This window comes from Corvus cornix, chromosome 6 (genome assembly GCF_000738735.6).
Source record: "Corvus cornix cornix isolate S_Up_H32 chromosome 6, ASM73873v5, whole genome shotgun sequence".
Classification (NCBI taxonomy): Eukaryota; Metazoa; Chordata; class Aves; order Passeriformes; family Corvidae; genus Corvus; species Corvus cornix.
In genome coordinates this window covers 13,004,691-13,070,613 of record NC_046336.1, presented here as the reverse complement: position 1 = coordinate 13,070,613, position 65,923 = coordinate 13,004,691, and the positions used below count along the sequence as shown (strand labels likewise).

The following is a 65,923-nucleotide window of genomic DNA, read 5'->3' as shown; positions in this document are numbered from 1 at the left end:
GTGAAGGAAGTGTCTCCCACTCCTTCATCTCCTGGCTGGCTTGCTCTGAGCAGCAGCACTGCACAATGTGCAGGGGAGGGTTGGTTCCAGCCCCTCTCACCCCCAGCCCCACAGCCACAGCCTTTGCACCCTGGAGCTCCCCAACCAGCTCCTGCCCTGAGTCGCTGAACATCTTCTGGAGGGATAGTACTGATGACCCCAGTCCCACCAGGTTTCATCCTTGTTCCCTTGGCAGCCCAGCATGCAAAGTCCAGCCTCCTCTGACCCCAGCATAGCCTGGGAAGCCACAGGGCTGGCAGGGCACTGGACAGGCTGTTCTACAACATTATGGTTCAGCATGACCATACCCTGCTCCTGGGCTCCTGTCAGAAAGCTGCTCTCAAGCCCTTTTTCTTTCCCATTGCTTTGCAAAAATCACGAGCCCTTTTTTCCTCCCTCACCATCCACACAAGCACAGTGGAGTGGCTGATCCTGCAGACATCGTGCTCTTTCTGTGCTGGAAGCAGCCAAGCCAGGAGAATGCTCCCAGTCATGCCTGGCTTTTGTTCTCCTTCCCTCCCTGCACTGTAACCCCTCTCCTTAGGCACCACCTACATGAGAAGGGGAAAAAATGCCCGCTCCGCAGAAGGTTTTGTGACCCCCTCAGTTATCACACAGGCAACTGAGGCTGAGCATGGAGGAGCTCAGTGCACAGGTGGGCAACCAGTGGACTGACAGCAGACCCAGTGTGGTCAGCCCGTACCTGCACAGCAGGGTCCCTGCTCCCAAACCCCAAGCCTGCATTACCTACTCAGGGTAACAAGAGGCTGTTTTACTCCGGGCTTCCCACCTCTGCTGGGTGATAAAACGTGACATCTCAGAGCCTGTCCCCAGAGAGGGTTACACTGAACCAAATCCCTTTGTGAACATCCCTCCCTGCCCCCTGTTATATCCTGGCTGCCTTCCCTGAGTTGGGGTGAGGTTATGGTCCCCTGTGCAAGGGCGACCCAGCACAAGCGAGTGGGGCTGGGGAAGGGACCCAGGCAGACAGCCTGTCCCCTCTCCTCCCACTGGGAACAGCACCGAACGGCAAGATGCAGCCCCACCCAGCTGCAGCCCCCACTCTCGGGGCTAACACAGCCCAGAGCTGGGGTGGGGATGGCCCGAGCAGTGGGTTACATATATGCATCCCCCGGATAACAAACCGTGAAGATTTGACCCATTTACCAGAGACCACCGAGCCCCCCAGGGGTGGAAAGGGGCAGCGCGTACCAGTGCCGGAGCCCTCCCCCGGCCCACCCTACCCCGGTCTGTACGGAGCAAGGCTCCATCCCGCGATGGATTTGGGAGGCCAGAGAACGGGTACGGGGGAATTGCAAAGTTGGTCTCTGGCTCCTCACCTCCGGGGTGCAGGCGCTGGGGGTGCTGGAAGAGTGCTGGGAAGAGGCACGACGGCCCCTGGGGTCCCCCAGGAGCCACCCCGCCATAAGCCGCCACTTACCGGAGGCGCCGGTGCCGGGGGCCGCGGGTGCGCAGTGGCCGTGGCGGCGGGGCTGCTGGCCCCCAGGGCTGCCGGCCCCCGGCCGCTCCGGCACCGCCGTGATGTCAGCGAAACGTGAATCCCCCCGCCCCTCTCCGGGCCCGCGGCCCGTCCCTGGACCGGGACACGGGCTGGCCGGCACCCCTTCCCTGCCGGGGTCCCGCCACGCACCGCACCCTGGCCCCGGGGCTCTGCCGCTCCGGCTCCCTGGCACCGGCACCTCCCCGCGGACCCCCACGCTGGGATCACCCCGAGTCGTGTGCAGGACCTGCGCCAATGCTCCGCCCCGTCCGTGGGGCAGGAGGAGACTGGGGTCCCCTCCTTTTGCAGGAGTCCTTGGGAACAAGTGAATGGGAGAGGTGGGCATGGCCAAGGAAGTGGTCAAAAGCGTCTCTCAACCTGTAATTTGGTTGGGAAACATAGACTGAAAAGTTGAGCAGCTGCTGTAAGTAAACGGGGGATAACTCCCGGGGGATGTCTGCACTCCCCGCACACCAAGAGCCAGGTGTGAAGAGGGTATTGGGGTGTCAGCCACGGCGTTACCTTGGCTGGAGTGAAGCTACCGGGAGCAAGGGTGGGGCTGCTCCGTGCCACAGCAGTGCAAAACCCGTGTGCACACGGCTGGGGCTCCAGAACTCCCCGGCAAGCTGCCTTGCTGCTCCCTGCCTCAGTTTCCCTGGCTCTGAGGAGGGGGGAGGCAGCATGCCTTTGCAGCACAAACACGCACTGTTCATTTGCATCTTGCTCCGGATGCTGCGCCGGGGGGGATCACACAGCCCACTCCTCTCCAGGCAAGGAATTTGTGGGATTTAATTCCCCCGTGAAGCTCAAGCAAATCAGGACCCCTCTAAGGATCCGGTTTCCTTCACCATGATGCAAAAATCTGCTTTTGCTTTCCAACACCCTCCTGCAAATTCGTTCCGGGTTCCAGGGCTTTTGCTCGGTCACGTTGTGAATCCAGCCATGTCTAACGATGGAAAATGCAGCAAGCTTCAGCCCCCTTAAATCTGTCTTTGCCAGCCAAACTCCCCTCTCCAACCCCCTGCTGCAGAGTGGGGTTTCCTGCCAGCTCTGCCTTCAGCCTCACGTCCCACTCCCCCTCTGTGGCCCCCAGCCCCTTGGCTCAGGGCTGCCTTCCTCCCTGGCTCCCCTTGTCCAGCCTATTGAATGCGGTCCCCACATGTCACAAGTTTTCAGGTCCAGCATCCACGAGTTGTGGAGCAGCTGGGGCTGCAGCTGTTTTGGGAGCAGGGAAAAAGTCAGGAAGGGCTGAGGTTTTCCTACACACAGCCCCAGAGCTGGGTCAGAGCCTGAGTAGAGAGGAGACAGACTGTAGGTGACGCAGACAGGGGTGCTGAGCCTCCTGGGCTATCCCTGCCATACCACCCTTCCTGCCTTGAGGTATCCCTGCACCAAACACACCCTCACTTGCCCCTGCTCCACACAGGGGGAAAAGCAGTGGGGCAAGGCTGGCCCACCTTCTGCCCACAAAGCTCCTGGCCAGCACAGAAACAGAGCCAGCACTTAAATCCCAGGCACTGCTGAAATCAGGGGCCACCAGTGTTTCAGGTTATTTGTGTCTCTTGCCCTCAGCAAGGGGGAACAGGCCCCAGTGCTGCTGTCCTGTCCCCACACATGGTTCCTTCTCCCATGTGCCAAGGCCTGAGCCCCCATCTTCATGGGATTATCATGGCCTCTGCGCGGCTGGATTCATCTGAGCATCACTGTGGCATCAGCCACGAACAAGGGAGAACCCCTGGCCAAAGGGGAAATCCAAACACAGATCTGAGCAGGAACAGCTCCAGTTGTGGAGCAACACAACCCAGCCCCAGAAAGCCAAGGGCAGCTCAGCTCAGCTCAACAAGATGGAGCTCAAACCTGGCAGATAATTAAACCTCCTGCTTAATGAGACTATTGAATGTGCTAATAAACAGTAGCAGCTATGAATGAGGGGTGGAAGATGTAACCTGTGCTTAACAAGGAGTTCTGCTCAATCACACCTGAAGTCGATCAATGCAGCCACGGCTGCAAAAGGGGTTTGTGGCTTATGTTGCTTGACAACTTTGTGGGAAAAAGAGTGATCACCGCCCTGCACGGCCCGGCACTTGGGTAAATCCCTACCAGTGCTGGCTAGTCCTCTCTCCTTTTTCCTCACTTTTCATGAGGAATTGGAGCTTTGGAGCTCCTGGAATTGGGCTTTGAAGGCTGAGCCTTAAGCACCTAAGCCTCCTCCTCCCTTCCTGGTGGGTTGCTCCCCATCACTGTTTTCTTATCTTGTGATGGTCCCATTGAAGCCAGGAATCCATGGGTGCTCCTGGCAGCCCCACATCCGTGGCATCGCTCTGGAGCTCTGTCATCACACCGAAACACCTGACATCCAGTCAAGGGTACCACACAGCTTCTGGCCCCACTGACCCCTCTGCATCTTTGGGCTGATCCCCCAGACACCCCACAGCGATCTGGGGTTTACGGCAGATGAAGCCAAGGGAAAAATCCGCTCTGGAAAGAAAGCCCTAGGCCAAGTGACTCAATGTACGTCATGTGAGGCAGGGCTGGCAAGCAGCATTGGGGCTGGGCTGGTGGGGCTGAGAATGTGGGTTATGTCACAGCAGAAGCAAATGTCACCGGAGATCCTGGGACAGAATGTTGCCAACGCACTGCCTGGGGCTGTGGGGGTCTCCGTCTGATAGTAAACCAAATCTCCCTCATTTCACGTCAAATACACTCTGTTTCCTGCTGTCTGACAGCCTGAAACAGCCCTGTTCTGGCCAGCCCACACCAAGGCTGCATGGTTCTCGAGGAGTTCCAGCCACATTCCAGGGCTCCACTGTGGGGACGAGGCACGGGCAGCAGGCAGGTCCCCCCCGCCTGCGTGCCAGGCCGGACCCGCTCTGGGAAGCAGCCAGGCTCAGGTTTCTCCAGGCTTTTCCAGACCGAATTCCTCTGAAGAACCAACCCGTCAGCAAATTCTTGGGGAAGCGGTTGCAGCTGTGTGCAGGGTGAGCCGGCCCCGAGGCTCGATGGCTGAATGGTAAGGGATGTCCCGGTCCCCAGTCTGCCGAGGGTCCCCGGCTCCATCCCCGCAGGAATCATGCCGTTTCCTGAGGTTTTCCCACCAGCCCCATCCAAGCGCTAATCTAATAACCCGGGGGCAGGAACCGAAAAGGCGGCGGGGGCTGCATTCCCGGGATGTCCCCGCACTGGCACGGTGGTGCCAACTTTGACACTCCGGTGCCGGGTGAGAGCGGATCCCACCGCCCCGTGACCGGCCCGGCTCCTCCCACACCCCGACCCCGCAGCAAACAGGAGCACCCCGCAGCCCCTGCGTGTCCCCGCCCGGCCCGCGGGGCTGCCCGGCACAGGGTGCGGGTGGCGGTGCGGGCAGGCGGCTGCGGGGTCTCTGCTGCCACCTCCAGGGCACTGCTGGCCTCGTCCCGGCCCCTTGCGGCGACACTGACCCTGTACCTGTGGGCTGCAGGACCTGGAGTAATGCACGGCACCTCAGCCCCACCACCCTTATCTTCCCGTGCGCTAAAAGTCCCTCTATCAGCCGAGCCTGGGAGCCCTCACCGCAATGTAGTGTCCTGAGGGGCTTGGGTACATCCTCCTGTGGTGGGGGATCCTCTGTTCAGCCTGCCCTGGTGCTTAGGGCTGCATGGCCCCCCCAGACGGGGTGGGCGCTCCAGAGGGTGCTGCCAGCTCAGTGGCACCGCGCCCGCTGTCTCCTTTGCCACCCTCCCTTTCGCCAGCCTCCAGAAGCGCCAGCAGGGCTGGGATGCAGCCAGGGAAGGTGACCCGCTGCCAGCACCTCGGCACCCCCTTCCACTGGGGAGGGGGAGCCTGCCCGCTCCCCCCTGCAAGAGGCTGCCCATTTCCAGGCGTCATTAAAGAGCAATTAGCTGGAAATTAAGCTGAGAACAAGTATTGATTAGCTCATTAAGGCTGGGGGAGCCGGCTGAGGCGGTAGGAATTGCTGCCGCTCGCGCTCATTATGGGCAAGGTTAAACTATGTGGTCTGGCAGCTCATTAAAAATGCCAGGGACCAATCGATGACCCCAGCCCAGCGCCGCCCAGAGCCCCCAGCACCCCTGGGGACATCCAGCTGCTGTCTTTCTGGGACTGGCCCTTGACCTCTGTGATGAGCCATCTCGGGTAGGGACCGAGCATCCTTGCTCCCCTGCATCCACTGCTGCATCCTGGGCTCCCCTGCGGAGGCAGTGGTGTCACTTCTGGGCTTGTCAACCCCCCAAAACTGACTGGCCAAGTGAGTTTTCTCTCCCCCAATCAGGGGAATCCACGAGGACATGTTCCCCCTAGCACAGCGAAGTGGCTCTCTTTGGGCTCACTGCACTGCTGCCACCTCCGGCGCAGAGCAGACACCGTGGCTGCTTTGCACGGCGGCACCCCAGACCTGCAACGCACCAGAGCTGAGTTTGTCGTGTCTCTGCCTAGCGGTGCCAGCTTGTGCAGGTGGGGGACAGACCAAAGGGGATCTCAGGGGTGGAATGAAAGCAGATGACAGGTGAAAGACACTCAGTGGCTCTGTGTGGTCGAGTACTGCCACACCACACTGCCCTGTATCAGCTCAGCTCGGGGGGCCTCTTGGGGTGACCCTCACAGCTCGGGGGGCCTCTTGGGGTGACCCCAGACTCTGCCCGGCCAGATCCATTCAGCCGGACCCAGCCGCCCCGAACATCTGTGTCTCTGGTCCCATGTCCCTCCCATTTCCATCTCTGCCTCTCGTGGCCGCCAGCAGCTCAGGGCCAGCTCCCAGCCAGCACACACAAGGAGGGTGTCCCTGAAAAGCCGGGCAGTGCGTGTGGGAGGAGGCAGGTGTCATCATTATTTTTGTTTTCTTTACACTGCTCTGGAAATATATTGTATTCTCAGATAATCCCGTTCAATTACACCACAATAAAACACATAATAAAAACGTAATTCATTTTTCCTGAGCGCTCCATCTCCCTGTGTCTTGGCAAGCTATTAAAAATTTGTCTTCATTTTTCTGGCAAGAGCCTTGTACCTTTTCATCTTTAATTTATGAGAGCAGAATAGCTACTGACAAGCCCTTATTGCACAGCGAGGGGCTGCATTATTTATAAGCCACCAATGGCTGGCTCAGGGGAGATATTTGCAATATTCCAGGGCTGGGAGAAGGAGGGGGACAGATTCCTGATGTGCCTGTCCCAATCCACTCACTTCCCCACCCTGGATGGGTGCTGGGTGCAGGTGTTCTCCTGGCTGCCCCTCGAGGGGAGCAGCCCCAGCCTGGCCTCTGTCAGCCCCTGCCAGCTGAGGCACAGGGTTGCTTTGGGCTGCCTGGCCCTTATCTTGTCACTGCTGCATCTGCCCCTCCTGGCCTTTGCAGTGGCTCTCGCTCCTCCGTCCTTCAGCACAGGGCACTGCAGAGCACGGCTGCCTCCATCCCTCCTCTCCCTGGATGGACATCCATCGCTCCTTCTGCCTGCCCTAGTTGGACAGAAAGCTGAGGGAGAGGCAGCTGCTGCCGGCAGGCTGGCCAGGGTCCGGCGACAGCAGCTATGTGCTCTCCCATGTGCTCTCCGATAATCGTGCATAGAAAGTGGGATAAAAATAGTCCTGCAGCGGAGGCACAGGAGCAGGGCCCCGATTGTCCTGTAAGCGGGCTGCAAGAGGGGGTGTGAGTGTGGGCAGAGCCAGGGTGACGCTCTGGCTTCTCCAAACCAGAAGCATCCAGGGCAGCAGCTTAGCAAAGCTCTGCGCAGCGGCGAGGCCCAAAGCCGACTGTACTAAAAAAAGCCCTCCTGACAGCTGGATAAGCTTAAACACACACCAGGCCAGCCAGAGCTGCTGCAAAGGCAGTGAGCTGGAAAGCAGGGAGCAGAACCCAGCCCCAGGGGGTGCAGAGGCACCCCAGAAGCCAGCCTGCCCCTCCCTCCTGCTCCCATCCTCACCCCAACAGCAGCTCCTTTCCACCATATACGAACTAGCAAGCAGCATGCTTCTCTTTGCTGTTGGTTTTGTATAAACAATCTGCCTTTATTGTTTGGTGTATATATAGGTACATTATATGTATATCAAAAATATCTAGAGGAAACCACAGTGCACTTAAAGCTATTTGAGAAGGTCCACCTGAAAGCAAGCACTCCAGGAGGGGGTAGAGTAACCCCTCAGGGGAAGCCCAGCCCTGAACACAGATGGCATTAAAATGAGAAGAAAAACCAAGACTCTACTGGGATTAGAATGTGCCATTTGCTCTGGGGATGGAAGCAGCAGAAAGCCAGATTAAATCCCCAGAGCAGCCCAGAGGAGAGCAGAAGGTGAGCTGGGAGCACATGCCTGGGCTGGGAGAGCCCACTCACTCTGAGTTCAAGCCACTGAGCAATTGATCACTCACCCCAGCTATTTCAGTTATGGGGAGTTTTCCTCTCCGAAAGCTGCTCTGCCACCCCCAGGCACCAGCTGCTGAACCGCTGGGCACCATAGGGTGCCTGCAGAGGTGTTCTACCTTCAATTGCTGATTCTCTGCTGCCTCCTAAAGCTGGGGAGCACCATTTTTTTCCTCACCCCACATTTCTTCTCCTCCACCACAGCTCACAAGGTCCCTGGTGTCGCTGCCCGCACTTCCCTGTGCACTGCACAGAGCTACAGGCACATGCAGAGTAAGCACAGGAGGAGTGCACCAGGGTGCCAGCCAGGAGGTCCCCAGAGCAGGGCTGAGCCGGGCATGGAGACAGGGTTTGGTGTGGTGCTGCACGGCTGCAGGCACCCCAGGAAGCAGGGCTGAGCACCTGGGACCTACAGACACGCAAGGGCCAAGGGAAAGCGGCGGCAGCCCCAAGGGGATCCGAAGGGCGAAGCTCAGCGATGCGCTGGCCCAGCAGCTCCGTGGGACACATCTCGGCCACCACAGGAGCCTGTTCAGAGCCCTTTGTTGAAGTAGACAGTCTCCAGCCATGGATCTTTCTTCCGGATCTGATCTTGGACTTCAGGCTCCAGGCTGCTCACAGGCATTGAACTGCGGAGGAAACATGGATACACAGGATGGAGGGGGTATACCCACCAGTGGCCTCAGGTTGGAAACTACCTGCTGCACCCCATGGAGATGCTGTCCCCATGGCCCAGCACAGACCCTTGGGTCTGCACTGCTGTGTGTGCACAGAGATGTGTGTGCCCAGGCTCAAGCCCCTGACTGCGAGAAGAAGCCAAAGAATCTCTTGGGAGTCCGAGAGCACGATGAGCCCATGCACCCCCTGCCCATACAGGAGCCACACGTGCAGGCAAAGTGCCTGTCTGTACCTTTTCTGAGGGAAGAGTGCGCAGCACAGCGGGGTGGCAAACACCAAACTGCAAGAGAAAGATGTGGAGAGGTGAAGCTGGGCTGCATAAATCACCCACACCCACCCACGGCCTGATCCCAGAGCAGCAATGAGGCAGCCCAGAGCTGTGCTGGGTGTTCAGCCAGGAAAGGGCTACGGAGATGCCCTCTCCAAGCTCCAGACCCTGCATCTGGCTCCTGAGGTGGGGCAAAGCTTGTCCCCCAATATGTGGGGGAACAGCAATGCTGCGCAGGAGCCATGGGAGGTCTGAGAGACACCAAGATGAAGCAAAACAACTCCTAGCCCCAAAACCTTATATCCCATCCTGTCTGCCTGGGATGCCACCAGCCTGGCCAAGCTCTGGCATCCCCCTAAGAAACTTTGGGGCAGTTCTCTCCCCCCACTGCCAAGCAGAGTTCCCAGCAGCACTGTCCCATACACCTGGGCTTGGTCTGCACCCGGGGCAGTGATGCCCATCAGTGGATGGTGACTTACCAGAGTCCCACCAGGCCAACCTGCAGGGGAGCATTCAGGTACGGGTACCGCTGCCAGGGACAGGGAGAGGATGTGTGTCAGTGCAGTGGACAGGGCTGAAAGGTGTCTATTTCCCAACAGGGTGCCAGCTCTGAGGGGTGCCAACAATGTGCCACACTCGGTGGATGTCGCTAAACCCACCCTCCCATCCCAGGTTCACTGGTACCTTCAGGAAAGCTCTCTTCTCCAGCATGTTCATGATCACCGGTGGAATGGCTGAGGCAGGGAGGAAGGAGATGAGCTCCCAGTGTTCCCAGGTCCCTGCCAGCAGTGGGATCCCATCCCACGCTGCCAGAGATCAGCTGCAATCTCTCAACACAGGTGGAGGAGGGGACACTCACCCATGGCCGGCGCTGCCATGCCGATGCGGGACACCACCACCTGAAAAATGGCCTTCTGGGCTGCTGCTGTGGATTCACCCAGGCGGTTCCCATTCTCATCCGTGACAGGGATCCCCAGCTTGAGCTCTCTGCAGGGACAGAGAGGGTGAGGGGGCCACAGGGCACAAGGGTGAGGGGATCAGGACACAGGACAGGGACATGTCTCCAAGGAAGGCTGGCACCCTCCTGTACCCCATCCACTGTCTGCACTGTCTCAGCTGGACCCACATTCACATTTGGGAGCAGTCCTCAACAGGGCTGTACAGGGACCAATAACCCCCTGGGTTACAATCAGGTGCTTGCACCCTGAAGCCAACCCCCTCCATGCTAAGGGCCAGGAAGGAAGTCCCTGCATTCCCCACCAGTGCCTGTGAAGCCTGAGGCAAGCCTGTCCCACCCCAGGGCTCACCTCTGCCTCATCAGCGGGATGTTGATGCAGTTGGCAGCTGCCACAGCCGCGAAAGGCACGTACCGGCCAATGATGGCTGGCAGGTGCTGGGGGAAAAGCAGGAACACGTCACATAGAGGGTCTAGGGGCAGAGCTGGCTGTCCCCGGGTCTGCAAGACTTCCTGCAAGACCCTGGGGTGTCCCAGCCCCACTAGAGGAAAAATGTCCCCTCCTCCCCTGCAACTCCCAGCTGGTAAAAGCTGCATAGACCAAAGGGTGTGGGGGATCCCAGGTCCCCTGCCAGGCCTGGAAAGAGGCTGAGGGGTGAAAGAAGCCTGAAGATACATCTGGAGTAAGGCTGGAGGGACAGGCCATCTCCACGGCCTTCACTGGGGAGAACAGTTGCCGTGTGAGGGCAACCTTAGCAAACCCCTTTTCTTCATTTTTCCTCCCACTCCACGTGAATCTCCTGCTCAGCTCAGAGCTCAGGGAGATCCCATGGGGAGGGTCCAGGTCCCTCCAACCATGATGGCCAAGGATCACCTTACCTTGGTGAGAGACTTGAGCCCCAGTGCTGTGACAACTGCCCCCGTGGTCGCGCTCACATAGGCTGTCCCCAGCTGGCTGAAAGAGCAGAAAGTGACACCAGTAAGCCAGGCTCTCCCCATCCCAGTTGTCCCTCCAAAGGAGGGAACAGCATGCCCTTCAAGAGCACCAGGATACCTCTGGCTTCCTCTCCCAGCTGTACCACCAACCGTGAAAGCCCCATTGGCATCCATCTCTGCCTTCACCAGATCCCCATTATCCCATCTCACAGTTCCCTGCTATTCAAGGCACCCCCCTGGTGTTTTGGGGTGCCTCAAGGACCTAGTCAGAAAGATGCTTACCTGGGGGTGATGGGTGCATCCCCGCTGCGGTTGGTGTAGTTGACGATGGCATTGAAGGACTGGTTGACCCACTGCCAGAACAGCACAGCCGGTGTGGTTCTGCCAGAGAGAGGAGGGTGACACTGGGGGATGCCACCCATGCTCCTACAGCATGAGCTGGGTATGAGACATGTGTCCCCTCCTCACCCCAGAGCCAAGAGGATCCTCCAGGCATCCTCTTGGTCCTGGGGTGAGGAGGGAAGAGGTACCTGTAGAAGGTCAACATGCAACCAGTGATGGTCATGTTCATGGGGACCTGAGCAGACATGCGTCCCACAAGGATCATCTTCTCGCCCGTGTCAGGGTGGAAAGCCGAATCATAGATGTACTTTGCCCGCCAAAGCTGGTCCTCTGTCAGCCCAGGGTGTACGGTGCCTGCCCTGCCAGGTAAGGGTAACACCTGCTGAAGGACCCTCTGCCAGCACACATGGCCTCACTGGTCCCCCACATTACTTGCAGCAGCTGCAAGATGCCTTAGGGACCAGCCAGGCAGTTTTGGGGGCTTGCTTTGGCCAGGGGGGCCAGCATCACTTCTATTCCCATTCCTGGGAACAGCCCCAACGCTGTATCCTGCCCAGGAGCAGTGCTGAGGGTACATCTGTCTTCCCAGGGGGTACCTGTAGTCCTCCACTACCCGTCGGGCTTCCTCCAGTGTAGCCCCAGAGAGCAGCAGGTTTCGGGGGTCAGTCACCATGAAGAAGTGCTTGGCCCGGCCCTGAAAGGTGCTCTGGTCCCAGCGGGGCTCCTGGATGTTGATGGTGGCAGGCAAGGATGGTGGCATTTTCTGACAGGTCAGGGGATGAAAGGGTTATGTGGGATGTGGTGCCTGTGTGTCCCCCTCCGCACCCCTGCTGCGGCAGCTCTGGTGCTCGCCCAGCCAGGGGGGACAAGGGGTGAACAGGAAGCCCCTTTGTAATGGAGCTCAGCAGCGACTCCTGAGTCCACCCAGCACATGGGGCAGTTCGTGGGTGGTGTGACCCCACCACGGCACCCTGCAATGTGCCAGCGAGAACCCCCTGACCTCGCTTACACCAGTCACCAGAAGTCAGGGACGCCCCAGACCAGCAGAGCACGCCGGTCACAGAGGAGGGGACAGAGACCCACCACTTCGGGGCCACACCTGCTGCCAGCACCGGGAGAGCAGAGCGAGGAAGGGCACTGGAAGGAGGAATGTCCCTCCCGGCAAGGCACCGACACATGCAGCACGGCTCTATTTCCACACCCGCCCTTCCCCGCGAGAAACGGCGTTCCTCTCCCGTCCTTCCCGCGCCGAGCATCCCTCCCGCCACGCGTGACCCTCCCTGCGTAGGGACCCGGGGCACCCCCTGCACTCACGACTCCCGGGGCAGCGCCCGCCGTGCCCGTGCCCGTGCCCGTGCCCGTGCCCGTGCCCGCGCCGCCGCCGCCGCCGCCGCCCCTCTCCCGCCCTGCGCGCGCTGACGTGCGGTCTCGTCACGGGTGGGCGGCCCGCGCCGGGCGGGGCGGGGCGGGCGGCGTGCGGGGGGCGGCGGGGACCACGCGTGACCGGGGCCGGCGGCGGGGGGAGCGGTACGTGCCGAGCCACACGCGGCGCCCGTGGCCCTCCCGCGCTTGTGTGGGCGTGCCCGTGGGCGCTCACGTGCCTGCCCGTGACCGCGCGCGTGTGCTCGCGCGTCGGCGCTTCCGGTCGCTCGGGTGCGCGTGTGTTTGCACGTGGGTGTTCACGTGCGCGTTGCCGCGCGTCCCCGTGTCAGCCGCGCGTCCCCGTGTCAGCCGCGCGCCCCCGTGTCAGCCGCGCGCCCCCGTGTCAGCCGCGCGCGTGTCCCTCGGGGTCTCGATGCCCGCGCTACGCGCCCGCGAGTGCCCGTAGCGCCGCGCACGCGCCGCGTTGGCGTCCACGCGTGTCGCGGTTGTTGCGCCGGAGCGCGCGGGGGCCGCGCCTCCGCGGGCGTGGGCGCGGGCGCCGGCTCGTGCGTGGGGCGGTGCGTGCCGGCACACGCGTGTGTGTGAGCGGGGCCGCGGCCGCGCGCGTGCGGCGCTCCGTGGGTGTCTGTGAGTGCGCGCAAGGGCACGAACACGCATGCCGTGGACGTGTGGGTGCATGGGGTGTGTGTGCATGTGGGTGCGTGTCCCCACGCCGGCCGTGCCCCCCCAGCCCCTCACCCCGGCGTTGTCGGGGGGGGCTGCCCCGGGGCGGCCCCCCCGCGCCGGCCCCCGTCCCCGCCGCCCCCCGCAGCCCCCCCGCAGCCCCCGCGGCCGCCGCGCATCACCTGAAACCGCCGCGGTGTCGGGTTCGCGCTGGCGGCGCCGGGCCCCGCCGGGGGGTCACGGCCGGCCCGGGCTGGAGGCGATGCCCCCCGGGGAGGGGGACACGGGGGGATACCGGCTCGCATCACCGGAGGGAGCGGAGCTGCGGGACACGACACCCCCCCCTCCCCTGACCGTGCCTCAGTTTCCCCTGTGTGCCCCTGGGATGCTCCGTGCTAAGGGAGGAGGTCAGGGGGGACACCACATCCCTTGCCACACGAGCCTCGCGGGGGGACGCGCCCCCAGACCCCCTGGCGGGGGACACACACGGGACTGCCCCCCCTCCGCCAGCTGCAAGGCCAGCCCCGGCCGCTCTCGATTGACAGCTCCCGCGCCCGATGGCCGCTCCGGTCCCGCAGGGAAAGCCAATCCCCGCGGCCGGGGGGGCAGGAGGCGGCACTGTCCCCCGGCCTCGCCTTCCCCCCCGCCCTGCTGCCAGGTGTCTCTTTCGCAGGTGGCACCATGGGGACAGGTGAGGAGGGCACGGGGCGGGGGGGAGGGAGGGACGGCGGTAGGGGGTCCCCTGTGCCCCTTCGGGAAGGGCGCACCCGCGTCTGATGCTGGCGGGGGGTAATGGGTGGGCGCCGTGGGGGGCTGGCAGCGGCGGGGATACCGGCGTGTCCCCGGAGCCGGGGCCATCACTTATTTATTGAGGTCAGGCTGGGGCGAGCGGGGAATGAAGTGGGGGGGACACTGTGGTGGCGTTTCACCCACCCCTGGAAAATCCCCGCGGGAACTGCCTTGGGGGCTGTGCACCTATCTCCAGCCCCATGGCACTGGGAATTCAGAGGGGCTCCAGGGAGGATGGGGAATGGCCAGAGGGGTCAGGTCCTGCTCTCCAGCATAAAGCTCATGTCCCCGTGTCCCCTCTCTGGAGCCCTTCCGGATTTACACTGTCAGGTAAAGCCCCTTTGCATCCCCTGTTCCGGATTTACACTGCCAGGCAGAGCTCTTTTGCGCCCCAGCATCTTTACCCCAGGGCAGGGCAGCCTGTGCCCACACCCCCACGGCAGTACCCAAGAGCTATGTGACAGTTTGATCCTCGGGACACCATAGGACGGGAGGGGATCAGGGAGGGGGCCACAAAGCTCCTTGTCCCTCCAGGCTGTGCTGCTGCGCCTGGGACCTGTCCTGCCAGCGGCGAGCACCCAGGCCAGCGGCCCCCAGCATTGCACTGCTAAAAGAGAGCGGTGCCCAAGCCCGGGCATGTGCTGCTGGACTATGCCATGTCCCCTGCTGGCTGACGGGCAGCCCTGGCCCTGTGAGGACACAGCCAGCCCTGAGCCAGACGCCGGGACACCGGAGTGCCCAGCTCCACCATGGCCCAGGACTGGGACACAGTGCTGTCGGGGATGACGACAGGCAGCCGGTCACGGAGCTCCAGCAGCGAAGCCAGCCTGGCTCCCCGCTACCTCCTCAGCAAGCAGAGCCGCCTGCTCAATGGGACCACCCGGAGCAGCCGCACCGCCTCCCCCATGGGCCGTGTCATCCTCATCAATGCCCCCATCGAAGGTGCGTGGGATGTCCCAGCCCTCTGCCCACCCCCGTGGCCAGGAGGGCCCCAACGGCTGAATCCCCTGGGACTAGGGACAGGGAGGGCTGTCCTGGGCCTGGGAATGTTCTCAGCAAGAGAGACACCCCTTGCCATTGCTCATACCCTGTGTGGGTGACTCATCTGCTCCCCTGTCCCCACAGCCAGCAGCAACGAGAGTGACATCATCAATGCCATCACAGTGGAGAAGAGCGTGGACGGCAAACTGGGCTTCAGCGTCCGTGGCGGCTCCGAGCATGGATTGGGCATCTTTGTCAGCAAAGTGGAGGAGGGCAGCACTGCCGGTAAGAGGGTCAGGGTGAGGGACACCAGTGAAGATAGGCACATGCCAACAAGAGCCTCTCAAGGAGCTCCCAGTGACATGGTACCACAGCGACAATGCCACCCTTCATGGTGGAAAGCCACCATTTGCTCCCTGCTGCCTTTGGCCATGAGATTTTCAGGCTGCCCAAAGTGAAGGGCAGGACACAGGAGCAGACAGGCCTGTGCCAATGACTCTGAGCTCCATCCCCAAGCCACGGCAAGGTGACAAGCCACTCAGTGCAATTCTCAGGCACCCCCGCATCTCTTCCCAAAGGGTTTGGACCAGGTTGAGGACACACTGAGGGAGGGGATACCAAACAAGGGCATCAGTACCAGGTCAGATGCCCAGATGAGCCGTGTGTCCCTTGTAGAGCAGGCCGGGCTGTGTGTTGGTGACAAGATCACAGAGGTGAACAGTGTGAGTCTGGAGAACATCACGATGAGCAGCGCTGTCAAGGTCCTCACTGGCAACAACCGTCTCCGCATGGTGGTCCGGCGGATGGGCCGTGTGCCAGGAATCAAGTTCTCTAAGGAGAAGACGGCATGGTGAGCAGGGCATATCCCATGCCAGCACCCCAAAACCCAACCTCGTGGAGGGCATGCTGGGGGAGGTTGGTGGAGGATTCTGGGCAACAGGGAGGATCCCAGAGCTGGGGGACCCCCAGGGTGGAGTGGCATCAGAAGCCTCTGGCAAAGGTGGGGAGCTACCAGGGTGGGGTACAGGATGGGATAGGAAGGTCTGGAGCAGGTAGGGTGGGTGCAAACCCCATCCTAAACATCCCGCATCCCCGTCACTCTCCTCCACTGGGTGCCACCAATGGTCCCATCCTGCTGAAGGACAAGAGCCAAATCCCTGAGACCCCCCTACGCTGTACCCATGCTCCAGGGTGGATGTGGTGAATAGGCGCCTGGTAGTAGAGAAAAGCGGCTCGACACCATCAGAGAGCGGCTCTGAGGACGGGCTGCGACGCATCGTCCACCTCTACACCACCTCCGATGACTACTGCCTGGGCTTCAACATCCGCGGTGGCAGAGAGTTTGGCCTCGGCATCTATGTCTCCAAGTACGGCTGCCCTGGGGCATGAAGGGGTTGTGACAGCCCAATCTCTGCTGGGCCCACGCTGGGGCTCGGCCTCTCCTCTCTGGCTGAGCCTCACCCCACTCTCAGAAGACTGTGGGCATCACCACCATGGGTGCTGAGCCATGGGGTCGCCCAAGAGGAGGTGTGGGGCAGGAGCAGGACTCCAGCAAGTGCTTGGTCCTATCCTGCCCCCCTGCTGCCCTAGGGTGGACCCCGGAGGGCTGGCAGAGCAAAACGGCATTCGGGTGGGAGACCAAGTCCTTGCAGCCAATGGAGTCAAGTTTGAAGACATAAGCCATAGCAAGGCAGTGGAGGTGCTGAAGGGGCAGACTCACATCATGCTCACCATCAAGGTACCCACACCCTGCCCCATGGACCCTCGTGTGAGGCAGGGGTTGGCACGTCCCTTCACTGGCACTGTCCCAGCTCAGCCCAGTGCTGGGGGCTGGTGCAGCTGCTGGCTGGTTGGGTTTCAGGCAGGTGGGAGGGGGGGATGCATTATTCATGGCTGGCACCAGATCGAGTTCGCTGGGGCAGCCGGCACTCACTGACCCCCTTGTCCTCTCCCCCTGTGCCTAGGAGACAGGCCGGTTCCCTGCCTACAAGGAGTTGGTGGCCGAGTACTGCTGGCTCAGTCGCTGTAAGGGCAGTGCGGTGCGGGTACCGGCAGGGGCGCTGGGCTGGGGCACGGTGGGGCTGGGACTCCCATGCATGTGATGTCTGATTGCTGTAGGGAGGGAGAAGGTCCATATGCCATGGGGTCCTGAGGCCTTGGAGGGAGCAGGGAGCTCCCTGTGCCACTGTTAGCATACACGCAGGCCTGATGGACTTGCAAGGTCCCACCTGTCCCCCATCCTTGGAGGAGACATGAAGAGCCCCCTGCCACAGCCAGCAGCCTTGTGGTCCCTGTGATTCCACAGCATCCTGCATGTCCACTTTCTTGGAGAGGACATGATGATCCCTATGCAATGGCCAACAGCCCACTGTCCCCATGGCCCTGTGGGTTCCCCACATGTCTGCGGTCTTCGGGAGGGACGTGGAGCTCTAGGTGGCCCACAGTGTGTCACAGTGTGTCCCTGCTGTGCCTTTGCAGTGACCAACGGGCAGCTGCAACAGCTGTCTCAGACATCAGAAACCAGCTCCTCCATCTCCTCCTACTCCTCGGGACCAGCACCAGGGGCAGTGAATGGGCTGGGGACAGCTGCCCCAGTGCCCCCAGCCCACACCGTGGATGTGGCCATCTCCACAGAGGACGGGCCACGGCGGGGCTGGGTGCGGGAACATGCCGAGCGGGCCATGCAGACCGAGCCAGCTGCCGAGGGGCTGCCAGAGACACGGCGCACAGTGCGGCCCCCCGAGCTGCTGCGGGACACGGCCATCCGGGGCCAGGGCACCCGCGAGGCCCCCGGCACCCACCCACGCCGGACCTTCACCCACTCACCCAAGACGGCGCTTCTGCTGGCGCTGAGCCGGCCACGGCAGCCCATTACACGCTCCCAGAGTGACCTCACTGTCGCTGGTAGGCACTGGGGCACAGCCCCACACATGGGACTCAGCCCTGGCTGAAGTCCCTTTCCAACCCCGCACGCCCAGCCCTGAGAGTCCCACAGCTCAGGCCCTGCGCCATGTGGGCAGCCTGTCCCTGACTCAAGCATCCTATAGTCCCTGACCCACATGGATACCTGCCCCCCCCTCCTGGGCTGCCTGTAGCAAACATCTTGGCCCCTACCCTGGCACCTTATAGCCCATATGGCCCCCTGGCCACCAGCCCTGGGTATCCTATAACCCTGCATAGCCCCAGCTCTGTCCCTGGGGTTTGCCAGGCATCTCAAAGCCCAGCCTATGGCCCCTGGTGATCCACTGCACCCCACAGAAGGACTTCTTTCCAGTCAGTGTCTCCCAGTAGCCCCTCCAATCCCCCAAAGTTCCCTGCCCCCAGACAAGATTTGGGGTGGCATCCCCTCTCCTCTCCACTTCAACACCCCCATCTCTCTGTCCACAGAGGAGAAGCGGAAGAAGGAGAAGCCAGAGGGACAAGGGGCACGAGGTGGTCCCCCAGGATTGCACCGCTCCAAGACCCTCGTCAACCTCTTTTTCAAGGGGGGCCGTGCCACCAGCCAGAGCTGGGCCCCCCCCAGCCAGGAGGCCCCTGGCTCTGATCGCCGGGCCCGCGCCAAGTCCCCAGGGCGTTCTGACGGGGACAGAGGTATCAGCCTGGGTGACAGGGCAGACAGGGACTCGACCTGGGACTGTTCCCCCTTCTATGGGCCTGTTGTGGCATCCCTGGCACAGAGAGGGCATAAGGAGGGGTTCCCCAAGCATGCAGTTTTGACAATGGGCGGTGATGCTGCTGTCTGCTCTGGGCACTCATCGCTCTCCATCTCCCTTGCAGTAGGCGCTGTGCAGAAGATTGTCATCCGGAGCCTGAAGCGGGGTAACGGGGGTGCCCGTGTGCCCGGGGGGTGTGGGGCAGGCTCTGCATGCGCCTGACCCTGCGCTGCGTGTGTCTATCCTGCTCTGGTGTGGAGTGAGCTGCTGGGGTGGGGGGCATGGGGAACTCTCTGCGCTGGCTGGGGCAGTCCTTGCCCCGCTGGCCACCCCTCCTTGTTGTGCCTCCCCAGAGAAAAGCCGGCGTGCCACCATCCTGGGCCCCATGGGCATCACCACCCTGCAGCCCAACGGCAGCGACCCTGAGGCCCGGCTCCCGCACATCCAGGACGCTGCTGCACGTCTCCTCAGCCCCGATGAGGTGACAGCCGTGCTCCGCCACTGCTCCCGGGTACGCACCGAAGGCAGAGTGGAGGCGGGGCACAGGCAGGGCAGCGCTGCCACCCTGGGCTCGTCCCTGGAAAGCTCCTGCATCCTGGGGGCATGGCGAGCACTCTGTGCCCATGCTTAGCTCTGGGAGGTAAACCAAGGAACGGGTGAGGGGGAATCCATCCACTGACCCCCCTCCTGTGCCCACAGTACCTGCATGAAGGCAGCGTGGAGGATTTGGTGCGGCCGCTGCTGGCCATCCTGGACCGGCCTGAGAAGGTCCTGCTGCTGCGGGACGTGAGGCGAGTGCTGCTAGGAAATATCTGGGAAGCTCAATATTGCCCAGGCTGGTGTGACTGAAGTGGAGCCTCACATATGCCCCTCAGCTCTGATCACACTCCACCCCAGAGGCTGCTACAACCTGTCCCCACCTTTTTGCCTTGGCAGGAGTGTGGTGGCTCCCACTGACCTGGGCAGGTTTGACAGCATGGTGATGCCCCTGGAGCTGGAAGCCTTTGATGCCCTAAAGAGCCGCTCAGGTAGATCCCAGCCCCCCAGGGACCTTGACTGGGGGCAGGTAGTGGTCAGGGGTGGGTGCAGCTCGGGAGGTGACTGGGGGCTCTTCCTGACTGCAGTGCGCTCACCTGCCCTCCGCCCGGCCCACCATGACGTCCCCCCCAAGAGACACCTCATCACACCAGTGCCTGGTAAGTGCCACCTGTAGGGTCTTCCTGGACACCAGGCTGCCCAGTGGGGGCAGGGTGGAGGGAGTACGGGGGCAGTTCGGGGGAGGAGAAAGGGAGCTGGGATACCTGAGTGCAGGGGGTTCCAGGGAAGAAGGCATCTGGTGTCCCTGGGTGTTGGGAAGACTGGGAGCAGCACAATCTGTGGATCTTGGGTGCTGGGGTTCTTGGGGAGGAGGACATGGAGTGCCTTCAGAGAGCTGGGGTGTCTGGGGGTCCCTAGATGAGGAAGATCTGGGGCCCTAGGTAGCATAGGACCCAGGGCTTTGGGGTACTCATGGGAGGCCTGTGTGGCAGGGGTCCCACGGAGCAGGACTGTGGGTCCCTGGGGAGATCCCTGAGCCCCTCTCGTTGCAGACTATCGGGGTGGATTCCTGCTGAAGCCAGCAGGGACTCCAGAGCCGGAGGAAGCTGGGGAGCAGCAGGCGAGCCCAGCCCGTCCAAGAGCTTCCCCCAGCCCCCGCCGGCCTCACCCCCGCACGTACACCCCACTCCCTGACGTGCCAGTGGATGCCTACACCTCCGCCAGCCGGCCCCTGCCCACCCTTGGCCCGCAGTCCCCCAACTGGCTGCTGGCTGAGCCCCCCGCTGGCAAGGGGCATGGGCACTCTCGCAGCCCCCGGGCCACCTGGCGCAAGGAGCCCCCCAGGACAGCGCCTGACAGAGAGGCTGAAGTGCTGGGGAAGCCCCAGCGGGCACGGCCCCCTCTTGCCCCTCTCTTTGGGGGGCCAGGGGGTGAAGCGAGGGCTGGGGCAGCTACCAATGGCCCCGAAGATGCTGGCAAGGAGGAAGAGGAGGAGGAAGAGTATCATCTGCTCACCGTCACCCTCTCCAAGCTGAAGCACTCGCTGGGTGGGTGGTACATGGGTGCGTGGCACATGGGTGGGACCCCAGGGGTGGGGTGAGGACCCTTCTGGCACCAGCCTCAGTAGGATGGGTGGCACCTCCTTGGCAAGCAGTAAACCCCAGAGCATTCCTCCAAAATGAGAGCTGTCCCTGCCCTGGCCCCTCATCTCTGCAGGACCTACCAAATAGGGCAAGACAAAGGTGCAGCTACCCAGGGAAAGGTGGTGCCATGCTTGGGAGCAGGTGGAGGTCCCAGTCTACCCAGGTGTGATTGTCTTGTGGCTCCCTTGCAGGGATCAGCATCTCCGGTGGTATTGAGTCAAGGGCGCAGCCAGTGGTGAAGATTGAGAAGATCTTCCCTGGTGGAGCTGCTTTCCTCAGTGGCATCCTCAAGGTAGGGGGGGGTCCCAGCACATGCCAGGGGGTGGGCAGACACTCCCATCCCTTGGTGCCGCTGGGTTGCTGGCAGTCCCCCAGCACGCCAAAAGTAGCTGCACTTCACCCCGCGGCCTTCCCTTCTGGGACCCAGGCCGGGCAGGAGCTGGTGTCGGTGGACGGGGAGAGCCTGCAGAATGTCACGCACCAGAGGGCTGTGGACATCATCCGCCAGGCCTACCGCAACAAAGCCAAGGAGCCCATGGAGCTGGTGGTGCGGGTGCCTGGACCACCTCCAGAGTGATGCTGCACCCCCTATTTGAGGAGCCATGCTGTGTTCCAGAGGAGCCAGATGGCTCATTCCTGCACTGAGCTGTGGCTGGTCTCAGTGCAGCCAGAGGGTGTGAGAGCCAGACCTGCCCCAAGGGCACGGAGCAGCTGCCCACTGGAGGACCCAAGGGAGAGTAGCACTGGCAACACAGGGGAAGGAGAGTTGGTCCCTGACCCTGCTCTGGACATGCAGACAAAGTCATGAAAAAAACACAGCCAGGGGCTTGTTTTTAATCGCCGTTTCCGGGTGGTACACGGACGAGCCAGGCTCTGGGAACGAGACATGACTGAAATAAAGTACAAAAATTCCCCCCCTGGAGCCAGGGGTGACCAAGCCACAGCTGGGCACAGCCAGACTTTTCCTTTGGTTTGACCTCCCCGGGTGCCCAGCAGGGTCCCCCCACCTCTGCCCATCCCCAGGGGTGTCCCCAGGGTGTCCCCAGCTGGCACCTGCAGCACCACACCCCTCTCCCCTGGCAGGCTGGGCATCACAGAGGCACTGGCTTTTTTGGGGGGGAAACAGAGGGATGCTGGGGGCAAGGGCATGGGAAAGGCACTGAGGGCAAGCTGCCCCATGGCAGGGGTGAGGGGGCACAGACTGGTGGGGTGTGAGCTGGGAGGGGGTGATATGTTTTGGTAAGTCCTATAAAAATAGAGTTATTTAAAATGGCACAGAAACGAATTCCCTGACAAACACACGAAGGGGTGTGAGGGAGGCTGGCATGGGCAGGGACAGGGCACACACCAAGTGACTGCGTGACAGTGCCAGCAGGGATGAGAGGGAGGGGACAAGTCAGCCCTCCCCCTGCCCAAGGTGACCCTGGCTGAAGCCAGCGCTGCTAATCCCCTGGAGCTAAGAGGATCAGCAGAAACCAGTTCCGGGCGGCCCCAAGGCCAGGACTCAGCACCCACCTGACCCAATATCTCACGGGCACCCCTCCCTGTGGTGGGCACTGATACACCCTCGCCCCAAGACTTCAATGCTGGGGAGGGGGCAGCACCTGTGGTCTCCTCTGCCCCTTCACAGTGCCAGCAGTTTGCAGAGCTGGGGGAGAGCAGGGGCCCCCCACAGCCCCACAGCTCCCAAAATCACAGGGGCTGGAGGGCCCTTCAGCCCTCCAAGCCTGGGGCAAGGGCAGGCAGCATCTCAGATCTCGGTGGCTGTGATCTCCTCAAAGGGCGGGTCAGGTGGGTCACAGAGCTCGGGCAGGGGGTCCTCGCCCTGAAGCCGGAGATGCTGGAGCCGCTGCTCGAGCCGCCGGTTGCGCCGGTACATCTGGATGTAGCTGTATTGCAGCTGCTTCTGGTAGCGGATGACCCGCTCCTTCTCGCCCTGCCACGTGCCGCGTTCCTGCTCGAAGGCATCCCGCTGCTCCTGCCCACGCCGCCGCTCCAGGGCCACCTCTGCACGCAACCGCTCCAGCTGCCGCCGCAGCCCCGCACTGCCCCGGGGCTCCTCGCTGGCTGAGGGGCATCCCTCACCAGGTGGGGGGCACCCTTCACCGGTGCCTGGGGGGCATCGCCCGCGGGCAGCTTCCCGCAGCCCCATCACCTCCTGCTCGAGCCGGCCGGCTTTGGCACGGAAGAGGTCGGCCTCGCTCTTGCGGCGCTGCAGTTCATTGGCACAGACCTCCAGCTCCAGCGCCTTGAGGCGGGTGGCCTCCTGCAGCCCCTGTGCCCGCCGCTCGCCTGCCTGCAGCTGTGCCCGTGCCTCCCGCAGCTGAGCCCGCAGCCCCAGCAGCTCAGCACTCCGCTGCGCCAGCTCCGCCTGTGCTTCCTTCAGCTGCTGCTTCAGCAGAGAGATCTCCCCTGATTTCTGGCACACCTGTGGGGATGATGGGGTTCAGGTGCTGGCCAGGACCCCCCAGCCACAGCCTGCGCCCCCTGACACCTCTGGCACTGCTGGGTGACTCACCTCCCACTTGGTCTCCTCCAGCCGGGGTGCCAGCTCGGTGCGCTCCCGCTGGAAGGAGGCGCAGCGACGCTCCAGCAGTTCGCGCTCCTGCAGCAACTGGGCCAAGTCCTCCTGCAGCTGCTTCTTCTCCTGCTGCAGCTGCAGCACCTGGAGCTGCAGGACCTGCTGCCCCCGATGTGCTGCATGGGCCGCCTGCCGCGCCTGGGCCGCACAACGCTGCCGCAGCCCCTCCAGCTCCTGCTCACACCGACGCTGCTTCTCTTCAAACACCTGGGCCAGGGGATGCAGAGCTGCTGGGAGGGCAGCACGGCACTCTCCCACTTCAGCTGCCATCTCCAAGATTGGCATCACAGGGAGGGGGCAGCACATCTCCCCCAAATGGAGCAAGGGTCCAGGAAGAGTGCAATATGGTGGTACACACCTCCTTGTGCTCCCCTAGTCGTCTGCATGATGGGCCCCCCATGTTAGCACCCCCAAAGCCTATAGGGCTCCTCCAGCTCCATCACAAGCAGGGAGCAGCCACAGGTCCCAGGCTCATTCAAAAAACGGAACCCCAAGATAAGGCACCCCAGTCTGTACAACTGGTCCCATGGGCCATACAAGGGTCCCCCATGGACTACATAGGACCACCCAACTGGTGGGAAAAACCCACATACCCAGATCCACAGGAAAAGGTATCCCCCTGCAAGGGTCTGTAAAGGGTGCCCAAAGCAGGTTCCTACCCCCAACAAGGGGGTATGTCCACACTAGGTGCTCCAGGGAGGGAGACAGGGACAGGACATGCGGACACCAGGGACATACCTGGCAGATGGCCACCTCATTTTCGTCCAGGCTGTCACGCAGGAGCCGCAGCTCGGCCTCCCTCTCCCGCAGCTTGTCCTCCAGCTCCCGCACCAGCATGGCCTCCTCACCAGGCAGTGGAGAGCGCCCGCAGGAGCCACTCTCCGAGGAGGGCCGGCCCCGGCCACTCAGCGAGCCCGTGCTCTTGCTGGAGGACGAGCGCCCGCTGTCCGAGTTGGAGGGGCGGCAGCCCCCTGGGGGGTCGAGGGGGCCATGGGGGGTGGTCGGCAGGGCACCCACCTCTGGATGCTGGCTGCAGCCCGTGCTGTAGGTGGGCAGGCTGGAGAGGGAGTTGCGCCCCGAGTCCGAGAGGGTGCTGGCACGGCAGCTCAGAGAGCCAGGCTTCTCAGCACCCAGCAAGTGGGTGAGGCTCACCTGGCTCTCCGAGAGCCCCAGGCGTGTGCCTGGCTGGGCATTCCGAAGCTTGGATACCACTGGCTTGAAGGCCATGGGGCGGATCAGGGTCTTCTCCACATTCTGCCAGGAAAAGAGGGGAGAATGAGGGGTTGGGTAGGACCCATTAACCCCAAGAAGGGTTGTCTAGGAATGTTATGGTGGGTGCCCCCAGCACTAACACCTTCACTCCCCAAAGGAGACAGGGGCCAGTCACCACCCACTTCATCCCCTTTCTATGGGTGTCCAGGTGAGCTCCCCAAACACCCTTGGCATGATGGAGGGGACATTAAGAGCATGGGGATTGCCACTTCCTCAGGGACACCAGAAGTGTGGCCACATGACCCCATTTCACACATCTGAGCCAACAATACCAGTGTGGCACAGGGTGTAAAGTCAAGACCGCAGCACACACCCACCCACCCTGATGCTGCCCCCCCGCACCTCTTCCAGCTTGCCAGAGACAGGTACAAGCTTGGGGGGTGGCCCCTGAAGGTGATCACTTGGTGCTTGGTCATCACGAAGATCATCTGAGTCGCTACAGGGGCTGATAGGAGAGGAGGCATCGAGCCAGTCACCACAGAAGCCCCCGTTGGCGTACGAGTGGGTAACACCGGGTGCAGACACACGGGGCTCCTCAGGAGTGGCCCGGAGTAGCCCCTCCTGCTTGCAGAAGGAGGCAGTGGAGGGGTCCCCATCGCTGGCGCAGTCATGGCGAGGCCGGACAGGCAGGAGGCTGCCCACGCTGCCCATGGCAGCAGGGGGTGAGCGGGCAGCGGCGCAGAGCTGTGTGGCCCCCTCAGCAACAGCCTCAAGGGGCACTGGCAGCGTCTGCACGATGGCCATGGCGGGGGGGCCCCCGGCGGGCAGGGGCACGCAGGCAGCCTGCAGGCAAGGAAGACAGCATCAGAGCCATGGGCACTGAAAACAGTGCCCCACCAGCTGCCAGCATCCCTAGGTGGGCATGGGGGAATCCCCAAGTCCCCAGTCACCATCCCCAATTTTATAGGTGACGGTTGGCCCAAGGGGAAGCAGGCAGAAGGAGACGCCAAACGAACCAGAACAAAACCAGGATTAGTTGGGGGAGTGGTACTAGCAACCACCAAGTTGGCCTCAGCACCCCAGTGGAGCAGCCAGGGCCTGCCAGGGGCTGTGGGGTGCTGGTGGCAGCGTAGGGCAGTGGCGATGCAGTCCTGCCTCATGCCGTGCCCTGGCGTGACCCTGCCACGGGAAGCGTGCCAGGACTGGAGGCAAATCCCAAGAGGCCTGCAGAGAGCTGGCTCACAGGCAGCCTGCCTGCCTGTCTGCCCCCCAGCACCTACCAGAGCAGCCTCACTGAGAGTGGGAAACAGCCCCACACACCAGGGTCAGCCACCTCCTCTGACCCACAGCCCCCACCTCTCAGTAGTGACCCCACAGAAGCTGCTTTCCACCCCAAACTATCCACAGTGGGGCACAGAGCTCCCTGGAGAGGGCCACCAAGGGGGAAGCTGCCCGGTGGGCACCAGGCTCTTTCCCAGCCCCAACACACGGAGGCTTGTTCCCGCCCCCTCCAGCTGGGGGGGCTCTGCCGGCCTCTGCTGTGACTCCCCCTGTCCCGACCCACGCCATACGCCCGCGTGACGGGAGCCGGCCGACGGGCCGGATCCATCCCCTGCTGCCTCATCGCATCTCGCACATGGCTGCGGCTGGCACAGGGCGCGGGCGGGGTGGGGGGGGGCCGCTGCCCGCACGGTCTCGCCCGCCGAGCTGTCACCTGAAATCAATCCGCCTGCCAGCGCCCGGGGAGGGGCGGGCAGGGGAGAGATGCCGGCGAGCCAGCCCCCCCGCCACCATCACCCCCACCGGCACGTGCTGTCCCCAGGCACCGTGACCTCACACCGTGCTCGTGATACCCTTGGGTGGGCAGGTGGGCGACCCCCCCCAACAGCTCCGCTCACCTCGCCAGCCGCTGCCCATCCGTCCGGTCCACTCGGGCCCCCGCACCGTGAACACTGCTCCGCCGACCCCTGAAGCGGGGAGGAGGAAGAGGAGGGGGTCAAGGGACTGAACGGCAGCAGGATCCCCGTGCTCCCCGCTGCCCCCTTCCCCCCCAAGTCCCCTAGCCGGCAGGGCCAGGGCAGGTGGTGCCAGCGTGGCACTGAGGGAGGCAGGGGAGCCCGGCGGCGGGTGCGCTGCTCCTAGCACCCCGGGTGGGCTGCGGTCACCCCGGAAGGTGTGGTGGGGACAAGAGCCCGCTATAGGGACCTGCTGCTGCCAGAGGAACAGGAATCAGAGATCAGGAACCCCAAAGGGACATCTCATGGCCCCCCAGCCCAGCCAGCCACGGGACAGTACCCCACCCCAGCGAAACGCCCTCAGGATGTGCAGGTCAAAGGGACGGACACCCCTGGGGACAGTGGGTCCCCGCGCAGCCTGGCGGGGACACCGTCACTGCTGGGGCCCTGCCAGGAAGGCGATGGGAGGAGACTCCATCTTCTCCCTCCCCCCAGCCCCCCGGCCCGCCGAGAGGGTCCCACCGCCGCCCGGGGAGGGAGGGAGGGAGTGCCCAGCCCGGCCTCCAGCCACCCAGTAAAACCAGTCTCCAACTGGAGTGGCGTCACCTCCAGCCACTCCGGCCGGAGCACAGCATTGCCGGATCCCACCGTTCCGACCCCTAAATAGCACGGGAACATTCGGTCCCTGCTCGGCCAGACCCCCACCCTGAGCTGCTGTGGGGATTCCGGGCCCCCGGGGACCCCCGTGCCTCGACGGCACCTCAGGGCCACCCCCGGGCAGGGGGAATCAGCCCCCTGTCCCTCCCCACATACCCAGCACATGCGGGATGGATACCATCCATTCCCGGCTGTGCCCCTCTCCAGGCCCCGGCATCCTGAGGTTCCCTCGATGGTGCTGCCCCCCTTGCCCGCCCAACGCACCCCCCCTCTCTCCACCCACCTCCCGCTGCCCCACTAAGCCCCACAGTGCCCAGCCCGTCCCATGGTGCTTCCACCCATCCTGACCCCACAGCACCCTGAATTGCCCCACGGCGCCCGTGGGCCCCACTGCCCCACAGTTCCCCCAGAGTGCCCTAAACCATCCCCAAAGTTTCCCATGACACCCCTAAAATGCTTCACGGCGCTCCTGGGCCTCTGCTGCACCACACCTCTCCTAAAGTGCTCCTAAACCACCCCCAAAGTGCTCCAAAACACCCCCAAAGTGCCCCACGGCGCGCCTAGGCCTGCACTGCCCCACAGCTCGCCCCTGAAGCACCCCTAAAGTGGCCCGCGACCCCCTCAACTACTCCATTGAGCCCCTGGGCCTCTGCATTCGCAGGACCGTCCTGAAGTGCCCCTGAAACATCCGCAAAGCACCGCACGGAGTTCCAGGGCCGCCGCCGACCCCCCAGACCCCCCCAAATCGGCCCCGGGGGGGCCAGGCCCCACAACACCCCAAGCGCCGGCATCTCCCCCCGAAGCACCCCGCCACCCAACTCCCCGGAGCGCCCCCGCGCCCCGCCGACCCTGCGGGACCCCCGGGCGCCCCCGACCCGGCCCCCGCACTCACCGCGGCCCCGCCGCCGCCTCCCGCGCCGCGCCGCGCCCCGGCCCCGCCCCGAGCGGGCCCCGCCCCCAGGGCCACGCCCCCACCGGCTCCGCCCCCGCCGCGAGGCCACGCCCCCGGACAGGGGCCGGGGCACGGGGGACACGGGGGGACACGGGGGCTGCCTGGGGCACCCCCGCCTGGTACATTCCCAGTCACGTCCGTTCCGGGGGATTCCCAGAGCTCATGCCCTTCTCTGCCCCAGCCAAGCCCTCCGTCTCAAGGCTCTCCACCCCCAAAGTATCCCCAGGCCTCTGGGGTGAAAATCACCCTCTAGGTTATGCCCCCTCCGCAAATCTTTGGTGAGCCCAGCATTCTGCTAAGGGGTCTGGGGGCCTCTGCCCCACTTGACATCACATCATCCCTCCCCATGAGTTGTTACAGCTATTGCCACCCTCCAGCCTTTTCAAGAGACCCAAACTGGGGGCAAAAGAATAAAATAAACCCCCATGAAACCACCTGACCCCCAGAGTCTGGGATCAGCTAAGGCCCCCCCCCACAGGCTCAGCTTCTTCACCCCCTCCATGGCTCATGGAGGGACAGGTGCGAGATGGGGTCCTGGGCTATCCCACTGCCTCACTTCCACTCTAGAGCCCCATGACCTGAACTAGACTGGGTCAAATGGAAGCCAGTGAGATGGAGGGGGCCCTTGGGCTGAGGGGGGACACCCACAGCCCCCACCTACATTGCCACAAGAACCCTGACCCAGCTCCACTGCCCCCTGCCTTACCTCTGCTTCCCCAGGACCCTCGTCTGCCATCACCCCCGTCCTGCCTGCGGGTGCTCACACCTGCACTGACAGCACCCAAAGGTGCTCTCCAGGTGAGCTGGTGCACCCCGGAAACCCAGGGCTGGGTGTGTACCACCGCCTGCTCTGGGCCCTCATTATGGCTCAGGTTAAAACTATTCCCAGCATGGAGGTTGGTAATAATCTGGTGTGCCACAGCTGGGGCAGGATGCTCAGCAAAGCAGGAACATCCTCAAGGGGCCACCTCCTCCCTGGCCAGGGTACTACCCTCCTCAGACCCAGGGCACTCCAGTCACAGAGACAGAAAAGACACTCATATTTATGCTTTAATAAAACTAGAAAGAGAAAAAAATCAAAGGGATTAGACCAAGATCCGGCCATGGACACTTCCTACCACGGCAAGGACTAGTCAGGTCACAGTATTTGCTGCCTGCAGCCCTGAGGGCAGGGGGATGGCAGCCCCCCCAACTCAGCAGAGCAAGGCAGGGCTGTTCCCCACATGGTTTTATTGCTGGTGATGCCCCCCGGAGAAAGGGGCTTGGGAGACCCTGAGCAAGGGGGCCAGGTCAGGCGCCAGCTGAGTGGGTAGAACAGCCAAGTTCCACATCACACCTGCTCCCATCCTGGAGCATGAGCCACCCACAATCTCCCACACTTTCCTTCACGATCTTTCCCTTGCTGGCTCCATCCCAGCCAGGATTGAGCTCACAGACCCCATTTGTGACAGGGAGGTTTCTACTACATGTTCCTCTGCACAGTTGCCCCCCACAATCCCTCCCAGTTAGTGACAGCTCATGATTTCAGCTCCATTTTAGACACAATTTAACAACCTGACCCAGGTCTGGAGATACCCAAGTCCCAGGCCTGCAAATCATCCCTACCATCATCCAGCTTACTCTGCCTCCACTCCCCCCATGCTCCCAGCACTTAGCACCAACATGGAGCAGCCAGTGTTTGTCAAAGCACCTTCCCCAGCCACTCTTCGCTAGGATGAGACCACTCCTCCTCTCATGGAGGTCCCCCATCTCAGAGACACTGTGCTGGTGGTCAAGAGGCTTGTTCGTGCAGGAGAAAGGCCCACAGAGGTGCATGGCAGATGCTCCCAGGGAAGAGGAGCTGGCATATTCCAGCCTTGGGCTGCCAGAACTAGTCTCCATCCCTCCAGATGAACCAAGGAAGAGACCTGCTGGGCTCATGGTTTCTTGGAGGCTCCTGAGCCTCCCTCCACAGTTTTATTGGCTAAAAGCTCCTTCTCCCCCTTCATTTTCTTCAGCCTGGCCTTGCTTTTGGAAGATGAGAAGGAGAGCGAGGCCTTGCTGAACTCCAGAGGGAAGATACCCACGTCCCCGTCAAAGCGATTCTTGGACACCTGCAGGTAGCGCTTCCCTGGCCCCGTCACCAGCTTACGGTCCTGCAGGATGAGGACGTTGTCGGCCTCCTGGCTGGCCTGGGGAGAGGAAAACATCTTCAGGGGGCTGCCAGCAATGCTGCCAGAGTCACAGGCCTCAGATATGCTCATAAATGCTTGCCCAGCTCCTTTAAACCCTGTTACAGGGCACCCCAGGCCACAGCAACTCCAGCATTTCCCCAACACCAGCCCCTTGCGCCCTGCTGGAACATCCCAGTGACCCACCAGGCACACCCTGGGGAAACGGGATCACAGGAGGGTTGTGCACAGAGAGCACCTCCTGCCCACTACTGCAGGGTTGGTCAGCATCCTGGAAGAGACCAGAGTACTCAGAGAGCCCATCCCCGCACCCTCCCTGCCTCCCTCTTTAATTATCTCCTACTACATTCCACTCATAGTCAATGAGTATTAATTAACTGCACCTAAAGCCCCAACAGAGCTTTAGCTGACAATGGGTTTGCTCTCTGCCTGCATCAGGACTCTGGGAGACATCCTACACCTTTCAAGTGCCCAGTCATCATCCAGGGTGCTGATGGGATCTGGGGATGACTGCCCAACATATCCTAGCCCCTTCCTGGGAATAAGCTGTGCCCAAGGGACAGGAAAGGCCACCCTGGCCCAGCTCACCTTGGCAGAGCCGAAGATGGAGGCTGTCTGCAGCTCCTTCTCATCATCCTCCTTGCGAGGATGGATGATCAAGGTGATGTGGCACGTGTTGTCCGTGGCAAACTTGCGGAAGGCACCAACGACGTAGTCCTGGGCAGCGAGCCTGCCACAGCAGCAAGAATGGGGTCAGGGGCTGGCATTGCTCAGTGGCTGGGGGCATTGCTCAGTGGCTGGGGGCAGCAAGGTGCTGATCCCCACAGCAGGAGCCATCCAGGAACATGGGCTTGCTCTCCATGAGGCAACCAAGCCTACATGGGAAGAGGGATGTGGCACGGCAGGGATGGCTGGTAACCTGCTCACCCCTTCCCACCTCTTCCTCCCTAGGAAGTGATTGCCCTTTAATGAAACACGGCAGCCAGACAGGAGTAAAGGGGACACCCTGTGTGGGTCCCCAGCCCCTGCCGTGACACCTGACAGAGACAGCTCCAGCAGTGAGGGTGGCAGAGGTAGGAAGGATTAGACTGGAGAAGGGCTACCTGTCCACAGAGAGGTGCTCGTGTCCCATCATGAACTGGAGATTGTCGACGACCACGTGGGTGATGTCGTACATGTAGACTGCGTGCTGCATGGTGTCAATCACTGTCCTGAGAGGGGAGACCAGGATCAGCCCCAGGGATTAGTGGAGGTGGGGATGGGAATGCTGAGCCAGGCAAAAGGACGCAGAAAAAGAGCTGGAAGGTACCAGGCTGGGTCCTGATGGGACCTGGGCACATCTCACCTCTGCCTCCCCCCCGTATAACAGGTGCAGCCCCATCCCCACAAGTAAAGGTAGCTGGGATCAGGAAGACCCAGCTGCTGCCCACACAGTCCCTGCCCACTGCCCTGCAATCCCCCCAGCCCACGGGAATTCTCAGGGCATATGGGGATGCATGCAGGTGCCACAGTGCCTGACGAATAGAAGGAGCTGGAGGTGCCTGTCCTCCCTCTTCAGCAAACAACACCACTGCAGGTAAGCAGGGTGTGGAGGTACATGTCCTGCCATGGGCACAGGCTGGCTTCAGAGCAGCCACCTAGCACAGGGTCAAGTCCCCTCCTTCACCCCCACCGCAGAGAGAGGCTGCGAGAGTCCCCATGACTGGTGGTTGGCCACACAGTCCCCACACACCAACCCTGGGACTTCAACAGTCCCAATGTGCCTCCTGCCAGCCCCAAATCTGTGACTCACTGCGGGGGAAGAGCCCCAGCTCCCCAGGGCCCTGCAGCACATGCCATGAGGGGTAAATGCCACTAGGAATGGAGATGCAGGACCATACTTGATGTTCTGCTGGCCATGGAAGGTCATGAAGTAGAGCGGGAGCTCCTCGAAGCGATCGGCCCACTCATCGTACAGTTCTAGCTGGTCTTCCAGGCGCCGGCCAGCGAACTGCGTCAGCATGATTTTGGCCAGGCGGACATTGTTGATCTCAAAGCTGCCCCACAGCGTGCACACTCCCTGCATGCACAGGTCCAGTGCATACTCGCTGATAAACGTGGTCTTCCCACTGCCCGTTGGGCCTGGTACAAGGACAACAACAGGAGAAATTAGCTGGGGGAGATGATCTGACCCATCCTGAATGTGCTGGGGGGTTGTTTAGAGGTGGAATCACCAGGGAGCAGGGTAAGAGAAGCCCAACTGCAGCACTCACACCATAAATAAACTTCTCGTGCCACCTGGGTGCTCTGGCGTGGCCTCCCACAGCTTGTGGGTCCCCACAGGTCCCTGTGAAGGGCTGGGCAGCCAGTGGGGTAAGCACAGGGAGGGCTCAGACAGGAGGTGGCAGGCAGGAGCAGGAGTAAGGGACAGCCCAGGACTTCCTATGCTGTCCCAGGCAGGGAGCCCATCACCACACTGGCATGCACGGTCCCACCACACTGAGAAATGCACCCCAGCCTCTCACACACTCACAAGACAGGCTCAGTCAAAGCCATGAGCAGAAAGAGACCTGGAAAACTCGTGAAGCACCACCCCCAGGAGGGTAAAGCCACCAAAGACCCCTCTGCTCCCCCTGTCCACAAGTCATTGTGCCCGCTACCTGTGAAGATGGTGAGCTCCCCTCTGCGGTGCCCTTTGAGGAGCTTGTTGAGCTCGGGGAAACGCGCCCACTTGACGCCAGACACCTGCTCAGTGTTGACCAGCTCCCCAAACACCTCCTCGCGCAGCTGCCGGAAGGAGACGATGGATTTGTGGCTGGCAAGCAGGGCAGAACGCAGGATTTTGGTGACGTTCAGGCCCTGGTTCAGAGCCTCCAAGGGCCGGGGCTGCAGGTTGCCAGGGCGCACCAGAGAGCAGCGCTTGAGGCTCAGCTTGCGGGCAAAGAGCTTGGCAGCTTCCCAGGAGCGCAAGTCCTCGCCCAGCCACAGCGTGATGCGCTTGAACTGCTCCAGGTAGGGGAGAAGGGTGGGAGGCAGGCAGCTGGCCCCCCGTGGCAGGGCCAGGGTGGCCACTCCTGCACTTTGGTGCAGGGCCAGGGCATCCAGCTCCCACCCAGTTAAGACCAGCTCTGTGTCTCGGCGGCCAATCAGGGGCAGCCCAAAAAGATTGCGATAGGAATCGAAGCGCGGTAAAGTCTCTTCCACGTAAGTTATCGTGCTCCCCTTCTTCTCCACCCTCACGAGCTTCAGGCCCTTCAGGGTCGCGTTCTGAGGGCTGAACCAGGGGAAGACGAGAGACCTGGCAGTCCTCAGATAACGCACCCCGAAGCGTTTCAGGGTGGCATCTGTCACCATGGAGATACCAAACAAAGCCTTGGTCTCCTTGATCTCCTTCTCATCCAGCAGCTCCCAGAGCGGCAGAGCCCGTTCCCAGATGCAGCGGGCATCCTCGCGAGCCTGTCGCATTTCCTCCTCCACCTCCTCCGAGCTGGCAGGAGGAATGGGAGTAACGCCACGGTGCCGCAGCTCCACGTTAGCCTGGAAGTCCTGCCAGGTACCCTCGGCCAGGGTGGCTGTGCACAGGAAGCTGCCCGTGGTCTTGTCAATGAAAAGCGTGAACGGGGCACTGGCGGACAGCGGCTGGCCCCCGCCGTCGCCGGTGAAGAGGCTGGGGGTGTGCAGGCAGCTGTAGCCATCGTGGAAGGGGATGTCCTCCGCCCGCAGGTACTGCCGGATCTCGGTGATGGAGACGGAGGGCGCAGGCCCGTCGGGGGAGGGCAGCACGTCCTTCTTGTAGCGCCGCTGGCCGAGGCGGCCCGGCGCCCCGGGGCTCAGCGAGGCTCCCTTGCTCCTGGCCCCGCCGCACAGCAGCGGCAGGAGGCGGCTGGCGGCTCTGCCGGGCCGCAGGGGCACCAGCGCCATCCTGACCGCCCCGGCACCCGCCCGCGCCGCCGCCGCTCCGCATGGGCGGCTGCCCCGCGGCCCCCGGCCCCGCAGAGCCGCTCAGGCCGCAGCCCCCACGTGCGTCCGCACGGACACCGCCATTGCGGCTCCCGCTCCCGGCGCGTCACTTCCCGGCGGGCCCGGGGCGCCCCGTCCCGCCCCTCCCGCCGGTTCCGGCTCCGGGTGAGCGCGGAGCCATGACGGGCCGCGGGTCGCCCAGCCGGTTCCTGAGCGCCGTTCTGCACAACGGCGTGGGCCGGTACGTGCGGCAGCTCCAGCGCCTGCAGCTCCTCTTCAGCCCCACCGCGGCCGACGCCCGCGGCGCCAGGTACCGCCGGCGGCACCACCCGACTGCCGGGGATGGGGAGGGGAGAGCCTGGGGACTGGGGGGACGGGTTTTCCCTTGGTCCTGTCAGCGTGGGCAAGGGACAGTGCTGCTGCCCCTGATCACCGGGCAGCGGCGGGGTGGGACCCCCAGCCTCCTGCGAGACGGGGCAGGAGCTGGAAGGCGGCATCGGGGGCACGACTCCAAATTCTGCGCTGTGACTTTTCCTGTGGGCTCGGCACGGGCGGAGGGTGACCCTAACCTGGCGGCTATGGCGATTCTTCCCCTCCTCTGGCCCCCAGAGAATTCGTGGAGGAGGCGGCGCAGGACTTCGCCCGGCAGCACCCCGATGTTGTCCTCTACGTGAGCCCCCAGTCGGGCCTGGGCCCGGCCCGGTGCTGCGGGCCGAGTACTGTGAGTGCTGGGGGCCTTGGGGAGGGGATGGGGGCGAGGGTCTCCCTGCCTGCCCCGGCTCTGTGCTACCTCTGCCCGGCACAGACGGTGCCGGGGAAGCTGCTGTGGGATGGGGATCAGCAGCTGCCCCCCGGAGGCTGCAGAGTGGGGGGATCCCGGCCTGACCCCCACGCTCTGCTGCAGTGAACGGGACGGTGCGGGACGAGCTCATTGCCAGCAAGACGAGTGAGGAGATTGTGCAGCTGGCCACCAAGCTGGCCAACCAGTCTGGCCTGGACATCATCCGCATCCGCAAGCCCTTCCACACTGACAACCCCAGTGTCCAGGGCCAGTGGCACCCCCTCACCAACAAACCCTCCATTCTCACCATCCAGGGCCCACGCCTGCAGCCCCAATAAAGCCTCGTCCACCCCCATGTCTCTGTATCCATCTCTCCTGCCTTTAGAGGGAAACTGCCACACCATGTCCAGACAGAGCCGTGTTTATTGCTGGGGGGGATGTGGAGCTGTGCATGAGGAGTGCCAGACACAGAGTGATCCCCCTCCTTGAGGGGTTGGGGGTGGTCCGTCGGGGTGGCTCACGTCCCCTTCTTGCAGCAAAAACAAGGGCTGGGGCAGGGTGGGAGAGTGTGCAACTCTTGCCTTTTCCTGCTAAGCCTCACTCTCCTGGAATAGGAGACCTGAGCTGTAGCTCATGAGGGACCCCAGGGGTTATCACCCCTCTCCTGTTTCCCCTGCAGGGCTGAGCCCTTGGCAATGTCCTGATCATGGAGGTACGAGCAAGGAACACAGGGGAAGACGTGGACCCTCACACGTCTGTCCCTCCCCAGCTTCTCCAATATCACCACACTGTTCCTGGAGCACAAGATGCTTTTGTCACCCCCATCTCTCAGGTTCCCTCAGGAGATGGCAGAAATAGTTGGGAGGATTTAGGGACCATGGCTGCTCCTGGAAAGTTCCATAAAGAGAAGGCTCTAGAGGGAGGCAGCCCCTTGTCCAAGGTTCTTTTTCCTCACTGTTGGAGGACATTTTCTTGCCCACATGTTTTCTCACAGGTGACAGGGCTGTGCCTGAACCCCAGTTCTCCAACAGCACCACACAGGAGGGCAGAAACACATTGTGCTTGGGGCCACAGGGGCACTGCAGACTTCAGGGGCATGTGGATGCTGCGCTGGTCCCTTGTCACGCTGTGGTGGCTGCCAGTCCTGCTGCTAGTGCATCTTGCTGCCTGCTGCTGCATCCAGTGCCCTGGGGAAAGGGAGCAGAGCTGTGTCAGGGTTGGAGGCCCTGGGAAAGCCACCTCCCCACGGCACCCAGCCCTATATTTCACCTGTGGCCTCTTCGCAGTGGGCATATGCCCCTTCACCAGCTGCTCCAGGGTATTCAGGACATCAGCTCCTCGCCCTATCTCCTGTCCCTCGCCAAACCATCCTCTCCCAGAGAGGAAACCCTGAGGAGGCAGATGTGGGAGAGTGGGCAGGGGCTGGAAGCCACAGAGACCACCCCTCACAATGTGAGATGTGTCCAGGGCCCCTCTCCTGCCTGAGAGCCAGCAGCTGGGGAAACCCCACCAGCCCTACATCGGGAAGGGATCCCATGCCCTGTGAGAGGCACAGTGTGTCAGCCCTCAGCCCCCCTCTCTGCTCTTCACCCACCTCTCAGCAGCTATCCAGCTCCTGTGTGCCAAGGGACGCCCAGCAAGGCTGGCCAAGTCCACATGACCACAACAGCGTCTCTCTCACGCCTGGACGAACAGACAGAAACTCTCCCTCCCCATGGTGTCCACCTTCAGCCAGGTGCCAGCTCCTGTCTCCAGCTCGTGGCCACCGTCGGTGAGTTTTTATACATAAATAGAGCTCCAAATTTAAATAGATACTTTTTCCTTTTCTTGTTTTCTGTACAGCAAGTCTCAAAAGTGAGTGAAAAGCCAAAGGAATGGCCGAGCCCGGGCCCGGCCCAGCTCTGCCATCCAGGAGGTAGTTTTGCCCGAGTCTTGTAACACTGCTGGCAAAGGGTGGGAGAAGGGGCTGGAGGGGAGGAGGGTCCCACGGGCAGGACCCTCCTCCCCAGCCCCTACACGGAGCTCTCGTCCAGCTTTTCCACCAGTTGTGTGTGTTTTCGCTTCTCCAGAATTTTGCTGAGCTCCTCGGTGAAGGATGCGCTGTAGAGCGGGGAGACCAGCGGCTCCTCCTGCTGCTGCAGCAACATGTAGCTGTTGCCATTCATCTTGCGGAGGACATTGGGCAGAGCCCCCACGCCGTTGGTGAGCTCGGCCGGCAGCGGGGGTGGCAGTGGGGGCACAGCAACTGGCAGCTCCTTGACTGGGGAGGTGGCAGCCGTGGGTGCCTCGCCAGGGATGATCCGCAGGCAGCCATCGGGGTAGGTGAGCTCTTCCTCTTCCTCCTCCTCCCGGTGGCCCTTGCGCAGGCAGTTGGCTGAGACGGTCTGCAGCTCCACGCTGGCTGGCCGTGGCTCCCCTAGCACGTACTTGCCCTTGCGCTTCTCCAGGCAGGACATGTACAGGAGGATGGTGCTGAGCACGGTGCAGAGCACCACCAAGGTGACGATGGCAGAGATGTAAGCCACCTTCATGTCGTTGGTCGCCTGGCTGGCAGCATGGGGCGACGGCACAGCTGTAGGGCTGCGGGGCAGCTCGGGCAGTACGGTGAGGCTGTAGGCAGCCAGCAGTGTCCGGAGACCCTGCTCCTCCCGTAGCAGCGGTACTCGCCGCTGTGCTGGGGCAGCGTGTCCGTCACCAGCAGCCCATCCACCCCCACGCGCAGCCGGTCTTGCCCCGTGCCCAGCACTTCGCTGCCGTTCAGCAGCCACACAGCTCGGGCTAGGTTGGAGCGCTGGTCGCAGGGCAGCAGCACGTCGTCCCCCTGCAGCACTGTCCGGTTCTTCCACAGCAGGGAGCCTGTGGGGACACGCACTGCCTTACACCTCTCTCAGCCACTCTAAGGGATGCTGGACACCAGCATCCCCACGGTTCTGAGGGGCAGCAGAGACTCACCCCGTCCAGAGCTGCTCCGGCATCCCTTGTTGCCACTTTGAATGTCCTGCACCAGCCCTATTCTGCAAGGCATGGGGGGCTCAGCCATAGAGCTTTGGCTGAGCCAACCCTTACAGGGGTCACAGCCACCAGGAGACACACTGTCAGATGCCAGGCCTTTGGGGTTGGCTCTGGGGTGACTGTGCCACGAGGTGACATGAAACGGCATGGGATGGGGCAAGTGGAAGGTTCATGGGGACCCGGCTGGGGACGGGCAATGCATCCCTACCTGTCCGTGGAGGCGATGGCGCGGCAGGCCCTGCCATCCCAGGCACAGTAGGGGTCCCGGGCGAGGATGCAGTCGTAGCAGGAGGCGTACCTGGCGCAGGAGGCCAGGGGCACCTGCACAATCCCGCTGGCTGCCCCCACATACAGGCTCCTCTGAGGGGGAAAGGGCTGGCTCAGTATGGATCTGGCATGGTGCTGCTGGGCTGTGGAGTGCCCCAAGGTGCCCAGAGACCCCCCCAGCCCCACAGCACAGCTCTCCCTTCATGGCTGTGCATGAGAAGGGCCCCCAGCTCCCAGTCAGTGCTGATGAGTGCAGCTGGCAAGGAGGTGCGGGGCCAGGCTGGTCTGTTTCCCCAGGCTACCCTGCTGGGGTCCAGCACATATCCTGAGCTGGGGTGACCCATGAGTCACACCCCCCCAGTCCCCCAAACAGCACAATGTCAGCTTCACAGCACAAGCATGCCCTGTGTGTGGTGTCCCCCTACTTGTTCTACCCCTCACCTGGATGCTGGAGATCACCAGGCTCTCCACAGGCTGCACGTCCCTGAACACCTGCACCTCCTCCACAATGTGGATGCCAGAGTTCACCACCACAGCCTTGTGGATCCAGCCATCCCCTGGAGAGCAGAGCAGGGGTTTAGGAGGGAGTGTGAGGTGTGCCCTTTGCCCAGCAGAGGCCTATCAAACTCAACCCACACTCACCCGTCCCCATGAAGAGCACATCGTAGGAGCGGCCATCCAGGGCCTGCACCCTGTCTACAGCCATCTGGCTGTATGCCACATTCTTCTTCACCAGGAGCGGCTCCCCGCCGGTTGGCTTCACCTCCTCAAACATGAGTGGGTGCAGCTTGACAAAGTCCAGGACACTGTTGGGCAGGTCCTGCGAGGAGTTGTAGCCCTTCCTGCGGGAGTGGTCCGTGATGCACTGCCCAGGGGAAACGGGGGTCAGAGAGGAAGGCGGCTGCCCTGTGCCCCCCCCCATTCTGCACTCCTAGGCACTCACGGAGCCAGGCCGGGGCTCAGGCACTGCACCGTCGTAGCGGGACCACTTGTGAGCCCAGTCCTGGTACTCCATGTAGGGGCCCTCGAAGGCATGCTGCACTGCTGAGATGTTGTAGCGGCACACGGCCGAGGCCTCCATGGTCCTCCTGAGGGGCAGAACCTCACCTAAGCCTGGGCAGATACATGGGTGCTCCCAACCAATGCACCCCCGGGTGCCCAGCACCTGCCTGCACATCCCCTCAAGCATCTCTGGCTCCCCTGGTGCTGCAGACTTTTAGCCCCAATCATTTTGGCCACTGCCTCACTCACCACTGTGCTGAGAGTGTGAAGGCAGCGTAGAAGACAGTGCTGGCCCAGCCGCCCCCGTCCAGGCTGCAGACACTGCGCAGCACCTCGTAGTAGGGGATGTAGCAGACCAGGCGCGCCTTCATGAAGGACGTCCACTTGCGCTGCAGAATCTTCTTCCCCCCCAAGTCGCTCTGGGAGGGTGCAGGGAGCATTTCTGCACAGGCTGGATGGGTGTTCATTCCCCTCTGCCTGTGCCTCAGTTTTCCCACAGGTGCAGGCATGCTGCCTCTGCACCAAGAGGAGCAGTGCTTGGTTCCCTGTGGCTGGGAACATGCCTACCTTGCAGACACGGGCCACCCGGGCCACTCGGGCCACCTGACTCTTGTCAAAGAAGGATGTGGTCTCCTCTCCTGCCCGCTCCGTGAAGAAGTAGTAGATTTTGTCATCGTCACCCACTGGGCTGTCCTTGCTCTCCCGGACCAGCACAGAGGCCACAAACTCAGCATCTGGGGACATGGCACGAGAGGTGGTGATTGGAGACCAACACAGAATGGGGAATCCTTCCCTGCTTCAGTTCCTTCTCATAGCAAACTACACAGCACTCCAGAGTCACCCCCCACACCTGCTCCACACTCTCCAGGGCAATGCACAGTGTCCCACAGCCCATGATACGGGGACATCTCACCATTCAGCCAGTGCAGTGGGGACTCCTCTGTCTTCAGTGGCCGCTGGTGCAGGTTCCTCCGAATGTCAGGGAGGCTCCGAAACTCATAACGTGTTGCCGTGTACAAGCCTCCATCTGTGCAGGGCAGGTGCCCATCAGCATAGCCCTGCAGCCTGGGGCAGCCCCACAGACCACCAGCATCCCCACGCCCCAGGCAGATGAGTAGGGGGAGGACCAAGTCCTGATTTGCTAAGGCCTCTGCACGTGGAACCCACCCAGCTGGCACCCCTCAGAGGGGTGCTGGTGATGGGGCCATGGTCAGTGGCATCCCGCATGTCCCCACCAGCCCTGGAGAGGTGCTGCTTACCCACAACGAGGCCAGTGTAGCCACGGGCAGGGTCATATGGGCACTTCTCCTTGCCTTCCTCAAAGTGGGATGGCAACACGAACCTGCTGGCATCCTTGAGGGGGACAGGGAATCAGGTTAGACAGGAGGGGACAGACCCACCTTGCCTGCCAGCCTCAGGCTCTCTGCAGAGGCTGCTAGCAGGGACAAAGTGATGCCCACAGCCATGCCCTTGTCCAGGTAAGACAAACTCCCCCCAGCACCCTCCAGCTGGTCAGAAACCGCACAGCCAGCCAGAGTCCCCAGCCAAGAGCGGGTAGAGGGCTCTGGGAGGAAAGGGAACCCCAGTTTGGCATTGCATAGGCACTGGGCAGGAGCCAAGCAGTGTAGCAAGTATTCCCAGATGGTGCTTGGCTGGCAGATGCTGCTCAGCCAGCCTGGGTCCCCCCCAGGTGCTGTCCATGTCATGGCAGGAGTTACTTTCTTTGGGGTTTGCACTTCAAAGCATGTCAAATGATGGGGCCCTTCCAGCTTGGCAGCTCCTCCACCCAATTTCCAGTGTGTGTGATGGCCAAACCAGACCAGCAGCACAGCCATGGGAACAGGCACAGCCTCTCCAGGGCTCCCTGGCCACACTGCAGACGTAGTCCCGGGGCCCCTTTGCCCCCCATCTCAGGGAGGGAGGTGGGCGAAGGGCAGTTGAGTCTCCATTGACTCAAGGAGCTACTAAAAGGGGGTCAAAGTCCCACTGCCAGTAAAACAAGGCTGCTCATGGACACTGCCATGAGTCACAGCCATGTTCAGACTCCCAGATTGGCACAGGAAATCCCTGGGGAGGGGCTGCTGAGTCAGTCCTGGCCCTGTCACCCTTCCCTGGGCATACATACCACCTGCCATCAGCCATTCTGCAGCCCCTGCTCTGGGAGGGGACTCTGCAACAGCAGGCACTGGAGAGCAGCTCCAGGGCTGGTGCATCCCATCCTGCTGAGCCCACGTTTGTCCCCCATGGTGCTGATCCACCCCCAGCCCTCTCGCTTTGGGGTCAGAGTCCAACCCCAGTGCTGGGGTGGGGACTTATGGCATCTGCATCATGGTGGCCATGCCCTCAAACCTACTCACCCCAGCCTCGGGGTCACTGACCCCCACCGCAAGCCAGGGAGGGGCAGAGAGCGAGTGGGGCTGTGGGTTGACATGGTGGGACAGGGGCTGCACCCCTCTGGTGGGGTGACATGGTGGCAGGGGACAGGTGGCAGCTGTGGGTGAGCCGTACTCACGATGGCGGCGCAGAGCGGGTGGAAGGCGTAGGTCCCGCAGGCGTAGAGGTGGGTGCTGTTCAGCCGCTGCAGGAACCGCACGTGGTTGAAGCACTCGGTCTGCGGAGGGGGAGCGCAGGCGTTACAAGCTGGGAGAAGCAGGGGCAGCCCCTCCCCAGCTCCCACCCAGCAGCTCTACCTTGTTGTTCTTGCCCTTCTGCAGGCAGTCCATCTGCTTCTCCGGGGAGGCTTCCCAGTGGATCTGCAAGGGGAAGAGAGACTGCTACTGCATGACCCCTATCGCTGCATGGTTCCCCCTGTCACTGCAAGCTCCCGCTTTCATCAGAGCCACCTGAGATGATAAAATCCTTATTTATTTAGGGAGGGACGGTTGCTCAGAGCACAAGATGGCACCCTGCACACATCCCAGCAGCCTGGGGTGAGAGTGTTCCTACACCCCAACCTGTGGGCAGACATCCCAGAGCACTGCAGGAGCCTGGAGGATTTTGGGGTATCCTTCTCTGGGGCAGCAAAAGAGTGTGACCCCCCCTGCCCCTCGTTCTGCTGGTATGCCCCTGAAGCAGGCACTGCTGAGCTTGGGGATGTCTCCCACTGCTGTCCCCATGCTGCCTCGCTGGGGAGAAGGACCAGATGTCCACAGGGGACCTGGGGACAGACCTGGAGACATCACCTGCAAGCAAGACCTGAGATGGCGAGGGGGAGGTTGAGCCATCTGGAGGTTGAAGGGATAGAGTGGCCACGATGGGGATTGGGCAGCGTGGCACAGGAGAGGACAACCAGCCGTCGGCGGGCAGAGGCCGGGCTCACCGTGCGATGGGAGCCGTCGGCCACGTCACTGGAGTTGAGGGCGAAGATGGCTCCCCTGGCGCCCACGTAGAGGATGCCCCGGTCGTCCTCCAGCAGCAGGGTGCTGTAGTTGAGGGTGCGCGCGTTGAAGCGCCGGACTTCCGACAGCTCTGCAAAGGGAACAGGGGGCTGAGGGGGACCCCAGGGCAGGCACAGTGTGAGCCACTGGGAAAAGACAAGAGAATGGAGTTGGAAGTGGGTGGGATGGCACTCACTGAGGTTATCAGGCAGACAGTGCTGGGTGACAGCAGGTACAGCAGGAGGAAAGGCAGGGAGGAGGTTTGGTAGAAGGCAAAAGCACTAATTGGGCTCAGGCTCACAGAGGAAATTTCCCTCTGCTAATTAAAGCACAGCTCAGGGGTGGGAGCTGCAGTGTCCATGCTGGACACAGACCTGCCATGGTGTTTGGGGAACTGCTGAAGAAAGCAGAAACATGCCAGTGACCCTGGCTCTGAAGTGAGGCCAGCCAGCCCAAAGGGAAGGATAAAAAAACCTGAACCAGAACTCCCATGCAAGGGGAGCAATTCTGCAGGGGGCTGAGTGCTCCTGCCCACCAAGCCAATGAAACCATCCAATTTGGGGTGCTGAGAAGCATGACATAGGACTCAGCCCTGGCCAGAGGGACCAGCAGGAAGTGAAAATTCTATGAGGCTTGGGACACCAGAGGGAGCTGGAAAAGAAATGATTCCCCCCCGCTTTCCCAGAAAAGAGGCATCACCTGGAGAGAAGAGGGCACCCCAGCTGCTAATGAAACTCTCCCACCATCAATTGCTGAGTTGAGCCTTACTAATGAGGTCAATGAAGTCATGTGGATGCCCAAGGGACAATGACACTGCTGGGCTCACTGACACCACAGAGGCTGGAGACCAAGAGCCCAGTGGCAATTAGAGAAAATCATGGAAGAAAGCTTCCTGCTGACTATTTGGGCCATAAGATCCCAGCCTAGGTGTGAGGCCCAGCTTAGGACACCCTTCAAGGGCTGCTGGGCAGGGCCAGGGGTTGGTCAGGGCTGTCTCCCTGCACATCCTTGTCCCTCTCCGGCTTTTGGGGAGATGACTTTGCCATGCTCCCTTCTTTGGGGCACCCAGTACCAGACAGGCATGTGGGCTCTGATTTCTGGAGCCCAGGGGATCAGAGGCCCCCATGTAGCCACCCTCCCATGCCGAGCCCCCTGCTCCAGGGGGTTGGCAAAGACTAGATGCAGTCACAATGCACCAAAAACAGTGCCAGCAAAATTCCAAACCTCATGCTGCCACCAGGACCCACACCCCCTTACCATCAAAGGTGACTGTTGTCCTGGGGGTGGCATCCAGGTCGGTGGCAGAGCGCCGTGATGGGTAGCCCATGGCTGCTGCCGCCATGAAGAGAGTGGTCAGGAGATGTGCTGGAGCTCCGCTCATCTTCCTGCTCTCTCGGCAAGGGCAGCCGCCTCAGCCGCTGCCGCCGGGCCAGCACAGCCAATCCTCGGCACGGGCTCTCCAGCTCTCTGGGACAGGGCTGGCCACCAAACCCTCCTGAAACACAGAGCACTGGGTCAGACACTCCTGCTGTCCCAGCACCTCACAAGCAAGCAGGCTTGGGAAGGAGCCAGCTGCATACACGCATGGATGCTTGACCCGGCACGGCCTCAGACCAGGGATGGCTTCAGGGAAAAACAAACCCTCATTTGCTGAAGGGGAAACTAAGGCATGGCACAAGGCATGGAGCCTGCAGCCATCACAGGGCATGGAGGGGAGTTTGAGCAGAGTGACCTTCTGCAGCGTCCCCCTGGGTCAGCAACCCAGTGGTGAGTTGCTTGCTGAGCACTCGGGTCAGCAGCTTGGAGGTACATTTTCCTCCAAGTTTTCTCTGCATTCATCCCTCATTCGCTCCCAGTCTTTTGCTCCTACAGATCTCCCTGACTGAAGGATATGTTTCAGCAGAGCCAGCTGATCCCCCACTGCATTTCACACTCAAAAAGCAGGCACTTTTGTCCCTCAAAAGCAGAGAAAGGGGCTCAGGGCCAAGCCCCTCTGTGGGTCTCTTGGCCCACTGGGGTACCCCAAGACCCACTCCCCAGAGCGGCTGCAGCAGGAATGGCAGCAGTGGGAGTCCTGGGGAGCCCAAGGTCTCCCCCTTCCCAAAAGCCCAGCTGACCATGTCCTCCTGTGCAAGATACTTGTCCCCAGTTTTGCCCCTCCTGAAATGATGAAACTCCTGAGGATTGAGGTATTGGGAAGGAAGCTCCAAACATGTAGCAAGGTAAGGTGAAGGAAAATCCATACAGGAACTGCTTGGCACCTTCATCAAGTCTTTTCCAGCGGAAACAATTTTTTCCTCCCAGTGTTTTTCCATGAGATTTCAGTTTCCTTTTCATCCCAAGCTGCCTTGAAGCTCCACATCTACTTCAGCTCTCACTTTCATGCATTCGATCCCTCACAAATAACCCCCGACCTTTCCCAGCTGCACTGAGCAAAGCCACTAGTTCATCTTGCAGGCACTAAGGAGGAAAAGGATGACTGGGTATCTCTGAGCTGGAGAGCTCCCCGTAAGTAACCAGCACCTATATATTTGCTTAGAGGTTTATAAATATATATATATAAACCAGATACCTGACCCTGTAGAGAAGCTGCTCAAACACGCTCACTGCAGACGATTTCCCTGAAGCAAATACTTTGCCGGGTCCCAGGAAGAGGGGAGGTAAAACCAAAGTGAAAAGGGCTTTGGGGCTTCAAAGGAGAAGTGAGGGGCTGGATGTGGATTCAGCCGTAGTTCTGCAGCTTGCATCAAAGTACTGCTTCCTTCAAGGGGTTTCAGACACAAACCTCACACCTGCACTGGCTGCTGCCCCAGAGCATTCCGGGAATGGGGCAGATGGGAGATGTTTCTCCCTGCTGCCTCACTGTCCCCCGGGCTCCAGAGTAGCACTGAGTACCCAAAGAGCATCCAACCCTGGGTGCAGGCAGGATGCTGCCTGCAGAGCTGAGCTGCTTGGGGAGCAGATCCCAGAGCAGGCTCCCTCCATGTTACTCCTGTTTCCAGGATGAGCCCTGTACAGACCGAGGGTCTGCCCATGAATGATGGCACAGCAATGCAAGGCAGCTGAGTGCAGATGGAGGTCAAGAAGAAAGTATTTGCTCTGGTGACACCATGTCTAGCACGAGCCAAACCCACCAAGCTTTGGGCAAAGCAAGTGGTGGGGTCACACCTAGAGCACCAAAGCACCCTGGCCAGCCCTATGCTGACAGCTCTCTGTCCTGCCAGTGGGAGCAGGGCCACTCTGGAACTTGCAGGGACCCTTCCCCAAGCCTCCACATGGGGACATGAGTCTGGAATCATGCATAAGCCACAAGAGCTGGTCTACCTCAGATGGGAAAGGAGAGCAGGGGAGAAACCTCCTTAGGACAAGGCAAACAATGATCCCTCATAAATGGGTAACAGCCATGCATGCTGCTGGGCGTCCTGGCCTTATCTCCCCTGCACAAACAAGCCCTGAACTTTGCCTGCTGCTTGGCTCCCGACATGCCGGGGACTGGAGCCGGGAGTGCGGCAGGGATGGTGCTTATCACAGGGCCAGCATGGCGCTGTGAGCCAGCCCCGGCTAACATTTAACCATTGTAAGCACCAAGCCAGCACAGGGGGGAAAACCAAACGAATAAATTAGACTGGGGAGTTGTGCAGGGTTCCTAGCCGGGCAGGGGGGAGCAGCCTCCCATGCTGTCAGGGCTGGGCTCTTCTGCTTTTTCCAGGGAAGCAGCTACACCCATTTCCAAAGGCTCCTTTGCCCGAGATCAGATGTAACTTTGTCCTAAAGAACATTTAATCAGTTATGCTGTAAGAGCCAGTTAATATTTTACTCAGAGAAGCCTGTTCCAAGCCTCCCTATTTTTTTTATTTTCTAGTTTTTATTTTTCATACCTAGGGTGGGGGAGAAAAAGCAATAAGGAACTGAAACCATCCTTGGCTCCCCTCAGGTCAATACCCTGGTCTCCAGTCACAGCAAACACCCCCAAACCCATCATTTCCCCCTTGTCAGGGTGCAAGTTCTAAGCTCAGGGTGAAGCCAAAGGCTCAGGCAGGAAGCAGAGGAGGTCTTGATCTGTCGGACCCACCACTGGGGCTAGGGGCAGATGGATTACACAAGTCCAACACTTCAATGAGAAATGGAAAAAAGCTGGGAATGGAAACATCAGAGTTTTCTCTGGGGAAGGGAAACAAAAAGGGGAGAGGAAGAGGCTGAAAAGCAGCAGCAGCTCCAATGGAACTAGGAGTTTAAGAGAAAAACTGCTCGGAAAGCCCACCCCATCCCCAGGAGTGAGCTCCCAACTCCCTTGGCACCTCACCTACTTCCCAGCACGGGGGGGCCAACATAGGACCTGATAATCCAGCCTCAGCTCCCACGTCGGCTGGCAACGCTGAAGAAGCAGGACGGTGAAGGCAGGACACAGCCGCAGGGCTGACGGACACTCCGAGAGGGACGAAGCCAGGAACCAGCTGCTCTACTCACAACATGTAACATCCACAGAGGCAAAAGCCCACCCTCCTACCACTGGCTATCAGTGCTCCGATGGGCTTCAGCCACAGCTCCCAGCATGGAGCCAGACCCAGGTACCGTCTCTCAACAGCAGGATGTGTTTTCTGGTCCCTGGGGAATGCCAGGAAAGCACTGGGGCGGCACAGGCGTGCAGGCGTGGGTGAGCGCGCAGGGGAGCGAGCGAGCCCCGGTCAGGTCTGACTGGGTTTACTGGGTCACGACGGAAGCTGTGTGAGCATGACTGTGCCGGCCTCAGCCTCCCACCGGCAGCCAGCACACAGCACACCCAAACGGGCTGGCCCAGTCGGCACCTCCTTAAAATCCCCACGACCAGCGTCTCTGGAGGAGCAAAAAGCTTTTGATGAGTGAATTTCACAGTCTCACCAGCCTGGATCTGGCCAAAGAAACTAGCCAAAGAAACCAGCCAAAGCTGTCACACACCTCAACAGCCACTGCAGCAGGGCTTTCTGTGGGCATAGGGGCCCCTTCCCACTGCCCCATGGTCCTCAAAGTCACAAGGCAGCAAAAGCTGGGAGCACACGCTATTTGCAAGCTGCAGTGCAGGGAAGCTGCGCTGTCTGTGGGGCTGGCAAATATGGAGAGACCACAGACGGGATCTTATGGACCCCCATGGATGTTTCCTCATCAGCACAGCTAAAAATTATGCCAGCTTTTTAATTTCAGAGGAACTCAGGAGAAAGAATGGAAGTGGTGGGTGGGAGCAGCACTTTTCCAGCTTACCCCCAGCATCCATTCTGGATGGCAAGACAGATTTGCGGAGTGGGATAAGACACTTTCCCATCCCACCCCTCCCAAGACAGCTTCTGTTTGTTTCACCAAGATCTAGTAAAGCCTAAGCAGGCTCCCAGAGTGGCTGCTGGACATTTCTCCTCTCAGGAGCTGCTCCCCTTGGCATCACAGACTACTACCAGCGAGCACTGCTGGTTGCCCAGTGGGAGCCAGGGATTTCCAGAGGGTGTTACCTGGGTTATGGAGTTGCAAAACAGCCTTAACAAAACCCCCATCAGGGACTGCACCAGAGGACACCATTTGCACTTTGCTTTTTCAAGGCAGCCCAGCCCAGGCACTCCAAACCCCATGCAGCCGATTCCACTCTACTCACTGGGGCCAAGCCTGGCACATCCCCCTGCAGCCACTTGCATTCCCACTGCCACTGAACTGTTCTACCCTCCAGGAGACTGGCTCAAGCTGCCCTCAGGTTCAGCCGAAACAGCCCGACCCATTCCTGGTGCGGGTGGGGGGAAAGGCACCTGCTCCAGGGGATGAGGTGGGGAGAGCTCCCGGCTCCCAGGCATGGGAACAACCAGTAAGTTATGGGAAAGGAGCCACCCAAGGACGGGAGACAAGCCTAGCCCCAGCCTGGATGCGAGCGCAATGTGTTTTGGGCCCCCCTTCCCTGGAGGCGGCAGACCTTGAGTGGGAAATCCTGCGAGATGTGGGAAGAGGAGCCAGGATGGAGGTTGCCAGGCAACTTTAATTCAGCCCTTGATGAACTTCCAGCACTTTGCTTCTGCTGCAGAGCCCAACCAGCAAATGATAAAACATCAGATCCATCCCAAGCCCATAGTGTCCACCTGTCCATCCATTTGTTCGAGGAGCTTGCCCCTGGCCTCATGCCTGGGTTGCCCTGCAAGGACATGGGTATCCTGTGGCAGCATCCCCAAAGGCCAGCACAAAACAAGCCACTGTTCCCTTTTGCAGGGGCAGGATTTGACCCGTGGGACTGGGCTGGTGCTGCTGCACAGATATTTCTCAACTAGACAGAATTTTTGTCAACAGCACAAGAAAAAAAAATGCAAACTCGTCAAAAGCCCTCCGGGAAGAGGGGACCCATGCTGGGTCAGGGAGAGAAGGAGCACAGTGACCTCCTGGGAGCCCCTCCCTGGGTTTATTTTAGTTGCTTTCTTTAAACAAAACCAGGCTTGACCCTGAGGTGCTTCAGCAGACACACACAAGAGCTTCCGCTGTTCAGGAAGCAGATGTACTTCTCCTTTACCCAAATTTGGGATTTGGGCACAGAGAAGGGGAGGAGGAGCTGCAACATCAGCTTCTCTCACAGAATATCCTGCCCTGCTCCGGGCACAGAGCCCCCATGCAGAGCACAGCTATCATGGAGCCAGGGAGGCGGGTGGCAGGCCATGGGAACAGACTCTGAATTCCCACAGCACAGTCCCCACCAGCCACCAGCAGAGCCCAGCACATCCAGAAGAGAGCACCCAGCTCTGATCCCAGAAACATCGCAGTGGGGAGAAAACACGCAAAGTAGCAAAGTGATGGATGGAACAGCGAGCGGGGACAGTCAGGGATGCAGGCCGGTTTAAGGGGTGCCAGTGCTGGAGGGAGCCAAACATCCCTGAAAAGACAAGCTGAGCAGTCAGCAATAAAACTAATAACAGCCCCATTTCCAACAGATTTGCCCCCCCAGCACCACACCTTGATCGCCACCCCCCTGCTGCATTCCTGTGGGGAATGCTGCCCACCCCACAAGGAGCAGGGATACACGGTGTCCCCCCTGCATGGCTGCAGGGCTCAGGGTGTGTTAGCTTCTCCCAAGCTCCCTGTTTTCACTAATCTCACAAGAACTCGTTCCTCTCCTCCATCAGGTCGGGTCTGATGTGGAGCAGGAGGTTCAAAGGGGCTGCCAGGCAGCAACGGAGCTCAGTGCCAAGTCCCCATGGGACCTCTCCAACCATTCCCATCCAAACCTACCCAAAAAAGTCCAACTGAGAAAATAAGGAAAGCTGCTCTGCCCTGTGCCATGGCTGCCAGGCACAGGGACAGCTCTGCTCCAGCTGCTCCTGACACGACACAAGCAGACAGCAAGAGCACAGTGTCCAGGACAGCAGAACAGATCACTCCTCCACTGCCCACCCTAATGGAAAACCCACGAACACCATCTGTTAGTTCCTTGCCTGCATCCAGAGGCCTTGCCCAGAGCTGGCCTGGAAGGGTGCCAGGAGGGGAGGCTGAAGGGCAAACCCTTGCAGCTCAGTCGTAGGACCAAGAGCACCAAGGGATGCCACAGCCAGCCCAGACCCAGAATCCCTGGACAGAGCAGCAAAACTCCCCTCACAGGAACAATTCCTCATTGCTGAAGGCCATTAGCTCTTGCACGACAGCAGTGAGGACACAGTCCCTGTGGCTCTTCCTTCTCACACAGCACATATGTCCCCTTTGGAAACACCACAGCAGCAGCCCTGGGTTGACCCCACAGCCTGGGAGCACCTGAGAGTACAGCAGGGAGTCATGCAACAACCGGGAAGTGAAACCGGATGGTGCCGAGACTCGGTGGCCCCGCTCTGACTTCACCCTCACACCTCCAGTTCAGGACATGGGGGAAGCAGAGTGCAGCCATCGAGCCCTGGGATGTGGGGTGCAGATCCCTGGGGCTCCCACCTCCTCCATCATGAGGAAGAGGCAGGCTCAGTGCTAGCAACATCACCTCCAAACCCCAACATGTTCCATCCTTTCTTCATTTGCCGCATGACAAGCTTCACCACTGGCCGGCAGCCCCTCGGCAGCCTGGACAAACGAACAGACAGACAGCCCTCCACATCACAGCAAATTCTCCCAGCAAGGGGGCGTCTGGATCCAAGTGGCTCAGCACTAGATGTGATCTGCAATCCAGCCTTCAAAGGCTTTGTGGCTGAAGCACATTGTCTCCTCAGCAGAAGCAGCAACATAATTGTAGAATTAAATTCCCAGGAACAATTAGAAAGAAAATGAGAAAAAAAATCCCAACCCTAAATGTAAAAGGACATCTCAAAGCCAGCAGATTTCAGGGTTTTGTAAAGCATCTGAATCCATTTGCCTGTCCCTGTGGCTGCACTGTGTTTCATTTCACTGGGCTCATACAATGCAAGACGGAATTAACTCGGGTGTTTGTTTAGAGCCGGTTTGTCTTCCAGTTTTTTTCCAAAGCCAGGTTTGAGTTTCAAAGATGTTTCTTGGCAATGCCTGGGGTTCCCACTGTCGGGACGGTGCGGGGTTTTCCCAAGGGGAAACAAGAGGCTCAGAAATCTCACACAACCTGGGGCCCCCTTGGAAGCGGGGGCAAGAGGTGGAGCACAACCCAACTTGTCTGGAGTGAACATGGGGCTTTCTGCTGCAAGCTTGTTCCTCTCCCTTTTATTTATTCCAAAGATAAACTGTTTTCTTTTCCAAAGTCCTGCAAAACCAGATGACGGGAGCAGTTTTAGGGCTTCCAGCTTCAACATCTTGTTTCCTTTGCTTTCCCTCCAACAAAGCTTCAGTTTAGGGTCAAACCCAATTTTGATATTCCACTTTGCATTCAAAACTGCACAGCACAAAGCAGTAACATCTTGCCTTTCCCACAGTTGTTTGCATACCGCCAGCTTTGCTGCCCCAAAATCAGATCCCCACATTATTTACATGGGCCGGGCTTTGCAACAGGCAAACAGTCGCCCTCCAACAGGTAACGGAGGTGGGATTGTACCTGGAGGGAGCTTTTAAGCAACAAGAAAAGCAGAACCCAGAGCACACCCTGAATCACGAAGCTGCATCCCGGCCCCCACACCGGTTAGTTACCTGGTGCCTCAAACCCTCGGCCTCCTTCATCTCTGGACAGCAGACCTCAGGCCCCAGGAGGAAGGAGGGGGTAGGTTTGGTGATGACCTTGCTACGGCAAAGCCCTCATGCTTGTAAACCACGAGGAGCTGGTGGCACAGCCAGCCAGGGAGGGACGGAGATGGCAGCACTTCCTCCTGAAGCACCAGCCAAGTAGGGAGCTCTACCTTTGAACAGGAACAGGCACCCACGCAGCACCACTGTCGGGGGGGGGCAGGGGGGGAGGGGAGGGAGGGAGGGAGCGAAGTGCGTAAAAAAGTCTGGGGGCATCACCCCTCCCCTCCGAGAGGCAGCAGGTCCCCAGGACAGGCCCCCTCTCACAAAACCACCCATCACATGAGCTGCTTCCCAACAAGTCTCGTCAAGATGCCAAGCAGAGCCGGCGGGCAAGTGCAGGGAAATTCCCCACACGCGGCCAGGCAAGGCTGGCACCACATCTCCACTGCACCCACCACTGCCCTCCTGCACGGGGTGCCGGCAGAGCCCCCCACTCTGCCCCCCACGCCAGTCTGGCTAAGCACACCTGGATGCTTTTTCCCGGCACATGACCTGCCAGATTTGCTGAATAAACCTCCCAGCTCCAGCAAACCTGCTGCATTCCTGGTGGGTAAAGTGGTGAAAGGTTCAAATAGATGCTGGAAGAGGCAGGGGGGGGAAACAAAGCCTCATCTGCCGGAACTGAAAGGGCAATTGGGATTTGGGGATTTTTTTCCCCCTCAGGTTGCAACACAAAAACAAAATCCTGATAGGAATCTCTCCTGCTGGGGGGCAGCTCCCTGCCCCTCACCCTCTGGGCAGAGCAAGCCTGGCCAAACCGAGATGAGGCACAGACCTGTCCTGCAGGGCACACACGAAGCATCTGCGGCTGCCGTGGTCATCCCGCCCAGGTTTGGGGTTCAGGTGGGGGGGCCCCAACCTGCACCTGCCGCAGAGGGAGGCAAAGCAGCTGGAGCCCGCAGTGGCAGGCCAACTAGCACCAAAAATGCCGCTGTTCTTACTAATAATTTCCCTGCATCTGAGCAGAACTGCACTCCTCATCCATTTTGGGAAGCCTCTTTGTCTTTGGAGACTATTTTTCTTGGCACTAGACGAGCCTTTTCATGGTTCCCCCTCCCACTTCACGCTCTTGGTTTAAAGGCCAGGCACAAGTCACTAGCCCACCTGGGCAATAATGGAGAGAGCAAAGAGAGCCCCAAATTCCAGTGCTTCAGGTACTTTCTACCTTTGGATTGGCACAAAGATGCAGAGAAGCCCCAGCACAGGCTGGTCTGCTTTGCCTGGGGGGCATCTGCAGCCCCCACAGCAATGCATCCCAAGGAGATGAATCTCGACGAGTCAGGGCTCAGACAAGCCACATTCCATGACCACCCCCTGATTTCCAAAGGGAAGGAGAGGGGGGCAGGGATTGTACTGCACCACCTGCATCGGTTTAGTACCTCATCCCAGCCATCTGAAACAGCAGCTGACCCCAGGTAATGCTCAGCCTTCCCAAACACCCCCAGCAGTTCTCATCCCTGCAGACCCCTGATCCCCCCCAGCCTGCTGGGGAAGGAAAGGGCTGTATCCAGCCCTCCCTGCCCAGAGCTGGTGCTCTGTCTGTCTGCAATTCCTACCATCATGTTCCCTTACACCCCCAGCATATTCCCCCACCACTCCTACCCAGGTCCCCCAGACCCATCTCACCCCACGCCCCAAACCTGTCCCCCAAGTGCTCCTGCATTGCCACCAGATCCAGCATATCCCACCTCCCCCTCCGGCTCATCGTCCCCACATCCTCACCTGCATCAGACCTACCCTGAACCCCTCCCCACCCTGCTTCCAAGGCTCTCCCCTCTTGTTTCTCCCAACGCATTATTCCCTGGATTTCAACCACAGCAGGTCAGAGCTCTGCTCCTCTGTCTCTGGACCCTTCCCGTGAGCAGCACCCACACCCAGCACCCCAGATCCTGCTGTGGACTTAGCACCCGGATCCAGCAGCCGAGCACACAAAACCAGCATTCCAAATCCTGCTTGTGGAACCGGACCAAGACCCGGCACTCCAGATCCAACACCCCCAACCCTGCCTGTGGATTCAGCACCAGGATCCAGCACCCCTAATCCTCCCTACAGACTCAGCACCTGGGATCCAGCACCACAAACCCTGCCTGCAGACCCAGACCCGACCCTGATCCAGCACCCCAGGACCTACCAAGCGATTCAACACCCGCACCCAGCACTCCAGATCCTGCCCGTGGGCTGAGCGCTCAGCCTCAGCCCCGGCCGTGTGCTTGCAGCACCCACACCCAGCCGCACGACCCAGCTTCCCGGATCCTGCCTGCGGACGCGGCGCCCGAACCCAGCACCCCCCTGGCCTGCGGACCCGCACCCGCCCCGGCTGGCGCTGCTCGCGTCCCCTCGGTACCTGCCTGGTGCGGTGCGCTGGCGCAGAAGGGGAGGGCAGGGTACGGCTCGGCACGGCGGCTCGGCACGACAGGGCTCGGTTCAGCACGACAGGGCTCGGTTCAGCTCGGCTCGGCAGCGCAGCCCGGCTGTGCGCGGCCGCACCGCGCCGTGCCGTGCCGTGCCGTGCCGTGCCGTGCCGTGCCGTGCCGTGCCGGACCGAGCCGAGCCCCGCTCCGCCCCCTGCCGGCAGCGCGGGGGCCGCCGAGCCCGGCCCGCAGCCAGCGGCCGCCGGCGTGGGGCCGCGACGAGGAGGAGACGGAGGGGAGCGGAGCAGGGCCGGCCCTGCCTGCGCTGCGTGGAAGCAGGTGGCAGCATGTCCCTCGGCAGAGTCGCGGCAGGCAGGGACGGGACGCTGCCGTGCAGCTCCCCGTCGGCCCTCAACACATGCGGTGGGCCGGGGGCTCACTCAGCCCAGGAGGCTTGGGTGATGCGGCCCCCAAAAGGCCCGTGTGAACGCCCTTTGCAAAGTCAGGGAGGCAAAGGGCCGGTATCGTGGACTTGTGACTATGCAAAAGCGTGATGGAACACGGATAAGCGTCATCCTGCTCTGCCAACACTGCAACCACATGCTACCAGTGCCATTATGCCACAGCCCCCAGTCAGAGCCACCGGTGTCAGCACAGTACAGCCCCCAGCCAATGCCAGGGTGCTCACTAAGGTTTCTTGCTCCCCAAAGTCAGCCCAGCACCCTGCACTGCATGCCTGAGACAGGCAGCATGCCCCATCTTCTCTCTGCTCTCAGGATGTCTTGCCATTCACGCATGGCAGAAGGTTGTTTGGAAACACAGGCAGGTAATGGTTTCTCCGGGGCCCTGTGTGGAGCCTTTTTATCCTGGGTGGCTTCTGCAGCTCCTCCCCATGTGCAGGAGCTGCCAGGTCCAGGCCTGTGTTTGCTTTCCTTTCGTAAGCCTCCAGCACCTGGCCAACCCTCCTTCCTCACTCCTCATAGCAGCAGCAGCAAGCCTCCCGAAAGCAAAACTCTGAGCCAACACTGCGTGTAATCAGCAGGTTGGATCTAGGGCAGTTGGAAATCAGCTGGAGCAGGAGGTGGGGAAATGCTGTACCTGCATATGCTGGATTACAGCTCTCTCAGAGCTGGCAGGGTGGCCGGGTGCTGCCAGCCCACCGTTACAAAGCCATGTGCTGCCCAGTCCCAGCACCATCACCTCTGGATGCCAGCTCACCCCCTCCACTCCACACCAACCCCTCCAAGGGGTGAGGTCCCTGGGAAGGGGACAAAGCCCACCCCAACCCCAGACCCTGCAGACCTGGAGCCAGACCCACAGCAGGGCATAGGGTTGAGCAGGTTCTTCTGCAGTTGCTGAGCATTGTCTGGGGATGAGGGTCAGCCCCCACTTGAGATTCCACCACCTTTTGGACCTTTAGGGTCAGTAAAGGTGTCAGGGCCAGGGTGCTCCCATGGGGAGCCTTACTAACGTGCCGTTCTCAAGGCCTCTGTCTGCCAGGATCCTGCCTCCTACAAACACTGCGGGTGGGAGGGAAGGTAACACAGGTTTGAATCCCCCCAGTCCTCACCCACTGGTGGGTCTCAGCTGAGGAGGGACCCATCTGGGTGCTCCTGATGACAGGTGTCTCTGTCACCCTTGCACACACTCACCAAGCAGCCACCACCCCCTCTCCCAGCATGATATCCCAAAACCCGTTCCATGTCCCCACTCTCAGAACAGAGACACGACCCACCCCCTCCTCGAGCACTCCCTGCCTCCCTGCCCTCACCTCCTCTGTGCTCCCGAGGATAATTGCCATTTCCTCCTCTCCTTGGGCAAAACCCCAGTGTCTCCTCCACACCTCGCTTTGCCTCGCCCCTCTGCCCAGTCTGCGGAAGCAGGATGCCCACACGCTGGGAGCCTGGCAGGGATGGTGAGGCAGGGATGTTCTTGGCCAGCCTGTCTTACCCAGGTATGGGGGCTTCAGGTGCTGCAAGGCAGCTGGTCCTCCACATCCCCTCCAAACCCCATTCCCTACCTTACCAGAGGCACAGCTGGAGGCTGTGGGGCCAGTTATGGGGAGAGCACTGGGGAAGGGGGTGCCAGGGCTGAGACAGGGCTGCCCAAAGCTCCCCCTTATCCAGGGCACTGTGCCCATCCCATCCTGCAACAGCACTCCCTGCCTCCCACATGGCTGGAAGCCGAACCAAGCACAAATTGGAGCTTCGTTAGCTGCTGGCCTTGCAGTAGGATAATTAGTGCGTGAGTGCAGAGCAAGCTGAGCCTGGCGCGACCAGCACTGCGCTTTTACAGGCCCGAGCTTGCGAGGCTTTAATTAATTAACACGAGTCATTGGCAGCTGGAAACAGATCTATTTTCAGAGCTTTGCCTGCTCTGCTGCCCCCATGAGATTAACTGAAGGAATTTAGGGCTCCACGAGGTTGAAGGCCAGGGCCTTCCTCTTCTTTGCATGGCTTTCCCAAGAGTCAGAGCGGGTTCCAGGCAGTGGGAGCCCAAACAGACCCAACCCTCTCCTGCATCCCTCTTATCCGCAGATCGGTTCTGCCAAACAGGGAGGTCTGGCTGCTGCTTCAACCCTAGCCCAGAGCCAGGAAGGCGCTGGAAGGGGAATTTCCTATTGGGGCAGATCTAGAATCATAGAATCATTAAGGTTGGAAGTGATCTCTGAGATCATTGAGTCCAACCTTTGACCAAACAACACCTGGTCAAGAAAACAACAACACTAAGTGCCATGTCCAGTCATTTCTTGAATATCTTCAGGGGTGGTGACCCCACCACTTCCCTGGGCAATCCATTCCAATACTTGACCACACATACAGAGAATAAATTCTTCATCATGTCCAACTTGAACCTCCCCTGGTGCAGCTTGAGGCCAATCCTCTTGTCCTATCACTTGTTACTTGGGAGAAGAGACTGATCCTCACCTTGCTACAACCTCCTTTCAGGCAGTTGTAGAGAGCGATAAGGTCTCCAGAAAGTCATTTTCTCCAGGTTAAACAACCCCAGCTTCATAATTTGCTCCTCACAGGACTTACAGCCCTACAACCCCTATCCCGGGGGCCAGCTCAGAGCAGGGCAGCCTTTGAGTCATGACATGGTGCCTTGGGAAACCCATCTCCCCAAAACCATGCAAGACTTTATCTGTGACGCTCTCTCCCTGTTACTCCAAACAGCCTTTAGGACAAGGAAATGCTTTTGTGCCCTCATCACCAGCCCAGAGATTGGTTACTGTTTAATTTCTTCTTGTTTCACTTACACACTGTGTCCCACAGAGAGAGGACCAGGTAGAGCAGGCTCTGCCACGTCACAGCCCCATCCGTACATGGGCCAGCTGCCCAGCACAGCACAGCCCCACCGCTCCAGCACATGGCAAAACCAGGCAGATGCCGACACTCAGACGGCATTTTTGGGTTCACCCGTCTCTGCCACACAACTCTACCCATGGCAGTGAGAAGAAAAGCTCACAGACAGTCCCTTTCACCCCTCAGATGCCCAGGGAGACAGGGCAAAGCCATGGCAGCTCTCATGTTTCACTTGGCACCACAACCCCATCCTAGCCAGCATCCCAAATGATGCGAGGAATTGTAACAGGGCCACGACACCGTGAAATATTGATGGGATTAGCGCGGATCAGCTCTCCCAGCACACGTGCTGTGCTCGCCCCAAGCCTGGGAGACGGCGACCTGCATGCACTCAGGTTGCAGCTCAGCGCCCGGGGCGGCAGTGCTGCCGGGTGCTCCCTGCCAGAGACACTTCCCCAGCCACCGCCAGCCTGCAGCCTTCCTGGGGGGACATGGGGATCCTGTCAGAGCACACAGTGACATGATTTAAGGTGCTTAATGCCTGACATTGCTCTGCCTCAAGTGCCTCAAGGTCTGCTGGGGATGAACCATTGTCTGGCTTGGTTGTAGCTCGGCACCAATTGTCACCCTGGACCCCGAGGGACCCTCAACCTGCCTGCAGTCCCAAAATATGCCAGTCCCCAGGCTCCAGCCCTCTTGCCCCCTCTCAGGTTTATCCTGCACAGCCAAGACCTTAGTGGAGGTCGCATGCATGGGGGTGTCCAGGGTGATGGTCAGGAGACCCCCACACTCCCCACTGCTGTATGTCCCGTCTCTCACCACTGGGAACCAGGTTTGGTCAGACAGAGGATTTCATTATGGATCATAGATGTGGAAATACAGCTTAGCAGGATCAAATAGCAGCCAGGATTAAATCAGAAATACACTGGCAGGGTGCACACCATGGGAGCAGCCTGTCACAAAGGGCTCTGTTTTGGGATTGCAGCACTAACAGGGCATCAGTGCCTATCAAACCCATGTGGTTGATCAGGATCCCCAGCCTTTGGTAGGAAACTGCTTCCTAAGGCAGGCCTGGCCTCTGCTCAACAGTACCTGCAGCCTGCCTTTCCCTTGCCCCAAGCAGGAAAAGTGAGATAAAACTCCAGATCTGGGATTTGGTTTGCCAGCCTCTGTGATCCAAGAGGCAGCAGGCATCCCAACAGTTTCAAGCTCCTCTCTGGACTGGTTTAAAAGCCAGCTAGGAGTTACAAAATCATGGTGCTCCAGCAGCTGGGAATTTATGAAACCCACAAAAGAATTGTGAAACTCAGGCTAAGGCTGTGCCAGCCTGCACCGTGGCGAGAGGCATGTTACAGAGTCAAAACCACCAGCAGAAAAACGGGTACTTTCCCCTTTTGACGTGAGAAAGCAACAAGCAAAACAGCCTTTCTCCAGGCCCCTCCGTCCCTCAACTACACTGTGAGACCTGCACTGCTGCTTTACCTGCCTCCATGGATAAAAAGCCCAGTGGGGAGCACACCAGCCCCACACCACGGGGTGAGTCTCAGTGCTCCAGTGCCCACCCTCTCAGCAGTCTCCTTTGCCCACCACAGGAGCGGTCTGCCCAGATTCCAGGCCCGCAGAGCTGTGTGAAGCAGAGGAACGGAAAAGACCCGATGGTGCTGCCTGGACTCTGACAGCAGCACCTGGGGCTTCCCAGCAGCTGAGTACACACTCACCAGGCTTGGCTTTGTTTCTTGAGAGCGTCATGGACTCGTCAAGCCAAGCGTGATGCTCCACAGATTAGCCCCGGGAAAAAAGATGTTCCAGAGGGCACAGAGCATGAAAGGCTTAGGAGCCTCTTCCCTTCAAGTCATTGAGCAAACTTTCCAAACCACTGTTTCTTCAGGCTGAGAGCCAGCGGGGAAAATTACAATTGCAGAAGAATTTGTCTGAGAAAGTTATAAGGAGATGGAAAAAGGCAGGGGCAGACCGGAAGAGCCAGCCCGTGCTGCAGCCCCTCCAGCCCAAGGCTCAGCTTCACGGAGGGAGGGATGGGACTTTTCTCCCCAGCTCAGTATAGCACAGAGCTGCTGCCTCGACTTCCTGCAAGATCACATGCTGCATTTCTCCTCCCATAAATGTTTGGCAGGGGAAATTGGGATGTTTTGCCCAAGGCCATTTGTTGATGAGGGCTGCCAGGTGCCGGCAGCCCCAGCCGCAGAGCCAAGCACCGTGCCAGGGCAGATTTTCTCAAGGGAGAAGCCGCTGAGTCACAGCAGCCTCCGATCCGTTCCCACAAGCCCGGCTGCAAGAGACGCACGGGAGTTCACGGAGGACAGGCGCTCACACAGGGAGCTGGCAGGGTTTGGTTTGCTTGTCTGCAAACCTCTCTAAGCCAGCGGAAAGCATCTCCCTGGCTCAGGATCTGTCGGCAGCGTGCCCTCAGGGAAGGGCTGGTGAGACTGCGGCAGGGCAGGGTCCTGACCTGCCTTTCAACCAGGCAGAGCTGCTTCGGGATGCTCCTGCAGCATGGGGGGAAAACGCCAGCAGCCACTGGGAATTCCATTAGGGAATGGAGTTTTGGGGCTCAGTGTGGGGTTTTGTCCCAGCTCTGAGGGAGGAGCAGGACAAAAGTGGGTGCAGGCAGGGAAGAGACAGAGGCATAGCTCCAGGAGAAGTGACTGGCTGGGCTGGACATTGGCAACCCCTCTGCCCATCATCATCCCAGCTGCTCCCAGTAAAAGCAGGCAGGCTCCAGCCTGGCCAGGGGGCACAGGGGTGTCTCTCTCTGTTTCTGCAGTGGGGCACAGGCCCCTGTGTTTTCCCCTGCACGGCAGGTCAGGTCCCTGCCACACACTGCCTAGAGCAGCAACACAAATACCTGGGAGTGCATGAGGGCTGGGATAAGACTGGTGCCTTTTAAAAGCTGCCCTTTTGGGTGAGCCAACCTGCAGCCCCCAGAGCGAAAGCCAGGAAGGTGTTATGGCCACCAGCATCCACCCTCTGGGCCAAGCCACCAGACAGGATCCATGTCCCCACAGCTTCACCTCTTGGCCTTGTCCCTGTGCCCAAGCAACCTCTCTCCCAGCCCTGCCTCCTCCAGCTCAATGCTTGGATGACCTGCGGGCATCCTACCCCTCCTTCCCAGGCACCAAACCCCTACACTGCCGTCTCTGCCACCAAAGAAGAAACAACACCAGCAGCGCAGAAAATAACACCCCACACACAGCAGAGCCCTGGCAAGCAGAGCCGGGCACATCCATCACTCTCACAGTTTTTCTTCAGCTCTGACACTTTGATAGGGACGAGGGGGTGGGGAAGGAAAGTAGCTTCCAGAATTTATGAGCTAGGATTTAAAAATACAACCTCCCAGAAACGCTGCAAAACCCAGAGATGGCGAAGGCGAGTGGCTCAGAAGTTGCCTTTAGAAACGAATGCAAAAGCTGCACCCGCCTTGGAAAGAGGGATTCGAGAGACCTGCGTGGCTGATGTCACAAACCACATCCCCAGTGGGATCATTTTGCAAGTCACAGCTCTCTGTGCTGTGCATCACAAGTGAAGTGAAAGGTAGAGGTAACAAATGATGGGTTAAAATCCCTCCAGCCCAATGGGAATGTCACCCTCAGTGCAGACGGCATTTGAACTGTCACCTTCAATCTCCCAGAGTTTCTCTTCTACATCCCTGACCTTCCACTGGAACATGCATAACCAGCCTTCCAGCCCTTTTGGAAGCAGATCTCCTTTACGCAAAGAAAAGAGCTTGTAGCTGTAAATTTAGCTGAAAACATCTCTGCCACAGGGAATCACGTATCAAATAATAAAGCCAAATGAATGTCAGGAAGAACAACCACAATATTGGAGTCCTTGGTCTTTACAGATGGACTGTCCCTCAGCAGGGTGCTGCAGAATGGACAGCTGAAAAATGTTACCCAGTCATTAAAAACATCTAAAAGTAATTTAGCCTGAGTGACAATGATGCTCAAAGCAAGTTGTTTGTCTGCTGAGATAAAATGAGCTATTTCAAGCTTGCCTTTTGTTGTAGTTTTCTTTTAAAGTCAGAAAGGACTGAAAAACGCTGAGCTGACAGCCTCACCAGCAGAGCCCTGTTGCTGTGGGGAGCATCACCATGAGCTGCTCTGATCCCCCCTGCCATCACTCTCCCGTATTCCCTGGAAGGATGCTCAGAATGGTCCGGGAAGATGGTCCCCGGGGCCACCACAGCATCTCTGCTGCATTACAGTGCCATTTAGGATGATGGTTTTGCTATGGAAACATCTCCCTCCTAACAACAGATCTGTCAGCACGTGTCCCAAAAGCAGACCAGCATTCATTACATGGTAATTTTTGCTTCCCTGTGATGGAGGCCAGAGACTTATCCTTCCCATGCTTTTCTTTAAAAAAACCCAACAAAATCCTAACAAAACCGAACAACCTGAATATCTGGGTTCACAAATCAACAGCATGGCATGAGCCCAGGGTTCCTCCAAAATCTCCTTGTAAGCATATTTTTGGTGGGCTCTTTGGACATGCAGAGCATTTCAAATGCCCAGTGTTAAATATTTCAGGTGAAACATAACTCCTCTAAGTGTAGCCAGCCTTACTCTGAAGCTCCATTTCAGTGAAATTTCCCAGCAGCCTTCAGGAATTGATTTGCTTCTTGCTGGTACCTTCTCTCTGTGCTGTTCAACTGAGTTAATGTATTCCAAAACCTGATTTTTTTTTCTCCCCCTACATAATCAGATTTTTGGAGGCTGCAGTGAGATGCCTTACAAGCAGTTTTTGTCCTTAGGTGTTTTCTGAGCAGGCTGCATCCATCACGTCCTGGTGCTTTTTAGCACATCTCTGTACGAAAGGTTCATTCAAGAGTCAGCTGAATTCCTTTGATTCATGTTCCTGCATATCCATATAGCTAATTTACCTTTATTAAAAGAAAAAAAAAAAAAGGGAAAGAAGAGGAACTATTAAGAAGGACAGTGTCAAGGCCAGCAGAGCGAGTGCCGGAGGGCTGGGTTAATGAGCTCCGTGGTTGCTGCTGTCCAAGTGCCCAGGCTGGCTGGAGCCAGGAGCTGCTGCCCCAGCAGGGCTGACTCAGTCCTTCACTGGGCAGACACAGGCTGCAGGATCCTGCACCCCTCTTGGAGTAGTCCCTGTGCTTTGGGGTCTAACCTCACTTACTCCAGCCTTCTCCCTGGTATTTTCCTGCGTGCATTCAGCTTGGGCCAAGCCCCCTGCCCAGCCCAAGCTGCATCCCGGCGCTTTGGGGAGAAGGTGAAACACGAATATGGATAAATGGATTTGCCCTCACGTCTCACAGAAATGCCTCTCTGTTCGCTCCTTTGGGCCGGACAAGGACGCTGCCCCACTGCTGCCTGTGCCAGCAAGGTCACTGAGCTGTGCCCTGGCAAGGACACTTCCAAGGAGAGGCACCAGGGATTTGCAAGACACTCATCACAATAGTTTATTCTTGTCATTTCTGACCCTCAGGACAGGAAGAACATCAGAGCACTGCAGGCACAAAACAACAAGCTTTGTAGGTCATATCAGCGCATAAAGTACCATTAGGAACCACGGCACGAAGCATGAATAATACTTCCTTTATTCCATCATATACCTCAACGCCCTTTAAATAAATGCAAATGGTTTTTTGTGGATGATGTTTGTACGAGACGCTTGCTCAGGGACTCGGGGCTGAAATGGAGCTGGAGCAGTAATTTTGTTCTCTCCCCTATGACAAGTCAGTGTCTGCAGCACCATCTTATAGGCTTAGTGACAGTCCAAGCCAACCCAGGCAAAAAAACCAAGAGAACACTGTAAATCTTCCTCGCAGAGATTTATGCTCTGCCCGTTAAACCAGAACCACAAAACACACGTCCTTCCATGCTACCCTCCTCTCTCTGAAGGACATCAAGGCACAAAAAAACTTTGAAGGACTCCAAGCCTGGAAAGGGACCTTCAAGAGCCAATTGCATCATTTCTGAAAAGCCACCAACAGTCAGACTCGACAGCTTAAATCCTGAAATCCTTTCAGCAAATAATGACCTCGATTGCTAAAAATGATCAGATAACGCAAAGGCAGAGAGAGATGCGCAGTGAGTCATCGCCCCTCAAGCACTTAAATGCCCTTTGGTCTCAGCCGGAGCGGGGTGAGGTTGCCCCCAAGAGGCAAACCTGACACAGCAAGTAGAGAGGGAAAATGCTGAATTGTGCTCTAGAGGTGCCACATAGGAAGGATTGGTTTTTTTAAATCTCCTCATCTGCTCTTAGTTGTACTTCTCCCTAGCTGCAAACATCTATGGATGGGGTGGGAGGGGAGAGGAAGGAGGTCAGCTCTGGCATGTGGTTGGCTGTGTTCTGCTGGAGCTCCTGAACCACACAACTCGTTTTCCTAGTCTCACTCACAGGGTCATTAGAAAGATCAAAAAATGACACTGAGTTTTCTTCAGCCAAATGAAACATTTGACCCCATACACCTCTCCAGACTCCTTTAGAGCAAGGGCTGGCACCACCTTCAACAACAACTTCTGTCTCAGGAATGGATGGGGAGACACAACAGTGGGCACGACAGACAGTTTGGAAACCATGAGATTACATGAAATCCCTCAGCTGTTCACGTAAAGCATACAGGCAGTAACACCACACTGGACCAAATCCTAGCACCTTGCACGGGGTGAAGGAACAGGACAGACATCTGGGATACCTTCCCAGCACACGCTCCACCCTCCAGGGATCAGCAGCCTGAAGCTTTCTCAGCCAGGGAGAGCTGCTTTCATTTCATAGACCCCCACTGCATTTTTCTGCCGCAAAATGCTCTTTGAACCTCTAAGCTTTTAGCATCCACAACATCCTGAGGCAAGCAAATCCCCAGCTCCTGTCTCCTTTTGTTTGCTTTGAGCTTTCCTGCTAATAAAAGAACTACGGAGTCTGAAGCCATATTACAGAGCACCATTGAATGGCTTCTCCTTATTTGCCCTTTTTCAGGCCATTTGATTGCTGAGCACTCCATCTTACTTGCCAACATTACAGGTATTTCAGAGAGATGCAGTCAACTTAGGGCCACTGCAATTTATTCCTGTCCTTTACACACACATACACACAGACTCCCTCACAAAGGGCTAAACCTATGACATAACCACAGATTTAACCATTCCTGCAGCTGCTTTTTGAGAGGACACAGTTTAAACACCCAAGCTGAGATGCACCCAGGGTACTCACTGATCCTGCACCAGGCTCCTCGTGGGTCCCCCTGTCCTGCTCAGCTGGAGAACATTCCCGCATCCCCAGCACGAGCCCCTGCTGCAGCACCTCAGCTCACTGTCAGCTCCAAACTGGAAGCGTCATCTCCAAAATTACTGTTGCGCTGGCTCCTGCCAGACTCTTAATTAGAGGAAGGCTGACACAGTTTCTCAGCAAACGGCGTTCGCATACTGCAGGAAAAAACAGAATGAGGGCAAGAGGAAAAATGGGCTAATCAGAGAAAATCAACTGGAGGCAAAAACACGTTGTGTTGTGCAAACCTTACCATAACAATGATGGAGCACAAAATACTGGGGGGAAAAAATGGGTTAGTACACAGGGGAGGCAGGCAGCGCTCTGCAAAGGTGGAGGAGAGTTGATATGCAGTGCAGCATCTCAGCAGCCTCACCTGGCAGGCCTCTCCCCACAGCCTGGTTAGGGCAAAGGGGTCAGGCTCAGTTTCCAGCACACAGATCAATGTGTCTGAGAGCCTGAACGATGCTGTCTGTGGAGCCCACGGCTGCCCTGCATGATTTACGCTGCCTTTATGAAAGCCTGCAGTGCGAATAAAGCATGAAACTGGGTGCCTTGTCCTCCTCTCCCCACCACTGCCCCTGGCAGCTTGAAGCTATTGTTTTTATTCCAGCTGCAGCCTGGCGGTCAGTCCGGAGAGGAAAGAGACCCTCTGCTCCTACATCTGCTCCGAGAGCCAGGAGTTTCATCAAGCCTCGGGAGAAGAGAGCCTGAGACCCAGAGGCAAAGCCCCAGAGCCTGCGTGCCAAGCCCCAGCTCACAGCGCTCACTGCTCGGGTGAAGGACTCGCCCCGTAGCACAAAAGCAGCACAAATCCATTTACCCTTTCTGCTTCGCTCTGTGAGAGGGAAGGAGCATCGCTCGCCCGGCTTCAGGCAGCTCCAGCCGCAAATGCAAACCCAAAGGGAAGCACGGGGACAAGGGCGTGTGAAAATGGCCCCTTCATCCACCCCTACACACCATACGGGCCAAACCTGCCTTGAAAAGCTTTAGGTTTTCCCCCAGGCTGATGGCAAAGGCACTTTGATGACAATGAAGGGAACAATTCCAGCGGAGTTTCCATCCCCTCCCCTGTGACTTCCCTACAGGGAACTGGGAGGTGGCAGGAAAGCTGAAGGAGGTGAAACATTAGCAGCAGCTCACCACGCAGAGACAAGGCAGGCATTCAAAAAAAAGTACAACGTATCCAAACGCTACTTAAAAGCGCCCTGAAAGTACAGGACTGGCTTTCTCCATCCA

At 59.7% G+C, this 65,923-nt stretch overlaps 7 protein-coding genes across 12 annotated transcripts in view; 2 read left to right on the top strand and 5 right to left on the bottom strand.

The window, feature by feature from the left end:
- KAZALD1 (Kazal type serine peptidase inhibitor domain 1) overlaps nt 1–1,587 on the bottom strand; it is a 5,620-nt gene extending 4,033 nt beyond the window's left edge. The window contains exon 1 of one of the 2 annotated variants that reach the window (XM_039554368.1): nt 1,481–1,587. The gene's annotated coding sequence lies outside the window, so the exon portion shown is untranslated. The other variant, XM_010409634.4, reaches the window with a different exon arrangement.
- A 5,918-nt stretch (nt 1,588–7,505) lies between these two features.
- SFXN3 (sideroflexin 3) lies at nt 7,506–13,439 on the bottom strand. Of its 2 annotated transcripts, none has more exons than XM_039554410.1 (11): nt 12,381–12,437; nt 11,663–11,829; nt 11,255–11,425; nt 11,007–11,105; nt 10,668–10,743; nt 10,141–10,226; nt 9,693–9,820; nt 9,518–9,567; nt 9,313–9,362; nt 8,798–8,845; nt 7,506–8,516 (listed from the first exon to the last, which is right to left on the bottom strand). In XM_039554410.1, the coding sequence occupies exons 2-11, from the start codon at nt 11,824–11,826 to the stop codon at nt 8,420–8,422; spliced, it is 969 nt and encodes a 322-aa protein (XP_039410344.1). In that variant the 5' UTR covers nt 11,827–11,829; nt 12,381–12,437; the 3' UTR covers nt 7,506–8,419. The 2 variants fall into 2 exon arrangements, with proteins under 2 accessions (XP_039410344.1, XP_039410343.1); XM_039554409.1 differs by lacking the exon at nt 12,381–12,437 and adding an exon at nt 13,295–13,439 and having other exon boundaries at nt 7,511–8,516.
- A 211-nt stretch (nt 13,440–13,650) lies between these two features.
- PDZD7 (PDZ domain containing 7) lies at nt 13,651–21,656 on the top strand. Of its 4 annotated transcripts, XM_039554403.1 has the most exons (17): nt 13,651–13,803; nt 14,436–14,843; nt 15,027–15,167; nt 15,558–15,732; nt 16,073–16,249; nt 16,473–16,620; nt 16,847–16,907; nt 17,361–17,786; nt 18,270–18,473; nt 18,660–18,701; nt 18,889–19,046; nt 19,235–19,326; nt 19,472–19,563; nt 19,660–19,731; nt 20,125–20,619; nt 20,907–21,007; nt 21,143–21,656. In XM_039554403.1, the coding sequence occupies exons 2-17, from the start codon at nt 14,651–14,653 to the stop codon at nt 21,290–21,292; spliced, it is 2,727 nt and encodes a 908-aa protein (XP_039410337.1). In that variant the 5' UTR covers nt 13,651–13,803; nt 14,436–14,650; the 3' UTR covers nt 21,293–21,656. The 4 variants fall into 4 exon arrangements, with proteins under 4 accessions (XP_039410337.1, XP_039410339.1, XP_039410338.1 ...); XM_039554405.1 differs by lacking the exon at nt 18,660–18,701; XM_039554404.1 differs by lacking the exon at nt 13,651–13,803 and having other exon boundaries at nt 13,958–14,843.
- Nucleotides 21,518–28,863, bottom strand: LZTS2 (leucine zipper tumor suppressor 2). Its single transcript, XM_039554408.1, has 6 exons — nt 28,779–28,863; nt 26,407–26,475; nt 24,911–25,351; nt 24,035–24,550; nt 23,234–23,503; nt 21,518–23,143 (listed from the first exon to the last, which is right to left on the bottom strand). Exons 1-6 carry the CDS (start codon nt 28,806–28,808, stop codon nt 22,466–22,468), a joined length of 2,004 nt encoding a protein of 667 aa, XP_039410342.1. The 5' UTR covers nt 28,809–28,863; the 3' UTR covers nt 21,518–22,465.
- Nucleotides 28,864–29,104: 241 nt separating this feature from the next.
- Nucleotides 29,105–34,246, bottom strand: TWNK (twinkle mtDNA helicase). Its single transcript, XM_010412944.4, has 5 exons — nt 32,883–34,246; nt 32,124–32,364; nt 31,347–31,454; nt 30,832–30,973; nt 29,105–30,243 (listed from the first exon to the last, which is right to left on the bottom strand). Exons 1-5 carry the CDS (start codon nt 34,141–34,143, stop codon nt 29,989–29,991), a joined length of 2,007 nt encoding a protein of 668 aa, XP_010411246.2. The 5' UTR covers nt 34,144–34,246; the 3' UTR covers nt 29,105–29,988.
- A 70-nt stretch (nt 34,247–34,316) lies between these two features.
- MRPL43 (mitochondrial ribosomal protein L43) lies at nt 34,317–35,319 on the top strand. Its single transcript, XM_039554411.1, is given in 4 exon segments — nt 34,317–34,492; nt 34,792–34,870; nt 34,873–34,903; nt 35,087–35,319. Coding segments are annotated over 4 exon segments (456 nt in total). The 5' UTR covers nt 34,317–34,361; the 3' UTR covers nt 35,302–35,319.
- Nucleotides 35,320–35,368: 49 nt separating this feature from the next.
- Nucleotides 35,369–64,831, bottom strand: SEMA4G (semaphorin 4G). The gene is given in 18 exon segments (XM_039554407.1): nt 35,369–36,150; nt 36,233–36,352; nt 36,558–37,613; nt 37,616–37,819; nt 37,916–37,977; nt 38,184–38,335; nt 38,684–38,799; nt 38,885–39,107; nt 39,186–39,330; nt 39,494–39,663; nt 39,812–39,978; nt 40,158–40,271; nt 40,504–40,597; nt 41,757–41,855; nt 41,935–41,997; nt 42,564–42,712; nt 43,879–44,116; nt 64,631–64,831. Coding segments are annotated over 15 exon segments (2,520 nt in total). The 5' UTR covers nt 44,003–44,116; nt 64,631–64,831; the 3' UTR covers nt 35,369–36,150; nt 36,233–36,352; nt 36,558–36,975.
- Between the last annotated feature and the right edge of the window lie 1,092 nt (nt 64,832–65,923).

Coding starts and splice junctions, on each gene's coding strand:
- LZTS2 (XM_039554408.1), bottom strand. CDS start 28,808: ATGGCAGACGAGGGTCCTGGGGAAGCAGAG. Junction 24,551..24,910: donor TCTCTGGCAAGCTGGAAGAG/GTGCGGGGGGGC, acceptor TTTTCCTGGCAG/AATGTGGAGAAGACCCTGAT. Junction 23,504..24,034: donor ATGAGGTGGCCATCTGCCAG/GTATGTCCCTGG, acceptor CCCCTGGCCCAG/GTGTTTGAAGAGAAGCAGCG.
- PDZD7 (XM_039554403.1), top strand. CDS start 14,651: ATGGCCCAGGACTGGGACACAGTGCTGTCGGGGATGACGACAGGCAGC. Junction 14,844..15,026: donor CATCAATGCCCCCATCGAAG/GTGCGTGGGATG, acceptor CTGTCCCCACAG/CCAGCAGCAACGAGAGTGAC. Junction 21,008..21,142: donor TCCTCAGTGGCATCCTCAAG/GTAGGGGGGGGT, acceptor TCTGGGACCCAG/GCCGGGCAGGAGCTGGTGTC.
- SFXN3 (XM_039554409.1), bottom strand. CDS start 13,417: ATGCGAGCCGGTATCCCCCCGTGTCCCCCTCCCCGGGGGGCATCGCCT. Junction 11,426..11,662: donor CGGGTAGTGGAGGACTACAG/GTACCCCCTGGG, acceptor CTTACCTGGCAG/GGCAGGCACCGTACACCCTG. Junction 10,227..10,667: donor GGCTCAAGTCTCTCACCAAG/GTAAGGTGATCC, acceptor CTTTTCCCCCAG/CACCTGCCAGCCATCATTGG.
- TWNK (XM_010412944.4), bottom strand. CDS start 34,143: ATGGCGCTGGTGCCCCTGCGGCCCGGCAGAGCCGCCAGCCGCCTCCTG. Junction 32,365..32,882: donor GGAGCTCACCATCTTCACAG/GTAGCGGGCACA, acceptor TCCTTGTACCAG/GCCCAACGGGCAGTGGGAAG. Junction 30,244..30,831: donor CCATCTTCGGCTCTGCCAAG/GTGAGCTGGGCC, acceptor TCCTCTCCCCAG/GCCAGCCAGGAGGCCGACAA.